The sequence below is a fragment of the Lissotriton helveticus genome, chromosome 8 (genome assembly GCF_964261635.1).
Source record: "Lissotriton helveticus chromosome 8, aLisHel1.1, whole genome shotgun sequence".
NCBI classification, from domain to species: Eukaryota; Metazoa; Chordata; class Amphibia; order Caudata; family Salamandridae; genus Lissotriton; species Lissotriton helveticus.
Genome location: NC_136069.1, coordinates 21,728,014 through 21,800,102, shown reverse-complemented (window position 1 = coordinate 21,800,102; position 72,089 = coordinate 21,728,014).

The following is a 72,089-nucleotide window of genomic DNA, read 5'->3' as shown; positions in this document are numbered from 1 at the left end:
ATTCCTCTGACTGATCACATATTCATCTGATTCTAAGTAAAAAGATAACTTACCTGCCTGGCGCAAGGCATTTTTATCCGCCTCAGAGCACTGATCAGCCGTGGGACGGGTCCCGTTTTCTTCGATGTCGTCTGAAACCATCACTATGTTTAACTCCGGTTCTGAAGTAATGAGGAAAACAAATAATTATTTCACAGTCAGTGGCATGAGCTAAAGTAGGCCCTGGTCCTCCTCAACTCTCCACTGACTTCATTACATCCCTTCATGTTATGGTCAGTAACATTAGCTGTACAGTGCCCTAGCCCGCTTCAAAACATACTTGCCTCATACCCAAAAACATCGCATTTTGTTGCTGGAGAAGGAATACTGGACACTTCTTTCACCTGCCTACACTCCTCAATACATCCATTTATTCAACAACCAGACATTATAACGGGAGATAGGGCCCTGGACACAGGTCTGAGCTCAACCTCTCCTCGTTACATCCATTACTTTCAAATGTATTAATGTTAAAGTGAGTCACCGGCCCAGGCAGTGACTCCGCAGACATCTGTGCCGACTCCTGCTTTTCTCATTACATCAATTCATATCACACTAAGCCACATAAGCTGCTGGCTCGCATTATCCATTCATTTCACAGTCAGTTACTGAATCAGGGGAAGGGGCCCTTGACCTCTGTCCCCTTTTTAGGTCTCGTGTGGGTGTGGCAGAAAAGCTGCCCTGCCCTCGGAGAGATCTTGTAAACAAAAAGGGAGCCTAAGCCCCGCCCTTCCTTTTATTGGGTAGCGTCAGCGTTCATGGTAAACGCTTGTTACCCATTAGAAATGTTGAGCATCCTGCAGAGATTCGAACCAGGTGCTCCAGTTTAAAAGTCGTCCACGTAGCCGTTACGCCACCTCCACATTGATGGGTCTAAACTAGCAGCCATCTTAATGTTCTGCCACTCCGTGCTGATGCATCCATGGAGACACCGGTGTACATCCACATGCAGCGCGAGACCCAGGAAGCAAAAGTGTAGACACTGAAGAGTTCCAACGCTGCTGCTTCAAGTATCCGGCCTCAATGGCAAAGTCCTGGAGTCCATTCTGGTAACTGCTGAACTACAGCGTGTAATCACACAAGTGGCATGTTTAGTATGGAAGAGGCACATGCTTGGCTGATGCAAACTGCTGCAGGCATGGCTAGTGTGTGTCTTAGTTCTTCGACGTTTCCGGAGTCTAGGAGAGGGCAGATGTTCTATAGGAAGCAAGCTGCCAGAGTCCATTCATTATCCAGGGCGCAGCTGGCTTGCCTGCCCTATGCTACAGTGAGCAACAGATGAGCCTTCACTACTGTGACCCGAGTGGAAGCTGTCCTTGGCAGGCTTTCTCGGGGTGTACCACGGCGGGGTGTCGAGTCCATTCATTCTCCAGGGCACAGCTGGCTTGCCTGCCCTATGCTACAGTGAGCAACAGATGAGCCTTCACTACTGTGACCCGAGTGGAAGCTGTCCTTGGCAGGCTTTCTCGGGGTGTACCACGGCGGGGTGTCGAGTCCATTCATTCTCCAGGGCGCAGCTGGCTTGCCTGCCCTATGCTACAGTGAGCAACAGATGAGCCTTCACTACTGTGACCCGAATGGAAGCTGTCCTTGGGAGGCTTTCTCGGGGTGTACCACGGCGGGGTGTCGAGTCCATTCATTCTCCAGGGCGCAGCTGGCTTGCCTGCCCTATGCTACAGTGAGCAACAGATGAGCCTTCACTACTGTGACCCGAATGGAAGCTGTCCTTGGGAGGCTTTCTCGGGGTGTACCACGGCGGGGTGTCGAGTCCATTCATTCTCCAGGGCGCAGCTGGCTTGCCTGCCCTATGCTACAGTGAGCAACAGATGAGCCTTCACTACTGTGACCCGAATGGAAGCTGTCCTTGGGAGGCTTTCTCGGGGTGTACCACGGCAGGGTGTCGAGCCGTCTGCATTTCATCTCTGGGGCCCCTGCATCTACAGGGCCCCAGCCTGGGTGCAGAACGGAGCCCCAGCTTTGGCGCTGAACTGAGCTGCTCGACCATGCTCTTCAAGGTGCTCACACCCTGCAGCAGCAGCTCGCAAAATTCTGACGTGGCCAAACGAGAGAAACTGGATAAATTGTTTCTGCTCCTCTTGTCATCATGCTTTTTTCCTTTCTCTGTATTGTGGTTGGTATCGTCGTCATCTACTCTTTGGTGGTATTTGTACGTCCCATTGTGACATCAGATGTGTGCCTCAAAGGTTTCCTGTGCTTGGCTGCCATCTTCAGATTCTTTTTTCCCCCTAGTGGCTTGCAATACTTTAAACTTTGTTATTAGTGTGTTTCTTCCTCCACTGTTCTTATGTCACTCTCCATTTCTGGGAAGGTAGGAGGCCGCATGTGAATCCAGAAAATTCTTTAAGCTTCAAAACTAGTCCAACAGCTAACTATTTCATTTAGCAGCGTGAATCTTTTCTTGATTCACATGCTGTGCATTGATTGAGTAGCGGTATTGGTCTTCTTATGGAGGCATGGTTGAAAATAATTGCTGCTTTCGAACAGACAAGAAAAGAAGTGCTAAAACTGTGCTTTTCTTTTGACTTTTATGCCTACAAACTAATGTATTGTGAAGGTGTGTTTGGACGACAAGGTAGCTGCCATACATATGTGGTTGACAGAGACATTTGCCAGAAAAGCTAGGGCTGCTCCCATCCTTCTCAGAGTGCGCGTGCGCCGTTGGGTTTCTTTACTCTAGTGTCACTTCAGCCTTCGAACCATGTCCGAATTGTTTGCACTATCAAATGTATATATATATATATATATATATATTCGGCTGTTATAGCTCGTGCTCCTGCAATGCACTGCTGAGGACTTCACATATTACATCACTCATGACATGCTTAGTGACATCACTTATGACATCTCAACCCGGGGCATGGCCTGGTTTTTTTTTTTGTTAATCTTATACGGGGGGGGGGGGGCTTCCCTGGACCCAATCTCCCGGAGCCTGTCCTTCCGTTTAAAAAATATATATATATTAATTAAAAAGGGAGGGGGCCATGTGGCACCCTCCCGAGCCACTTCTAGTCCCGGGAATCCCGAGTCGGCCCTCAAGTTGGGGACTGTGGGGGCCTATCCTCTGAGACCGTAAAGATTGGACAAGGGAGGCCGTCATGAGCAATCGGTACAGTAGAATAGAAAGCCAAGAAACCCTATTTGAAGAGTTTTTTTTAATGTCCCTTGTCCAAGTCAACTTGAGAATCCAATTATAAACAGTAATGCTTTGTGAATGAGTGCAGAGAGCTCCAAGTTGCTGCCTTGCAAATGTACTGAACTGGTACCTGCTTCATCCAAGCTGTGGTCGAGCTTCTCTGGTAACATAGTGTAATGCATGAAACTATCCATTGAGCTATAGATTGTTTTGAGGTTGGAAAACCTTACCACATGTCCCCATAAATTATGAACAGTTGGGAAGATTTCCAAATAGATTTTGATCTGTCAAAGTAAAAACGAAGGACTCTTAAGATCAAGGGAGTGTAATGTTCTCTCCGCTGCAGAGCCTTATCTTTTGGGATAAGCGGAGTTGGGGGCTGGGTACTCACTTTTTGCCCCGGCGTGATCTTGTCATCGGAGTCCGACTGGTCCTCAACGGTGACGATTTCTAGATCCGAGTCCGTCGCTTCTGGGAGGTCGTGATCATCATCGAAGATGTTGTCCGGTTCCGGTGCCGGCCGCTGCATCTCTTGCCTAGCGGCCCGTCAATTCCGGATGGTCTTCTTCGTACGGAATTGGGCACACGCTGGGCAATTTTCTACGTTGTGCTCCGGTGATAAGCACTTGTTGCATACTGTATGTTTGTCAGTATGTGGAAATGTGGAGTGGCATTGTGGGCACCTTTCCATCGACAGCAGGCCCACGTGGCGGCGAAAGGCCCAACCGCCCGCGTCGACGACCGGATCGAGATGGAAAGTTTGGTCGAGTCAAGAAGTACCGAACGAGAACAATACCGTCGAAGTTGAAGGCCTTTTGGCCTTAGAAAGTAGTTTAGTTTTGGTTCCAAAGTTGGAGTAGAGAAATAACATCCGAACCCAATGGCGAAAAAAAACCATCTAAGGATGGAGAAGATGCCCATGTGCACTGTAGTCCAGGGGAGGAGTCACCAATCCCGTGATACTTCGAAGACTCTTCCAGGTCAACAAGGTGCTATCAACCGGACCCAACACTAGGCGGCGATCTATGCTAAGATATGAATTCAGCAGCCCACATGCCTCAAACGTTTTATTAATACTTCCCGAAAATTCTCCATTCAGTCCAAAAACCACATTTCTCTCCGCCATTACAGAGTAATTAGTATTAAGATGAGCGTCTTGGTTGACTATTTGCATTACTCCTTTACCATCAGAATCAACGTTATGGAGTTAGAAAGTGAACAGAAACGTCCATTACCAGTCTGTCAATAGGGCATTACTCTTGGAACAGTAATATGGATACGTAGATGCGAAGTGTAGATATTTTGTGTATTTCGGGTTTAGGTAAGAGGCGGCCCAAGCGTGTTAAATATATTTTATACTGGTTGCTTTAGCTCCACTTCATGGGTTGTGTTTGCTTGTCTACTTAGCTTGTCTGCCTATACCTTTTGTATGCCCAGCAGGTTGGTGCATCTTTGGCTGGACCACTTCCATATGTCCTATGCCAGCAGGACGGGGGTTAAGATATTGTTCTGCCCTGTTTGTTTAGATAGAACATTGCGTTTGTGTGGTTCGTTTAGATTAGCACCATGTTTCCATTTATCTGAGCCTTTAAGGCCTTCAGTGCTAGGAAAAGTGTCTTGAGCGCCAACACATTTGTGTGCTTGACCCCAGTGGCAATTCCTCCGCTAAGGCGGAGCATCGTCACCCCACTGCTTCTGAGCAGTGAAAAATGAAATATAAAATGATAACAAAGGTTATAATTTAATTTTTCCCTCACTTACTTCCTGCAGCTGAGAAGAGGGCTGGGCCGTTCATTCAGACACAGACACAGCTTCAGGAAGAAGGAGGAGGAGTGGTGGCACTGTTTCAAGTGCGCATGACAGTTTGACCGGCTCTCTAAGGCCAGCCAAACCATCATGCGCACCGAGATCTCTCCACCCGAGCTGTACTTGACAGTCGGGTGGCGAACCAGCAGAGGGTCGTAGTCCCTTAGGGAATGCTGAAATAGGGCCCTTAATCACTGCGCTGCTCTCGTGCTGGGCGATACCAGCATGAGAGCAGCGTTGAATTTGGCGTTGGGGCATGTCTGGATTTAAGGAGCAGAGGCCAGAAGAGCACAGACGGTGCAGAATGCAGGTAAGCATTTTTTTTATTATTTTCCCTGCGCTGCATCACCACTTAAATGCTACTGCAGCTGCCACTGCTTGACCAACTCTGTTGGACACTGCAAGCCCCAGGCGTTGAGGGTTTCCTAACAGCAAAATTACCTGTGTGGCACTATTTTTTCTCCCTATATGACAACCTCTTGATCCTCCAGAATCTCAGTGGCCTTTAACTATTTGTTCTGCAACTGTTCCTGAATGGAGTGCATCTGCAGTCTGGCCAGTGGGATGATTGGTATACGAGATGCCATTGTTCCCATCAGTTTCATTATCGTTCTACCGGTCAGAGAATCCCTCTTCTAGTAGAGGTGAGTTAGCGCCTTTAATGCCAAGATTCTCCTGGGAATTGGGTATGTGCTTGCCCTCCTTGAATTTAATCTAGACCCAAAAATCACGATTTCTTGTTCTGTGACCGGAGAGGACTTGTCTAGTAGTACGGTGAACCTCCGCTTGAGAGTTTTAACATTACAATGCAAATATTCTCTTGACATTGGTGTTGCGAGCTCGCCTTCATCAGTGTATAATCTAGACAGGGGTAAAAGTGCATTCCCTGCCTCCTTAGGTGTGAGCCAACCAAAGCCAGGCACTTTGTGAAAACTCAGAGACATTATGCCAAATGGTACTACTTTAAATTGATAATGTGTCTTATGCACCCCACTTCTGAGGTACTTCCAGAGCTTGTGATTCATTGGCATAAGTCCACAATGGCCATGTTGTCGCCTCTTTTCAGGAGATATGACCTCCTGTAGCGAGTCATTTTGAAACACAGAGTTCTTATGCACGAGTTGCCCAAAATGTACTACTGGCCTTAAGAACTGATAGGTCTGTGGAACAAGGAAGTAACCTGATCTAGACGCCAGGATTAAATTCGTTTTGGGGAACCTTTTCTATGGCTCATTTTACCAGGACTTCCATTACATCCTTCTGTAGATGGAGTAATTCCTCTATGGAGTTAGCCACTGCCATTGGTATTGTGGGTGTTTATCATCTCAAAGAAATAACCCTGCTCTATTATATTCAGTATCCATTTGTCTGAGGTAATTGATCTCTATTTGTGCAGGAAGCCCACTACCCTGCCCCTTACTAGTGTCATGTGCAGGGGTGTAGGTGGCGAAGGTCACTTGACTGCAGGCCCCAAGACCATCAGGGCTTGTCCTCTCTATATCCCGCTCACTAACGGGCTGTCTTCAAGGGTATTGCCATTGCGATGCCTTGTTGGCATGATAGCTGTCTAACATATGTATGGGGAACTGTGATGAAAAATGCCTCTTTCCTCTATTGTTATGCCTCCACCCTTTAAAGCTCCTTGAAACTGAAGGGCACCTAAAGCCTTCATTGTTCTGTTGTTTATTTCCTTCCTCCACCTCAAGCCAAAAAGGGTATCGCCAGTGAAAAGCATACTGAAGACCAAGGTATAAGCCTTGGGCTTGAACCCAGAACCTTGCAGTCAGACGTTCCTTCTCAGGGTTTTTCTTCTTTACATTGGTCTACGTGTCGTAGCCGCTGTATCAAGAAAGACTTGAGGCGGGGGGAGGAGCTACGCTAGCAACCAAGATGGCCGCATAAGCTCCCGGCTCCGTCGACCTCCGTCGCTGGCGGACCTATCCTGAAATTTATCCTGACCTCCCGCCCTACTCCCGTGTGTCTGAATCCTTGCTGAGCCCAGGGGGGCAATCCCGAAATCTTTATCGCTCTGATTGACAAAGTTACACCGTCTTTCATTTTTGGGCCTACTCCATTGTGCGAGCCGGGGCCTCGAGTACTGACCCAGCCGGGTTTCAGTTGAACAACATCTGCCGCGGGTACCTGGCGGAGTCGGGTCTTATCGGAGTGAAACATATTCTCGATCCTGGTGGTGGTCTTTGGTCCCGGCGAATACTAGACAGACGGCGACGAGACGTGATTGCTGCGGTAGTCGGGGCCGGGTCCCGGGGACACTGTTGCATCCCTTGGGGTCCACGGTGGGGCCCCCGCTCGCGGCAGCGGTGTGAAGATTAACAAGCCTACAAGTCGCCCGTCGCCTCCGTCCATCCCGCCCCTGTTTGTTTCCCCGGAGTAGCCGGCCTCCGGGGTTAAAGACCTGCTCTGTTATCGTGCAAGCGGAGATGGATCGGACGATGTGTGGACCAACACGGAGGACCGTAATGGCCGCCATCGGGGCTTTTCACCTGCAAATGGAGGCTGCTCTCCACAAATTGACTGTAAGCGTCGAGAATATGTGTTTGAAACCGGACTCCAGCCCTGTGTCAGACCTGCAACATACGGTGACCCCCGCGAAGCTTGATCTACCTCGAGAGGAGAACCCCGAACATAATCAAGCCCTGGTGCCATTTGTCTATGCACGTATACAGCGGTACGTTACTGGAGCCCCTGAACTACTAGCAAGATCGGCAGAGTAGTCGCCCGCGCAGGGCTCATTTCTTCCTTCGCTTCTGGATACTTCCATTAATACTTTTTAGACTGACTTTCGTGTGTCTGGTAGACTTCGAGACTTAACATTTTTTACCCTTTCAGGATGCATTCGTCTCCTTTTTCTACAACGTTTTGACTCTTTTGCTACTATGTCGGTCCTACTGGATGGGGTTTGTGCGATGGATCGTAAGGGCCAGGTCTGAACTTGACTATCTGAGTTCGGTACAGTGACTTTCTTTTGACTCTGCTGGGTTGTGTCCGTGAGCGTAGGGGCCGGATGGAAGCCTGATTGTCTGGGTTTGGTACAATGACTATGTTCGATAAGGGATTTGCCGCCTCTGTGGTGCCGGGGGTTGGGCGGGAAGGTCTTTTCTCCTTCTGTGACCTCCCTATCTGTTTGCTTATTTGTCTGCTTTGATTCGCTTAGTAAGACGGTAGGGCATGTCTGCTTTTGGCGGGGGGGGGGGGAGGGGAGTCCGGGAGCCCATACTGTATTGTATGACATTTCCTCCTCCATCTTTTCCCTTCCTTGGGGTTTAGTTTAGTGGGAGATAGGCACGCTGCTAGTGGGGTTAGGTCGTAGCCATCTGCAGGGGTGCAGGGTGGGGGGCTGAGTTTGTTTTTTTTTCCCTTTATTTTGTTCTATAACCTTTCTTTTTCCCTTTTCCCTTCTTCACAAGAGATGTGGCATATTCTCTTGAGCCTTTTGTTCTTCATATCCGGGTGTCGAGTGTCCGATCTCCATGGTCTGTATCATGGGTGGGCGGGTACCGATGTTTGCTGAAGGTTTCTGTACCGTATTGTTTTGCCCCAGCTTTAAGCTGGTACTGTTGACTTTCAGATGCCTATTATTGTTGTATATTTCCTCAACTCATTTGCCCGTCCACCATTACCTTATGTTCCTCCAAATGATACCCGATAAGTACATTTCTACTCTTGTGTTATAATTAATAAAAATATATATAAAAAAAAAGAAAGACTTGAGGCAGGCTTCGACAGTGGTTTTTCCCTCTTGCAAATGTGCTTTTACCCTTTTTTGTACTCATCACATCCGGAAGGTGCTGCATGAACTGCTCGATCTCCTCCCATGGCTGGTGACCACTGTGGCTAAGGAGCGCGCTAGAATTGGTAATTCTCCACTGGAAGTCCACTATCTCAATTTCCCTCCCCACTATCTTCACCTGGTTGCTCTACTTGTCTAGTGGTGATCCATTAATGTTGGGGGCATAATCTCTCTGGCTGCAGTAACTACGAGTAAGCGTGTATCCATATTTCCCTTGATGAAGGCAAGGCCCTAGGAGTGTCTGTACTGTGTAAACTCAAGGAGTCAACACTTTTGAGGAAGCTAGGTCTTTTAATGGCCTCTCTCTTTCGGCTGAGACTACTTGGGAGCATCAGCAGGTAGTGTTTCTGCTTTTAAGATGGTATGAGCGTTTTTGGGAGGAAAAACGATTTGGCCTGCTCTTCTTTGGAGTGCACCCCATAGAGATTCGCAGTTCTCTTCATGAGTGCGCTGTACACTGCCAGGTCATTCGGCAGTGATGAATGAATATGCTACTTACGAGTATGCATCTGTTCTTGGCATGTAGGGCTGCTAACATTCATATCTTTTGCATAGATCGCCGCCTAGTGTTGGGTCCGGATGATCGCACCTTGTTGTCCTGGAAGAGTCTTCGAAGTATCCTGAGATAGGTGGCTCCTCCCCTGGACTACAGTGCGCATGGGCATCGGCTCCATCCCCAGATTGTTTTTAGCCATTGTGGCAGAGATGGAGTGAAAAGTGTAAAGGATGTCCATGCTAATGATTGAATGCAAGAGTATGTCTGCAGCTGCGACAGGCACCGGGGAGGAGGGTGGGCGATATGAATGTTAGCAGCCCTACATGCCAAGAACAGATGCATACTGGTAAGTAGCATATTCAGTTCGAGGCATGTGGGCTGCTAAATTCATATCTTTTGCATAGAATATATAGCAGTCCCTCCATTAGCGGCGGTTGCCCGTGCCAGCTGCAGAAACCTGAAAGAGTGTCTTGAGAACAGCCTGTCCAACAGCTGCTTGCTGTTTGGAGTGCACATCAACACAGTAGTGTTTTGTAAAGGTATGCGGTGTAACCCATGTGGCTGCTCTGCAAATGTCTTCCAAAGGAATGTTCCCTAGGAAAGCCATGGATGCCCCCAATTTGCGTGTGGAGTGCGCCCTTGGGGGTATTGTTAAGGTACGTTTAGCCTTTTGATAGCAGATTTGTATGCACTTAACAATCCACCTGGCTATTCCTGCTTTGGAAATAGGGTTGCCCTTGTGCTGTGGCGAGAAGGCAACGAAAAGTTGTTTTGTTTTCCTAAAGTGTTGTGTCCTGTCAATATAGTACATCAACGCCCTCTTAACGTCCAAAGTATGGAGCATTCTTTCCGTCACTGTTTGTGGGTTTTGGAAGAATGCGGGCAGGTCAATAGTTTGGTTGAGATGAAACTGTGACACCACCTTCGGAAGGAATTTGGGGTTAGTGCGTAGTACCACCCTATTTGGATGAATTTGTATGAATGGCTCTTGGATTGTGAGCGCTTGCAGCTCACTGACACGTCTTAGTGACGTAATAGCAATAAGGAAAGCCACTTTCCATGTTAGGAACTGGAGTTCACACAAGTGCAGTGGCTCAAAAGGTGGTCCCATCAGTCTGGTGAGGACCACATTGAGGTTCCACACCGGAGCTGGTGGTGTTCTTGGGGGAATGACTCGTTTCAGACCTTTAAGGAAGGCTTTAATGGCAGGCACTCTGAAGACAGAGAGATGTTGCCTGTTCTGAAGATAAGCTGCAATGGCGGATAGATGTATCCGAATGGAAGCGTACGCTAGATTGCACTTGTAAAGATGTAACAGATAGCAAATGATGTTAGGGATAGATGCATGTAGCGGGTTTATGTTATTGGCTGTACAGTGAATGACGAAACGCTTCCATTTTGCAGCATAGCATGCTCTGGTAGTCGGCTTCCTTGCCTCCTTGATGATGTCCATGCATTCTGGAGGTAGGTGAAGGTAGCCAAACTCTAGGACTTCAGGAGCCAGATCGCCAGGTTGAGCTGTTGCGGATCTGGATGCTGAATGTCTCCATGGTTCTGCGTTAAGAGCTTGGGTGTTAGGCGCAGCCTTTGATGCGGCACCACTGAGAGTTCCAGAAACGTGGTGTACCATGGTTGGCGTGCCCACGTTGGAGCAACTAGGATGAGCGTCATCGAGTGCTGCCTTAGCTTTCTTGCCACCAGCGGTATTAGAGGTGCTGGTGGAAAAGCGTACGCAAATTTGCCTGACCAGTTCATCCATATCGCATTCCCCTGCGACTGTGGGTGAGGGAACCTGGCGGCAAAGTGTTGGCATTTTGCGTTTTCGCTTGTGGCAAACAGGTCTATCTGTGGATGACCCCACTGCTGGAAGTACGGGCGGAGTACTGATGGATGTAACTCCCACTCGTGCATTTGATGGCTGTATCGGCTGAGCAGATCCGCCATCTGATTGTCCTTGCCCGGGAGGTGTTCTGCCATGAGGAAAATGTTCCGCTGAATGGCCCACTTCCACATGCTCTGAGCCAGATGAGACAGCTGCGGCGAGTGGGTGCCTCCCTGCTTTTGAATGTAGTACATCGCTGTCATGTTGTCCGTCCGGACTAACACTACCTTGTTGCACAGATGTACATTGAAGGACTTGAGCGCCATGAAGATTGCCATCAGTTCCAGATAGTTGATGTGCATCTTCTGTTGCTGCGTCGTCCATAGTCCCTGCACTGTGTAAGTGAGCAGATGAGCTCCCCATCCCTGGAGAGATGCGTCCGTTGTCAGGATAATCTGTGGCACTGGCTCCTGGAACAGTCGGCCCTTGCAAAGGTTGTGTGGATTCCACCAATGCAGAGAGTTGTACGCCCGACTGGTAACCAACACTAGGTCTGTCATTCGTCCTTGAGCCTGTGTCCACTGATTTGCTAAGCACTCCTGGAGCGGACGCATATGTAACCTTGCGTGAGGGACTATGAAGATGCAGGAGGCCATCATGCCTATCAACTGCATGAACACTCTCGCTGGAAGCGAGTGTTGTGGTCTGAACCTTTGGATTAGAGACTGTATGCTGTCTATCCTGACCTTGTTTGGCTGAGCCATAGCTGTCAGGGTATTTATTGTCGCACCCAGAAACTGCCGTACATGTGCTGGTTGAAGGTGCGACTTTGGGTAGTTCAGCGAGAAGCCCTGATTGTGAAGGAGGTGAATGGTAGTCGACATGTCCGAGGCGCACTGTTGTTCCGACTTGGCTTGAACGAGCCAGTCGTCTAGGTAGGGGTAGACATGGATGTTCTGCCTCCCGAGGTGCGCCTCTACCGTCGCCAGACACTTGGTAAACACTCTGGGGGCGGTGGTCACTCCGAAGGGTAGGACTTTGAACTGATAATGCCTGCCTTGGATAGTGAACCTGAGATACTTTCTGTGGGACGGGTGTAGTGGTATGTGGAAATAAGCATCCTTGAGGTCTAAGGTTGCTAGGAAGTCCCCTTGGTTCAGCAAGGGAAGAATCTGTTGCAGTGTGAGCATATGGAAATGTTCTGACAGTATATACAGGTTGAGGGGGCGCAGATCTAGAATGGGTCTGAGAGATCCGTCCTTCTTTGGAATAAGGAAGTACAGGGAATAGACCCCTGTGCCTTCCTCCTCCACTGGCACGAGCTCTATTGCGCCTTTTTGCAGCATCACCACTACTTCTTGCTGCAATAAGTGCAAGTGCTCTGCGGACATAGGCCGTTGCTTTGGTGGAATGTTGGGTGGAGTGGACGTTAACTCTAGACAATAACCGTACTGGACAAGTTGTCTTACCCACCTGTCTGTGGTGATGTTTGTCCAGACTGGCAGGAACTGCTGGAGTCTCCCCCCGACAGGTGTTAAATGGTCGGGGGGCAGTGACAGAGAGCCGTTGCTTTGGTGGAATGTTGGGTGGAGTGGACGTTAACTCTAGACAATAACCGTACTGGACAAGTTGTCTTACCCACCTGTCTGTGGTGATGTTTGTCCAGACTGGCAGGAACTGCTGGAGTCTCCCCCCGACAGGTGTTAAATGGTCGGGGGGCAGTGACAGAGAGTCACTGTTTGTTTGGGGCAGAGGAACGGGAGTTGTTGTTTCCTCTGCCACGTCCCCTGGTGCTGTTTCCTCGATAACCTCCTTTATTCTGCTTGGGGTACGAGGACTGTGCTCCACCTTTAGTGAACTGTGATTGTTGACCCATCTGCCCTCTGGTGACCCCACGTGCACCTGAGCGACGAAAAGTGTTGCCCCGGAATTGTTGTGACTGAAGGGCCCCCATAGACTTAGCCGTTTCGTTGTCTTTCTTAATCTTTTCGAGGGTGGTGTCAACATCAGGACCAAACAGTCTATCAGGATTGACGGGCTGATTGAGTATGGTTGTTTGAATGTCTGGTTTAAACCCTGATATGCGTAGCCACGCTTGTCGTCTTAGCATGACGCTAGTGTTAATAGCCCTAGCTGCTGTGTCTGCGGCATCAAGTGCACACTTTATTGCTGCGTTGGAGATGAGTTTTCCCTCCTCTATGAGCAGTTTGGTACCCTCTTGAAACTGTGTAGGCAGGTGTTGTAAAAGTTGCTCTAGGGTGTCGTAATGCGCCCTATCGTAACGTGCCAATAGCGCCTGTGTATTTGCAATACGCCAGAAATTGGCAGCCTGCGCAGCTATTCTTTTGCCCCCTGCCTCAAGCACTTTGGACTCCTTGTCTGGGGGAGGAGCTTCACCAGTCGTTTGGGAGTTGGCCCGTTTGCGGGCATTTGCGACCACTAGAGAGTCAAGAGGCAACTGTCCCCGAATATATGCGGGGTCAGCAGGTGCCGGTCTGTATTTCTTCTCGATGCGTGGGTTGACCACTCTCGCTCTGGTAGGCTCCTTAAAGATCTCTGCAGCATGTTTAAGGACCCCTTTCAGCATAGGAAGTGTCTTGACTGTTCTTTCAGAGACAGAGAAAGTGTCAAATAGAAAGTCTTCCTCCACTGGGTCAGCGTGCATGTCCACGTCATGATTAGCAGCTGCCCGTTCGATTAATGCATGAAATCCTGCAGAATCCTCTGTTGGGGATGCCCGTGCACTGAAAAGCTGTGGGTCTTGCCCCACAGGTTGGTGTCCCTGGTCACCAGCGTCATCATAGGAATCCTGTTGTGCATCAGGGTCATTGATGGGGAAATTATATTGGTCATCTAGTCCCTCCTCCTCTCCCCCAGAGTGGTCGGGGGAAGGTGTTGGACTTCTCCTAGGCGGAGGCTGGATAGGTTCAACTAGGGCAGGAATGTCCTGTGTAGGCCTTTTCTTCTTCAGTGGAATAATAAAGGAGTCCACTGGCGGGGAAGTGATCTTCCTCTTATAAAGGGTCAGCCTGCCAGTGTCTGCGTCGATAAAACGCTCAGATTAGTCTCCTGAGTCGTGTTGTCGACCCGATAGGCCGCTAGACGTTGAAGATTCTGATGTCTTCGGCGCCGTCTTTGGGGCAAAGGCTTTCGGGGCTTCCTTCGGCGGCAGAATATATAAGAGCTTGGCAGTAGGCTTTACAGGCACGTCCAGTGTCTTCTGGTGCGACGGCGCGGAAGCCGATGTCGCAGTAGCCTTCTCACGAATCCGTTGCAATGAACTGACGATTTGTGATGCTCCACCCGCCGAGGCACCTGGCGCCGACGAGGAGTCCGCCAGCGGGCCGCCGCCCCCGACTTTCTGGGGCACTTTTGGAGGCTTAGACGTCGATGCCGCAGCTTTAGGCACGGAGTCCTTGGGCCTATGAGCCGAGCCTCCGCTCATGGATCCGAGGGATTTCGTAGACTCCGCCTCGACGATGCGTCCGGCTAACGGTGCCCCTGTCGGCACCGAGTGTTTATCGATGACTTTTGCGGACTTAGTCTGTGCCGCTCCGGTCGACCCTTGACGGACGACCTTCTTTGAGGACGCATCCCCCTCCGATAACTTCGGCACTGTTGAGTCAACAGTCTTCTTCGGCTTCAGTGGCCCGGAGGTCGACGGAACGTCCGCCATCTTAGGTGCACTCGAATCCGGTGGTTTCGGTTTCGATTTGGCGTCGGCCATTTTAGGTGCAGTCGATACCGTTGGTTTCAGTTTCGGTTTCGATATGGGCTGCGTAGCCCCCGCAGGTGTGTCCGTGGCCGGGCGTGAAGGCGGGGCCGTGGCTTGCGGTGCAGGGTCTTGGGTAAGGCCGAGAGGCGATCCCGTGACCTGAGCCTGATCCGTATAACTGTCGGGGCATAGCTCATCCTCTGAGCTATCTTCCGCGGCCCCATAAACTTCTTCGACGTCCCCTACCTCGTCGACGTATTCAAGGTCTTGTTCTATGGCCCCGTCGTCTTCGTCGGGAGCAGCTTCGACCTCCGTCGCAGGTGGTGAGATTTGAAGATGATGGCTTAGGCTCTCGTCTTCTGGGTCGAAGATGTTATCGGGTGCCGCTCGCTGGGCCTCGAGGCGCACCGCGCGCCGAAGCTTGAGCGTTTTCTTCGACCGGAACTTGGAGCAGGCTTTGCAGTTCTGCTCGTTATGGTCCGGCGAGAGGCATTTATTGCAGACCGGGTGCACGTCGATATGTGGGTATTTGGACCCACAGACGGGACAGTATTTAAACGGGCTCCGGTCCCTGTTGAAAAAGTCGCGGTCTTGCTGCGATGAGAAGGCCTCGATGTCCGAAGAGTAACTCAACTCCGCAGATTCCGCCTCAAAGAGACGGGAGAAACTCGAGACCGCACGCAAACAATACCGACGTAGGTAACGAAGGTCTTTTGACCTTAAAGAAGTAAGTTTTCTCGGTTCCGACAGAGAGACGTCGAGACCGCATCCGAACCCAATGGCGGAAAAAAACAATCTGGGGATGGAGCCGATGCCCATGCGCACTGTAGTCCAGGGGAGGAGCCACCTATCTCAGGATACTTCGAAGACTCTTCCAGGACAACAAGGTGCAATCATCCGGACCCAACACTAGGCGGCGATCTATGCAAAAGATATGAATTTAGCAGCCCACATGCCTCGAACCTTGGAGGACAAGTGTTCACTCCTTTCTCCGAGAGTCTGCTTAAAGATCCTGCCAGACTTCATCATGTGGTTCTTGGACCTCGAAGGTTATAGCATGACACTCGTCCACATAGCGGAACAACTCCTCCTCCTGTTCTCCAAGGGGTTCTGATGTGATGAAATGCTTTATGGACGCCTGCTATTTCTGGAGCTATTTTTGGTCCAGTGGCCTTGCTTGAACCCGAAACCCCTTCAGCACCCAATGGAAATCATTCCTCTGATGGAGTGCCACTATTTCAGCTTTGAGCCATCACTTTTTGTATTAGACTTAAGCGCATGGTGCTGAACATCAGATGTCGGTTGTGTTTTTCTTATAGGAGTCATTGGCTCCTTCTCCCCTTCAAGATTGCCTCCTTATATCGATGAGGTTTCACAAGGCTTGCTCCCATCGGGGTCGCTGGGATTGGATCTGCCTGGCACTTTGTCCCTCTGCCATCATTCAATCGCAAAATGCTTTGATAATGAGGAGAGCCTACTGGAGTTCGAGTCCAAGGTCATTGACTAGGGTGTTATCTTATGCTGCTTCTTAGGGTTGGCATCCTTCAATGCCTTCTTTGCGGCCCCCAGTTTTTTGGCGTAGAGGACACTCTCTTTGACATTTGACCTCCCTTAGATAAGCTTCCTCTATATTTTCCTCCTTGTCGCTGGTCAGGTCTTGGTTTTTAAGCGAGGTAGGCTTTTTTCATATTCCACCATGGCATAATGTGCCCATCTCTGTTTTTCTCTCACTTTCAGACAATCAGGTTGGACTCCACGCAGGCCTCCTAACCATCGGGTAGGTGTTACCTCAGAAGGCAGAGATTGCAGACCAATTGGGGAACTATTTGGGTGAATTTGTGGTGGCACTTGGGGTAGAACTTAAAGTGTACTTTTGTCTTCTTTCCTCAAGCTTTTGACAATCAGTTGTATTTTCGTGATGCTTTCAAAACTTCTCCTTCTTGCAGTTAGACCAAACATTGTAAAAAACCATGTGAAGATGGTGGCCACGCACAGGAACTTCCGGGGTAAATGTAAATATGTTGTATTTGTAAAGCGCACGGCTGCGCCCACACGACGGGGCGTCCCGGCGCTGCACTCATACCGCTGTGGAACCCTTCCTGGCTTTTCCATGTGACATGTCCACTCCTGGGCACCCCCAAGGTGAAGCCAGGCATCCAAGCGCTGCTGGGGGCTTTGTGGAGATTAAGCAAGCAAGTACCCATGATTAGACTAGGCACCGAGGCGAGAACTTTCAGGTCCGGGGAGATTGAGTCCAAGAGCCGCCGAGGCGGGAATTGAACCCTGGTCCCGGGCCTGATCTCTGCATCAGGGTCTGCCGCTCTAACCATTGAGCCACGCTTCTCCATACCGGATGTTACAGGAGGATGGACATTACACTAAACGGTGGTCCACAATGATGCAAACAACAATGAGAAAAAACAACAAAGAAAAAAGACAATTCCAGACCAAACCATTACATGGTGGAACAAATGCACTACATTTCACATTGTAAAAATCTGTATTTCTATATGCACATCTACCACAATTGAGTTAGTGCTTCTACTGATTTTGAAGTCAGTCCACCATAGAATGTTAGAAGCCAGACAGCAGCTGCTTTCTTGATGGTTTTATAAAGGAACGGCAGATTAGCTATTGGCCTCTACTTTAAACTCTACCCAGACACAGCAGAAGTACTATCTTACTATAGTATGGCATACTAGAATACCATAAGCTATTAAAGATTATAATTAAGCCTCCATATTTTCTGTTTTTACTGATTTTTACAGATAATAAATCCAGAAAACCATTTATTTTCCGGTCTGTATTTATTTTTAAATGTGGCTAAGGAAGGAAAATTGGGTTGTTTTTGAGTAATTCTAATTTTTGTAAAGAGCCTTAAACAGCAGCAGATTTGCACAACCTTGATACTAAAATGTACATGTTTTCTGAGTGTGTATATATCATTGAAACCCGTTAGGCGTTCAGGCACGAGTGTACATTAACTGGTTAAATTAAGAAATATACACATTTCCCCTTCATTTTTTTCACAAAACCTAAAATAAACATGGACAAATTCAGGTAAAATAAGTGAAAAATAAATATGGTAAATACAGACCGAAATATAAGGGCCCTAATTATAATGTTAGTTGTTTTAAGCTTCAATAAAGTTGGTTAAAAGAGCCGGGTGCCATAATATCTGCATTTATATTTACACTTTTTCTCTATCAGCTTGGGTAGAATAGGGAATTGTTATTTACCCTAAAGCAGTCACTAAAAACTGAGGTTCAATGTCATTCCTGGGCTGATTATATATACATGTGATTCTATGTGGAAAGACATCTTACCTGCCGGGCAGAAGATATCTTTACGTTTCTCACTGTACTGATCTGCAATGGGATAGCTCCCTTCTTCCTCGTTGATGCTGTCTGAGACAATCACTATGTTTAACTCTTCTTCTGTAATAATGGAGAAACCAAAGAATTATTTCATAGTCGGTAACATCAGCTGAAGTGCGTGCTGGTCCTCTTCAACCCACCACTGGCCTCAATATATCCTTTAATTTCAATCAGTTCCTGGAACAGGAGGTGGGGCTTTGGAAACCAGTCGCCTGCTTGCTCTCCTCATTACATCCATTCATTTCACAGTCAGACACATGAGCTGGTACTGGCCCTCTTCAAACCTTACAGGACATATTACACCTATTCAGGTCAGTCACTGGAGCAGGAGATGTGGCCTTTGACACCTCAGTCGTATCCTTGCTCACATGACTGACGGATAATATATTCATGCGATTCTATGTAGAAAGACAACTTACCTGCTAAGGCGACTGCATTTTTTCCTTCCTCAGAGCACTCGTCTTTAATGCTATCTGAAACCATCACTGTGTTGAATTCTTCTTCTGTAATAATGGGACAACAAAATAATTATTTCAGTCAGTACAATGCTTGGTCTTCAAAAATGGTTACTGGTTGCATAAATGACAGTCGCAATTTGTGAACAGCATTCTGTGATAAAATTTGAAAGATTTTAGAATAATATTTATATGAGCATTAGTTAAGTTCATCAAATTGTGTTTACATTCTTTCTTTCCCAGCTGAACAGATCAGTGAATTGCTAAGTGACCCTAACAACAGATCCACAATAATCTGAGGACCAGTGTCATTCACTACTGTTACTGATTATGCATTCATGCGATTCCATGTAGAAAGATAACTTACCTGCTTTCTCAGAGCAGGAGTACTATCTTACTATAGTACTAAAATACCATACATTTTTTAAGATTATAAATCTAAGATTGTTTTAAGCTTCAGCGAAGTTGATTAAAAGAGCTGGTGCCAAGATATTTGCTTTTATATTTACCCTCTTTCTTTGCCAGCTTGGGCAGAACAGTGAATTGTTATTAACCCTAAAGCAAAGTCACCACAAACGGAGGTCCAATGTAATACCTGGACTGATTATATATTCATATAATTCTAAGGTAAAAGCTAACTTGCCTGCCAGCCAGTGTGCATTTTTTGATTCCTCAGAGCACTGATCGGCCTTGGAATAGGCCCCTTTCTCCTCTTTGATACTATCTGGCACCATCACTGTGTCGAACTCCTTTACTAGAATAAAGAAAAGCTAAAGAGTTATTTCACTGTCCATCACCTGAGCTCGACTGTGTCCTGCTCCTATCCCACTCCCTACTGGCCTACTTACATCCATTTATTTAACAGGCGGACAGAGGTAAAGCCAGAATCACTGAACACCAGTCATCTCCTTGATCTCCTCATTACACCCTGCTTAGATTTCATTAGATTCATGGCTAACTCAAGCATTCACAAATACATGCATTTCATGCAAAAAATGTTGGAAGATGGACAACAGAAAGCTCTTCTCTATTGTGTCCTGATGGATTACTTAAGCTTCTGTTTCATATTTTCTGAAGTACCTAGAATTCGTCCCATCGGACTCTGTATGGGGAAGGAATTTGAGGCCCTCTCAGACCATAATGGATTAATACTTCAGCGAAGGGTTTGCCCCCCCCAACACCTACGTATCTCCTGCAGAAGGAAAGCTGTGCAGTATTTTTAAGACCTCATCTCGACAACCTACATCAGAGCTTTCTAAAGAACAAGTTACTTACCTTCGGTAACACTTTTTCTGGTGGATACAGTATCTGCCTGTGGATTCCTCACCTTGTGAATATCCCCCTGCGTCAGCAACGTTCAGAAAATTCTTTGCAGCTCGCCAGCGTGGACGACGTCACAGGAACGCACGACATTGTGCAAGGCTCCGCTGACGTCACTGACTCCATAATAGGCCTACGCCGGCGTGATGACATCAATTCCGCCCTTTTTTCCGTGCCTTGGAGGCACACGGACGGACCAACAACAATAGAAATATACACAGTACAAACTAGTCAAGGTAACACACATAGTGTGAATATAATGAATATGCTACTTACCAGTATGCATCTGTTCTTGGCATGTAGGGCTGCTAACATTCATATCTAGTGCATAGATCGCCGCCTAGTGTTGGGTCCGGATGATTGCACATTGTTGTCCTGGAAGAGTCTTCGAAGTATCACGAGATAGGTGGCTCCTCCCCTGGACTACAGTGCGCATGGGCATCGACTCCATCCCCAGATTGTTTTTAGCCATTGTGGCAGAGATGGAGTGAAATAGTGTAAAGGATGTCCATGCTAATGATTGAATGCAAGAGAGTGTCTGCAGCAGCTACGGGCACCGGGGAGGAGGGCGGGCGATATGAATGTTAGCAGCCCTACATGCCAAGAACAGATGCATACTGGTAAGTAGCATATTCAGTTCGAGGCATGTGGGCTGCTAAATTCATATCTATAGCATAGAATACATAGCAGTCCCTCCATTAACGGCGGCCTCCCGTGCCAGCTGCAGAAGCTTGAAAAAGTGTCTTGAGAACAGCCTGTCCTACAGCTGCTTGCTGTTTGGAATGCACATCCACACAGTAATGTTTGGTAAATGTGTGTGGTGTAGACCATGTGGCTGCTCTACAAATGTCTTCCAAGGGAATGTTTCCTAGGAAAGCCATGGAGGCCCCCAATTTGCGTGTGGAGTGCGCCCTTGGGGGTATTGTTAAAGTGCGTTTAGCCTTTTGATAACAGATTTGAATGCACTTAACAATCCACCTGGCTATTCCTGCTTTGGAAATGGGGTTGCCTTTGTGCTGTGCTGAGAAGGCAACAAAAAGTTATTGTGTCTTCCTAAATGGTTGTGTTCTGTCAATGTTGTACATTAGCGCTCTCCTAACGTCTAATGTATGAAGCATTCTTTCTGCTACCGTTTGTGGGTTTTGGAGGAATGCAGGTAGGTCAATAGTTTGGTTGATATGAAAGTGTGACACCACCTTAGGAAGGAATTTGGGGTTAGTGCGGAGCACCACCCTGTTAGCATGTATTTGAATGAAAGGCTCTTGGATTGTGAGCGCCTGCAGCTCACTAACACGTCTGAGCGATGTGATAGCAATGAGAAAAGCCACTTTCCACGTTAGAAACTGAATTTCGCAGGAGTGCAGTGGCTCGAAAGGTGGGCCCATCAGCCTAGTGAGGACCACATTGAGGTTCCACACTGGAGCTGGTGGTGTTCTTGGAGGAATGACTCGCTTCAGTCCCTCTAGGAAGGCTTTAATGGCAGGCACTCTAAAAACATAGAGGTGCTGCCTATTTTGGAGATAAGCTGCTATGGCGGATAAATGTATCCGAATGGAAGCGTACGCTAGATTGCATTTGTAAAGATGTAACAAATAGCAGATGATGTTAGGAATAGATGCATCTAGCGGGTTGATATTGTTGTCTGTACAGTAAATGACAAACCGCTTCCATTTTGCAGCATAGCAAGCTCTGGTCGTGGGCTTCCTTGCCTCCCGGATGATGTCCATGCATTCAGGAGGCAAGTTTAGGTAGCCAAATTCTAAGACTTAAGGACCCAGATCGCCAGATTGAGCTGTTGCGGATCCGGATGCTGAATGTCGCCATGGTTCTGCGTCAAGAGCCTGGATGTGAGATACAGCCTTTGATGCGGTACCACGGAAAGTTGTAGAAACGTGGTGTACCATGGTTGGCGTGCCCATGTTGGAGCAACCAGGATGAGAGTCATAGAGTGTTGCTTTAGCTTTCTTGCCACCAGCGGAATGAGAGGCGCTGGGGGAAAAGCGTACGCAAATTTGCCTGACCAGTTCATCCATATTGCATTCCCCTGCGATTCCGGGTGAGGGAACCTGGCGGCAAAGCTTTGGCATTTTGCGTTTTCCCTTGTGGCAAACAGGTCAATCTCTGGATGACCCCACTGCTGGAAGTACGGGCGGAGTACTGATGGATGTATCTCCCACTCGTGCATTTGATGGCTGTACCTGCTGAGCAGATCCGCCATCTGATTGTCCTTGCCCGGGAGGTGTTCTGCCATGAGGAAAATGTTCCTCTGAATGGCCCACTTCCACATGCTCTGAGCCAGATGAGACAGCTGTGGTGAGTGAGTACCTCCCTGCTTTTGGATGTAGTACATGGCTGTCATGTTGTCCGTCCGGATCAACACGACCTTGTTGCACAAATGTACTTTGAAGGACTTTAGCGCCATGAAGATTGCCATCAATTCCAGGTAGTTGATGTGCAACTTCTGTTGCTGGGTGGACCACAGTCCCTGCACAGTGTAGTGGAGCACATGAGCTCCCCACCCTTGGAGAGATGCGTCCGTTGTCAGGAGAATCTGTGGCACTGGCTCTTGGAACGGTCGTCCCTTGCAAAGGTTGTGTGGATTCCACCAATGCAGAGAGTTGTATGCTCGACCGGTCACCAACACTAGGTCTGTCAGTTGTCCCCGAGCCTGTGTCCACTGATTTGCCAAGCATTCTTGGAGCGGACGCATGTGCAACCTCGCGTGCGGGACTATGAAGATGCAGGAGGCCATCATGCCTATCAACTGCATGAACACTCTCGCTGGCAGGGAGTGTTGCGGTCTGAACCTCTGGATTAGCGACTGAATGCTGCTGATTCTGACTGGGTTTGGCTGAGCCATAGCAGTCAGGGTGTTTATTGTCGCGCCCAGATACTGCCGCACATGGGCTGGTTGCAGGTGCGACTTTGGGTAGTTCAGCGAGAACCCCAGACTGTGAAGGAGTTGAATAGTGTGGGACATGTCCGCGGCGCACTGTTGTTCCGACTTTGCTTGAACAAGCCAGTCGTCTAGGTACGGGTAGACATGTATGTTTTGTCTCCTGAGGTGCGCCGCCACTGTCGCCAGACACTTTGTAAACACTCTGGGGGCAGTAGTCACCCCGAGGGGTAGGACTTTGAATTGATAGTGCCTGTTTTGAATGGTGAACCTGAGGTATTTTCTGTGGGATGGGTGGAGTGGGATGTGGAAATAAGCATCCTTGAGGTCCAAGGTGGCTAGGAAGTCCCCTTGATTTAGCAGGGGAAGAATTTGTTGCAGTGTCAGCATGTGAAAGTGTTCTGACAGTATGTAGATGTTGAGGGGGTGTAGATCCAGAATAGGCCTGAGGGATCCGTCCTTTTTTGGGATGAGGAAGTACAGGGAATAGACTCCTGTGCCTTCCTCTTCCACTGGTACGAGCTCGATTGCGCCTTTTTGCAGCATCACCAAGACTTCTTGCTGCAATAAGTGCAAGTGCTCTGCCGACATAGGACGGTGTCTTGGGGGAATGTTGGGAGGAGTGGATGTTAACTCCAAACAATAACCGTACTGGATAAGTTTTCTCACCCACCTGTCTGTGGTGATGGACGTCCAGACTGGCAGGAACTGCTGGAGTCTCCCCCCGACAGGTGTTGGATGGTCGGGGGGCAGTGACAGAGAGTCACTGTTTATTGGCGGCAGAGGAACAGGAGTTGTTGTTCCCTCTGCCTCTACCCTTGGCACGGTTACCTCTGTAACCCCCTCTACCCTGCTTGGGGTACGAGGATTGTGCACCACCCTTAGTGAATTGTAATTGTTGACCCAAGTGTCCTCTGGTAACACCACGTGCTCCTGAGCGACGAAAAGTTGTTCCCCTGAATTGTTGTGACTGAAGCGCCCCCATGGACTTAGCAGTCATTGTCCTTTTTAATCTTTTCAAGGGTGGTGTCTACATCTGGACCAAACAGTCTGTCAGGATTGACGGGCTGGTTGAGGATTGTAGTTTGAATGTCAGGCTTAAATCCAGATATACGAAGCCAAGCTTGTCGCCTCAACATGACGCTAGTGTTAATACCCCTAGCCGCTGTATCTGCCACATCAAGTGCACACTTTATTGCAGCATTTGAGATAAGCTTTCCCTCTTGTATGAGCATTTCGGGTGCTTCCTTGTACTCATCAGGTAGGTGTTGAAGGAGCTGTTCTAGGGTGTCGTAATGCGCCCTATCGTATCGTGCCAATAGTGCCTGTGTGTTTGCTATACGCCATACATTGGCAGCCTGCGCAGCCACCCTTTTGCCGGATGCCTCAAGCACTTTCAACTCCTTGTCTGGGGGAGGAGCTTCACCCGTTGTTTGGGAGTTTGCCCTCTTGCGGGCATTTGCGACCACCAACGAGTCCAGAGGCAACTGTCCTCTAATATATGCAGGATCTCCAGGTGCTGGCCTGTATTTTTTCTCGATACGTGGGTTAACCACTCTTGCCCTGGTAGGTTCCTTAAAGATCTCTGGGGCATGTTTAAGGACACCTTTGAGCATAGGAAGTATTTTAACTGTTCTTTCTGAGACAGAGAAAGTGTCAAACAAAAAGTCTTCCTCCACCGGGTCAGCATGCATGTCCACATTATGATTTGCTGCTGCCCGTTCTATTAAAGCATTAAATGCTGCAGAATCCTCCGTTGGAGATGTACGTGCCCCAAAACCCTGTGGATCTTGTACCACCTGATGTCCACCCTGGTCCCCAGTGTCGCCATATGAGTCCTGCTGAACATCAGGGTCATTGTCAACTGGGAAATTGTATTGGTCATCTTGGTCATCATCCTCTCCTCCTGATTGGGTGGGGGAGGGTGTTGGACTCCTTCTTGGAGGAGGCTGAATAGGCTCAATAAGGGCAGGAATGTCCTGTGCTGGCCTCTTCTTCTTTAGTGGAATAACATAGGATTCCAGTGGTTGGGAAGTGATTTTCCTTTTGTAGAGGGTCAATTTCCCTGTTTGGGCATCGATGAAATGCTCAGATTGGTCTTCTGAGGCTTCATGGCGATCCAAACGGATCTTTTGCGTTGAAGGATCCGACATTTTCGGCACCGATTTTGGCGCAAATGCTTTTGGTGCCACCTTAGGTGGCAGAGTGTAAAGAAGCTTGGTCGAGGTCTTCGGAGGTGTGTCCACCGACTTCGGATCCGATGGCGTGGAAGCCGTTGACGACGAAGCCTTCTCCCTAATACGTTTCAGGGAGTCTGTGACCTGCTTTGTAAAGGAGGCAGAGGGTTTTGTAACCGACGGCCGATGTTCGGTGGCGTCGGAGTCCCTTGGTGTCGACGGGATTTGCGTCGACGATTCTGCGGCTGCAGTGTGTCGCGGCTCAGTTGTAGTCTTTTGCGCCGACGCCGTTGCTGCAGATCCGGCATCCTTGTGCCGATGTGTAGTGCCTGCGGCCTTCGGGTCGTGGCTTTTAGTCGACTTTGGTTTGATTGGGCGTTTAGTTGACGGCGCCGTAGGAGCGTCCAAAGGCGTGTCAACAGTTTTAGATGTCCGTGCCGGAGCCCCCGTGGTCGACGCCTGATGGACGGCCTTCTTAGAGGACGGGTCCTTGGCCACCTTCTGCGGCGCTGTCGACTTGACAGCCTTCTTCGACTTCTGCGGGCCGCAGGGCGACGGAGCCGATGAAGGAGCAGGCTTCGATACTTTTTGTGGGAAGTCGGCCATTTTAGGTGTTGTCGAATCCGATGGTTTCGGTTTCGATTTTGGCTGGACGTCGGCCATCTTTGGTGCCGTAGAATCCGAAGGTTTCGGTTTCGATACGTGCAATGGCGGCTCCGCTTGAGTGTCCGTGGCCGGGCAAGAAGGCGGGGCCGGGGATAGCGGTGCAGGGTCGTGGGTAAGGCCGAGTGGCGATCCCGTGACCTGAGCCTGAGTAATGTAGACTTCGGGGCATAGCTCTTCCTCTGAGCTATCTTCCGCGGCCCCATAAACTTCTTCGTCGTCCCCTACCTCCTCGACGTATTCAAGGTCTTGGCCCTGTCCTTCGACGTATTCCTCGGGATCGGCCTGGACCTCCGTCGACGGTGGTGAAATCTGGAGATGATGGCTACTGCCTTCTCCCGCGGGGGCGTCGAATATGTTGTCGGGTGCCGGTGCCGCTCGCTGGGCCTCAAGGCGCGCCGCGCGCCGATGCTTGAGCGTCTTCTTTGACCTGAATTTAGAGCAGGCCATGCAGTTTTCTTCGTTGTGGTCTGGTGAGAGGCATTTATTACAAACCGGATGCACATCGATATGTGGATATTTGGATCCACAGACAGGGCAGAACTTGAACGGGCTCCGCTCCATGTTAAGTTCGTCGGGTCTTGCTGCGACGAGAGGGCCTCGATGTCCGAAGAGTTACTTGACTCCGTAGATTTCCGGCTCGGAGAGTCGGACGACGCTCGAGACCGTACGCAAACAATACCGACGCAGGTAACGAAGGCCTTTTGGCCTTAAAAAACAAAGTTTATCGGTCCCGACACGGAGATGTCGAAACCACATCCGAACCCAATGGCGGAAAAAAACAATCTGGGGATGGAGTCGATGCCCATGCGCACTGTAGTCCAGGGTAGGAGCCACCTATCTCGTGATACTTCGAAGACTCTTCCAGGACAACAATGTGCAATCATCCGGACCCAACACTAGGCGGCGATCTATGCACTAGATATGAATTTAGCAGCCCACATGCCTCGAACCATAGTAAACATGTCCAAGAACACATTCCTTTTACGGATAACATGTATACATTAAAAAACATTACCAAAAATTCAGGTATAGAAGAGTGGATAACGGGGAGGCGGGTGGGCATGTGAGGAATCCACAGGCAGATACTGTATCCACCAGAAAAAGGTAAGTAACTTGTTCTTCTGATGGATACATTGCCAGTGGATTCCTCACCTTGTGAATAGATTCCCACAGCAGTCCCCACTCTCGGAGGAGGGTGTCCACTCTCCTATACCAGAAAATCCTGAAGGACAGAACGCGCAAAGTGGCTGTCCCGCATCACCTCGGTATCCAAGCAGTAATGCTTCGCGAAAGTGTGGAGGGAGGCCCAAGTTGCCGCTCTACAAATGTCCTCAACAGGTACACCCCTAGACAAAGCAGATATTGATGACTTTGCTGTAGTAGAGTGGGCTCTTATACCCTCTGGAGGTACCAGCCAGGGCGTAGCAGATCTTGATGCATAGTATTATCCATCTCGAAAGTGTGCGCTTGTACACAGCTCTTCCTTTTCAGCAGCCAGCAAATCCAACAAACAGCTTGTCATCCACTTGATAGTCCTTTGTCCTATCAAGATAAAAGATCACCGCCCTCTTAGGGTCCAGACGGTGAAGCCGTCCTTCTTGGAAGGGTGAGGGGGAGGATAGAAGGTAGGAAGGGTAATAGACTGCCCTAGATGGAAGGTGTGAGAAGTTGGCCTGATATGCAGTGCTCACTATTCTAGTGATCACTATGTATCATTCCAACAACCCTTATTGATGATTGGTTGTAAGTCAACCTTATAGACCAGCTATCCTAGTAGCATGGATACGAGCAGTCTAAGGCTAAGACTCTAGAGGGCGTGTTAAGCCAGCTGTTTTACCATCACATATACCCCTTGAACACCAAGTGAAAGGACACCACACAAGTTGTTATGAAAATAAACATATATTTATTTATAACAAGACTACCCTGGCTCTTTATGAGACAGGGAGCTAAGCACACAACAAAACTCTTAAAGAAATACTTAAAGTCGCACAATTTACACAAATGCCCGAGGGGCACGAAAAACCATATATTACAAAAGTGGAATGCGAAATTACTAGCAGGTAAGTACTATTCTCATAGGCTTTAGAAACGCTAGGCCTACAATGCTGAACCCTTAGATTAGAAGCAGGAGGCCTAGGGACGTCGTGTGCAGAGTGGGAACTCTCACGCGTAAGGCGGGAAAAAGTCTATGCAGGCTAGTAAAGTTAGTGTTCTCGGGCGAACCCGACTAGGTAGAGCTGAAACGACAAAGGATCCTGACAGATAGATAGACTATGCTGGAGCACCGAAATGCTCAGGTTACCTAGCCCAGGGGCTGCGGCTGCATAGGTGTGAAAAGACGTCGGAGATCCTCGTTGCAGTCTATGGAGCCTGAAGAAAGAAGTTGCTGGCAGGCGACCAGTGAAGAAGTTAGTGAGGATCCAAGCCTGGATCAGTGAAGAGGAAGACCTGAAAGCAGAGGGGACCAAGTTCTGAATCACTAGCCAGTGATTGAGTGGGCACCAGAGTGGCACCGGACGAAGTCACCTCGACCAGGTGAGTGGGCGCTGCTGGGCTCTGCAGTCTCTCGGACCAGGAGGTGTTGTCGGCGACCAGGATGGAGGTGCGAGCTGTCCCACGAAGGTATCTGCTGTCGACGTCGCTGGACCCAGGATGGGGGCAACAAGTCTTGGCAAATGCAATCCCACGCGGTGGACTTAAAATGGAGTCTGGTGTGGACCAGGAGGGTCCGGGGTGCTCCTCTGTTGGAGGGGAGCAAGGGCCAGTCTGGAGCAACCAGACCAGCGGTGGTTGTCGTCGAAGTTCGTCGTCAGAGGGTCACTAGCCAACAGGCAAGCGACCTGGACAACGCGGTGAGCAGCAACAAGCAGAAGGGCCCCACGCAGATCTCGTGGATGCAAGGGGGCTGGACTTTGGTGCTGGAGCTGCTCAGGGTTGGGGCTTCTCTTACCCCAAAGCACTCGGTCGAGGGTCACTCGGTGGTCGTGCTGGGCAAGCGTCATGCAGTCCTGAAGATGGCCGGTCCCTCGAGGTCTCGTCACACCCACGGGTCTCAGCTGGGCTGAAGATGTAGGTAGAGGTCAGAGGTGCCAGGGAAGCCGGTTCTCGTCGAGCTGGGCAGTCTTGATCCGGAGGAGAGACTTACAGCAGACCGCGATGCTTGGATGGTGCCTGCTGCTGCAGAGTGACTACTCCTTAGTCACAAGGGAGAAATCTTGAGAAGAAGTCGAGAGTTCCTTTCGTGGAAAGTAGTTTCAGGATTCAAAGATGATCTAATTTGGAAGGGGGCCAGTTCCTACCTTTATCCTGAAAAAGGGGGCTGGCACGCGACTAAGTCCTGCCCTATGGGTGGGACTAGGAGGGGGGTGGTTACACCACTCTCCTTTGGCGGGCTTTTCCCCAGCTCAGGGGCTGGTGTGCCCCTGGAACTGGTTCAAGCCGGCCTATGCATAGTGAGCACCGGGGTGCCACTTGCAGTCACCTTCCTCTAAAGCCCTGCCTACCTAGGATACACAAAATCCTGTCTGGGACGGTGCTGGCACCGCCCCTGACAGGAAACCCTTTGTCCTTGCCTCCTGCGCCGGGAGGACTCCCAGCAACAGGAGGGCAGACTTGTGTCTCGGAGGCAGCATCCATTTTGTGGAGCTAAGGCTATGTCTGACTTTAACCGGGGTTACAGGTTACCAACATGTCTTCTCCCTCTAGAGGGGTGGAATGCTACCCCCGTCGCCAGCACTGGCGAGGGGGTAGTATTCCAAAGCGTATGACACCTTACACGACATGTTTAGATAGTGTCAGTCCAAAGTTACCATAACCGCGAGGATTATAAGGCACTTAAGAGTATATGGTCTGACGCTATCATGGAAACGGCTAAGGAATAGATCCCGAAAGCCGCAGACAGGCTCAGCTCATGCCAGAGCACTATCTCACACGATTCCAAGCACTCTGCCTTCAGGATTGTTAAGGCCTGCCATAGGAGTGACTGATAGGAGATCTGTGTGCCCATTTAGGTTTAGATATAGGGATACTATATCTAAAGCAAAGGGTGATTACACCACCTTGCTCCCAGCTGTCAAGCAGCCAGTTGTGTCTGTTTAGTTAGTCAGCCCAGGGGTGGCATAATACATGCTGCAGCCCCTGGGAGACTTCTGGGTGCACCTCAGCCCTGGGTACAGGGACTCAGAGAGGGCCCAGTGCCAATTGGATATGTACCTAGGGCACATGGAATCCATTTTTACAGAGAGAGCAGTAGGCCTGGGGTCCTGAATAGCAGGGCCCCAGGTCAACTAAGTCAGAAAACCAGCAAAACACCAGGCAAACAGTTGGGGGCAACCATAGTCAGGGATCTACCTTCCTACAGAAGGGAGTTACCAACTTAGGCAGAAAAGCAGCCCTGGTCCTAAACCATTTGTTCAGCATGAATGGTTAAGAAAGGGGGCTTTGAACTAAGAGCTTGAAGCTCACACCCTCCTTGCCGAGGTAATTGCAACAAGGAAACCCGTCTTAAAAGACAACAACCTCAAGGGACAATTATGTAAAGGTTCGAAAGGGGAACCCATTAGAAAAGTAAGCACCAGATTCAAGTCCCATTGAGGCATAATAAAAGGAGTAGGAGGAAATTTATTTGTAAGGCCCTTCAGAAATCTTAAAACAATAGGAGATTTAAATAAGGACGGCTTATCAGCCAGGCAGAGAAATGCTGACAAAGCCGAAAGATAACCTTTAACTGTAGCCACAGCAAAACGTTAAGAAAGAGCAAATAGAAGTATATCTGACAAACGAGCCCTCAAAAGGGTCAATGGACTTCTCCCCACACCAAGTCACAAATTTAGACCATCTGTATGAATAGATTGACTTGGTAGAGTCACCCCTGGCCGATAGAAAGACATCCACCACATCATGTGGGAGAGAAAAGGAATTCAGGTTGCCCCGTTCACTCTCCAGGCATGAAGGTGTAAGGTCTGGAGGTGGGGGTGTAGAACCTGCCCCTCTATCGGAGAGAGGAGATCTGCCCTGAGAGGGAGACGGAGCGGCGGGCACGAGTAGAGATGGAGAAGATCTGTGTACCACACCCTTCTTGGCCAATCCAGGGCAATCAATATTACTTGGGCCCGGTTTTGGCGAATCTTCCTCAGAACCCGAGGAATCAAAGGTATGGGGGGGAAACGCGTAAAGGAGTTGTGAGTCCCAACTCATCTGAAACGCGTCCCCCAACGCCCCCTGCATCGGAAACTGGAGGCTGCAGATTGACGGGCAGTGAGCATTCTCGCGAGTGGCGAACAAGTCCACCCGAGGAGTTCCCCACGTCCGAAAGACGTGACGAACCACCTCTGAATGAAGCCTCCACTCGTGGTCGGCTGAGAACTGCCGACTGAGACAGTCTGCACACACGTTCAGAACTCTGGCCAGATGATTTGCCATCAGACGAATATGATGGTCCTGAACCCAGGAACAGACGTGCAGAGCCTCTCTGCAGAGACACTGCGACCTCACTCCTCCCTGTTTGTTGACATACCACATCGCGGTGATGTTGTCCGTCAGGACTTGAACCGACCGCCCGTAAAGGGAGGAAGGCCTCGAGTGCCAGACGTATTGCCCGCAGCTCTAGAAGGTTGATGTGAAGCAACCTTTCCTCTGGAGACCAAAGACCCTTGATCTCCAGATCCCCCAGATGAGCACCCCACCCTAGAGTGGATGCATCCGTTATCACCGTGGCAACCGATGGAGGTCGATGGCAAGGCTTTCCTTGAGACAGATTGCCTTCCACACCCCACCAAAATACATCCGCCGCAGCTTCTCTGGAGATCCTCACAGACTCCCTGAGATCTCCGTTGTGTTGATACCACTGCCTGCGGAGACACCACTGGAGTGCCCTCATGTGCCAGCGTGCATTGTTGACTAACAGAATGCAGGAAGCCACCAGACCGAACAGGCGAAGGACCTTCAGGACTGGAACGACCGCTCCATTGTGAAATAAATGAATCATTCCCTGTATGTCGAGAATCCTTTGAGGTGGGGGGAATGCTCGACATACAGTTGTGTCCAGTACCGCACCTATGAACAGGTTGCGATGGGAGGGCACCAGATGAGATTTGGTTACATTTATTGAAAAAACCAACCTGTACAACAACTGAGTTGTGACTTGCAGATGGAGCACTGTCTCTGGAGATTCTGCTTTGATCGGTCCAAATACGGGAATACAGGTATCCCCGACCTTCTGAGATGTGCTGCCACCACAGCCATCACCTTGGTGAAAACTCGAGGTCCAAACGGAAGTCCCGCAAACTGGTAATGTTGCAATCCCACCGTGAAACGGAGATACCTCCTGTGCGACTTCAGGATGGGGATGTGGAAATACGCATCCTGCAAGTCGATCGACACCATCCAGTCCTCTTCCAGCAGCGCCTGAAGAACCTGAGCAAGGGTGAGCATCTTGAACTTCTGTTTCAGGTAAAGGTTCAAGACCCCGAGGTCCAAAATTGGACGAAGTCTGCAATCCTTTTTGAGAATCAGGAAATACCGGGAGTAGCATCCCTGACCCCTTTCCTGCTCCGGAACCACCTCTATTGCACCCTTTCGTAACAGTGACAGGACCTCCTCCTGCAGGAGAAGTAGGTGGTCCTCCGAGCAAAAACCTTGGCAAGGAGGGTAATCCGGAGGAAATTCCCGAAAGGGAAGAGCATACCCATTCTCTACAAGATTGAGAACCCAAACATCTGATGTAACCGATTCCCAATCCCGTAGAAAATGGGTAAGCCGACCCCCCACAGGACCCACATGATCCTGAATGGCGGATCTAGGGCTGCTTTGCTGATGGAGGGGGTTGGGAAGCAGAGGAGGTAGAGGAGGAGGCTTGACGTCCTCGAGAACGAGCTCTTTGTCTGCCCCTGTAGGATTTATATAGTGGATTTTGCTGTTGCTGCCGCTGTTGAACATGACGGTAGGGTCGAAAGGACGAATGCCCAAAACCTCTATACCTCTTAGTCGCAGAGCCTCTGGACTGCAGCCACAAAGATCTGGCAGTAGCCCTACTGTCCTTAAATCTTTCTAAAGCTGCATCAGCTTTCTTGCCAAATAATCCAGTACCATCAAATGGCAAATCCAACCAGGCTGCCTGAACGTCCGCAGAAAAGTCAGATGACTTCAGCCAAGCAGCCCTTCTAGAGGCAACAGAAGTTCCTATAATGCGAGCAACTGAATCAGCAGCGACAAGTCCACTTTGACTCACTTGACGTGCAGCCGTCTGTATATCAGCCAACACCTTGTGGCATTGGTTGATTTTAGAGCCATACTCGCAGAAGAGAAAATCTTCGCAGTCTGATCCTGTTTCTTGGACTCCTTATTCCCAGGCACTTGAGGGAAAGCACCAACAGACTTCTTCGAACAGGCTGCCTGTATAACCAGACTTTCAGGCAAAGGATGCGAGGATAGAAACTCAGGATCACCAGGAGCTACCCTATACCTCCTAGCAACACCCTTAGCCACTGCAGGAGCTGTAAGAGGCCTGTTCCAAACCTCCAATATAGGCTCAATCAAAGCCTCATTAAAAGGAAGCAATGGTTCTACAACCGAAGATGGGGAATGAAGAACCTCAGTCAATATATTAGCCTTGAATTCAGCTGTAGGCAAAGTCAAATTTAAAAGAGCCGCAGCTTTTTTAATGACCACATGGTCTGGCGCAACGTCCTTTGAAGGGGCATCAGAAACAGAGGACAGCTCCCATTCAGGGGCAAGCTCAAGCCACTAGCTTCCCTCAAATCATCAAAGTAGTCCTCCTGACGCTCACCTTCTTCCATCTCAGCCTCAGCCTCACTATATCTCTGCTCCTCTATAAGACGCTGAGCTTCCCGCCTCGATCTTTCCTTCACGAGCCGCGCCGTCGGATCCGTGACCGACTCCGGAGCCGCAGTCAAGATCGGATCCGGAAGCCCAAACTGCTGCTCACGAGGTCGAGTCGGAGCCTGCGTCGATGGAATCGGCAGAGCCGAGAAATGCCAAGGCGAAGCCTGCGCTGGCATAAAAGGAGATGGAGCATAGGAGTGGGAAACGCCTAAACTATATGCCAAAGGACCCATGGGACCCGAAGGTGCACCAGAGGGGTACAAAGCTCTAGAGTAGACTCCATACATCGCATTTAAAAACGAAATAGGGTCTTGACCTGGAGCTGGGAAGGGCAGGTAAGAACCCATAGGATGCCCTCTCTGAGGTTCCGGATTCGCCTCCTCTTCCACAGGCGGATTGGCTGGAGTCACCAAGCCCTCTTGTAAAGGAGCTTCTTCCTCTTGAGCCGGGGACGGCGCCAGAGAGGGAACCAACTCTGGAGCCGGAGAATGCACCGGCGACTCCAAGGGCGAAGCCTCACCTTCTGGAACACCAATCGAAGGAGACACGTCATCTTTTCTATGCCTCTTCTTAGGCAACTTCGGCCTCGACTCAGAGTCCTTACCGGAGTGATGACAAGATCAATGCCTTCGCTTCTTATGCTTTTTCTTCGCTGACCTCGAAGCATGACCAGAAGACTACTTCGAAGGCGACGCGGTGCGGGACCTCGACCTCGCCCTACTCAAACGTGATCTCGAAGTCTTCTTCTCTTTTCTACCTTTCAACTTCGCCACCAGAAGTTTCACTTCCCTCTCTCGAAGAGCCTTCGGGTTCATCTTCTTACATGAAGAACAGCCTTTGACATCGTGGTCCGAACTCAGGCACCAGATATAATCTTCATGCGGGTCCGTAATTGACATCATATTGCCGCACTCCCCACAAGGCTTGAACCCAGTCTTCTTAGACAACATCTTCAGCGAGAAACAAAGAAGCAAGAAGCCAAACAGAGAAAAACAGTAACAAAGTTACCAACAGCTACAGAGGTTCCCCGAAACCGTTCGCGTCGACGCGGAAAAAAGGGAACTGATGTCATCACGCCGGCGTAGGCCTATTATGGAGTCGGTGACGTCAGCGGAGCCATGCGCGATGTCGTGCGTTCATGTGACGTCGTCCACGCCGGCGAGCTGCAAAGAATTTTCCGAACGTTGCTGACGCAGGGAGCTATTCACAAGGTGAGGAATCCACTGGCAGATGTATCCATCAGAAATGTGTCGCCTGCATTTTTTAGTGTATCGCGCAACGACGAGGAGACGCGCTCTATTCGTTAATTGAGCAGGACGGTACTCCGCATGTCAATGACACAGTACACGGAGAAAGACGAGTGAGACCGTTAGGCATGTGCTCGCAGCTTCGTTCCTGTTAGATTTGGTGGTCTCTGGTTGGCACAGGTATGCACTTGTGACAAACAGGGACCCTCTCCTCTAGACAGGGCAAGGGACTCACTCCTCAGAATAACCCCTGCTCACCCTCTAGGTTGTGTGGCACGAGCAGACAAGGCTAATCTTCAGGGCGTTTAGTTACTTAAGCATTTATGATCACACACAGTAATAACAAGCATTAGAAATGCAATCGGGCTCGGATTTATTTGAGTTTGAGCTAATGGCATTGTAAATGCCAATGTATTGTTGCTATGTGTTATGGAGTGTGTTCATGTGGTGTGTACTGCCAGTGATCTCCTTGTGAGTGTGAGAATATTGCACCGTTACTGCCTGTGTTGTCCTTCTTGTGAGTGTGAGAAGCTTGCACCTCTGCTGCCTGTGGTCTCCTTGTGAGTGTAAGAAGCTTGCACTGCTGCTGCCTGTGATGTCCTTCTTGTGAGTGTAAGAAGCTTGCACTGCTGCTGCCTGTGATGTCGTTCTTGTGAGTCTGAGAAGCTTGCACAGCTGCTGCCTGTGAGTATGAGAAGATTGCATTGTGCATCTCTGTGCTGTGCCTGTTCTTTATAAGGGACTCTTGCTCTGTTGCTGCTGCTGCCTTGGCACAGTACCTGCTGTGAGTGTGTGAGGGAAGCTTGCACCGCTGCTGCTTGTGATGTCCTTCTTGTGAGTGGGAGAAGCTTGCACCTCAGCTGCCTGTGGTATCCTTGTGAGTGTAAGAAGCTTGCACTGCTGCTGCCTGTGATGTCGTTCTTGTGAGTGTGAGAAGCTTGCACCGCTGCTGCTTGTGATGTCCTTCTTGTGAGTGGGAGAAGCTTGCACCTCAGCTGCCTGTGGTATCCTTGTGAGTGTAACAAGCTTGCACAGCTGCTGCCTGTGATGTCCTTCGTGTGAGTGTGAGAAGCTTGCACCGCTGCTACCTGTGAGTATGAGAAGATTGCATTGTGCATCTCTGTGCTGTGCCTGTTCTTTGTAAGGGACTCTTGCTCTGTTGCTGCTGCTGCCTTGGCACAGTACCTGCTGTGAGTGTGTAAGGGAAGCTTGCACCACTGCTGCTTGTGATGTCGTTCTTGCGAGTGTGAGAAGCTTGCACCACTGCTGCTTGTGATGTCGTTCTTGCGAGTGTGAGAAGCTTGCACCTCTGCTGCCTGTCATCTCCTTGTGAGTGTAAGTAGCTTGCACTGCTGCACCGCCACTCTGCACCGCCGCACCGCCACTCTGCACCGCCGCACCGCCACTCTGCACCGCCACTCTGCACCGCCGCACCGCCACTCTGCACCGCCGCACCGCCACTCTGCACCGCCGCACCGCCACTCTGCACCGCCACTCTGCACCGCCACTCTGCACCGCCACTCTGCACCGCCACTCTGCACCGCCACTCTGCACCGCCACTCTGCACCGCCACTCTGCACCGCCACTCTGCACCGCCACTCTGCACCTCTGCACCGCTGCACCGCCACTCTGCACCTCTGCACCACTGCACCGCCACTCTGCACCTGCACCACTGCACTGCACCTCTGCACCACTGCACTGCACCTCTGCACCACTGCACTGCACCACTGCACCTCTGCACCACTGCACTGCACCTCTGCACCGCACCTCTGCACCACTGCACTGCACCTCTGCACCGCACCTCTGCACCACTGCACTGCACCTCTGCACCACTGCACTGCACCTCTGCACTGCACCTCTGCACTGCACCTCTGCACTGCACCTCTGCACCACTGCACCTCTGCACCACTGCACTGCACCTCTGCACCACTGCACCTCTGCACCTCTGCACCTCTGCACTGCACCTCTGCACTGCCACTCTGCACCGCCGCACCGCCACTCTGCACCGCCGCACCGCCACTCTGCACCGCCGCACCGCCACTCTGCACCGCCGCACCGCCACTCTGCACCGCCGCACCGCCACTCTGCACCGCCGCACCGCCACTCTGCACCGCCGCACCGCCACTCTGCACCGCCGCACCGCCACTCTGCACCGCCACTCTGCACCGCCACTCTGCACCGCCACTCTGCACCGCCACTCTGCACCGCCACTCTGCACCGCCACTCTGCACCGCCACTCTGCACCGCCACTCTGCACCGCCACTCTGCACCGCCACTCTGCACCGCCACTCTGCACCGCCACTCTGCACCGCCACTCTGCACCGCCACTCTGCACCGCCACTCTGCACCGCCACTCTGCACCGCCACTCTGCACCGCCACTCTGCACCGCCACTCTGCACCGCCACGCTGCACCGCCACTCTGCACCGCCACTCTGCACCTCTGCACCGCTGCACCGCCACTCTGCACCTCTGCACCGCTGCACCGCCACTCTGCACCTGCACTCTGCACCTCTGCACCGCCACTCTGCACCTGCACTCTGCACCGCTGCACCGCCACTCTGCACCGCTGCACCGCCACTCTGCACCTGCACTCTGCACCTCTGCACCGCCACTCTGCACCTGCACTCTGCACCTCTGCACCTCTGCACCGCCACTCTGCACCACTGCACTGCACCTCTGCACCACTGCACTGCACCTCTGCACCACTGCACTGCACCTCTGCACCACTGCACTGCACCTCTGCACCTCTGCACTGCACCTCTGCACCACTGCACTGCACCTCTGCACCACTGCACTGCACCTCTGCACTGCACCTCTGCACCACTGCACTGCACCTCTGCACTGCACCACTGCACTGCACCTCTGCACCACTGCACTGCACCTCTGCACCACTGCACTGCACCTCTGCACCACTGCACTGCACCTCTGCACCACTGCACTGCACCTCTGCACTGCACCTCTGCACCACTGCACTGCACCTCTGCACTGCACCACTGCACTGCACCTCTGCACCACTGCACTGCACCTCTGCACCACTGCACTGCACCTCTGCACTGCACCTCTGCACCACTGCACTGCACCTCTGCACCACTGCACTGCACCTCTGCACTGCACCTCTGCACCACTGCACTGCACCTCTGCACTGCACCACTGCACCGCACCTCTGCACCACTGCACCACTGCACCTCTGCACCTCACCTCTGCACTGCACCTCTGCACCACTGCACTGCACCTCTGCACCACTGCACCACTGCACTGCACTGCACCACTGCACTGCACCTCTGCACCACTGCACCACTGCACTGCACCTCTGCACCACTGCACTGCACCTCTGCACCACTGCACTGCACCTCTGCACCACTGCACTGCACCTCTGCACCACTGCACTGCACCTCTGCACTGCACCTCTGCACCACTGCACTGCACCACTGCACCACTGCACCGCACCTCTGCACCACTGCACCTCTGCACCGCACCTCTGCACTGCACCTCTGCACCACTGCACTGCACCTCTGCACCACTGCACTGCACCTCTGCACTGCACCACTGCACTGCACCTCTGCACCACTGCACTGCACCTCTGCACCGCCACTCTGCACCGCCACTCTGCACCACTGCACTGCACCTCTGCACCGCACCTCTGCACCACTGCACCACTGCACCACTGCACCACTGCACCACTGCACCTCTGCACCACTGCACCTCTGCACCACTGCACCACTGCACCTCTGCACCACTGCACCACTGCACCACTGCACTGCACCTCTGCACCTCTGCACCACTGCACCGCACCTCTGCACCGCACCTCTGCACCACTGCACCGCACCTCTGCACCGCACCTCTGCACCACTGCACCGCACCTCTGCACCACTGCACCGCACCTCTGCACCACTGCACTGCACCTCTGCACCACTGCACTGCACCTCTGCACTGCACCACTGCACTGCACCTCTGCACCACTGCACTGCACCACTGCACCGCACCTCTGCACCACTGCACCACTGCACTGCACTGCACCACTGCACTGCACCACTGCACCTCTGCACCACTGCACCACTGCACCTCTGCACCACTGCACCTCTGCACCTCTGCACCGCACCTCTGCACCACTGCACTGCACCTCTGCACCGCCACTCTGCACCGCCACTCTGCACCGCCACTCTGCACCGCCACTCTGCACCGCCACTCTGCACCGCCACTCTGCACCGCCACTCTGCACCGCCACTCTGCACCGCCACTCTGCACCGCCACTCTGCACCGCCACTCTGCACCGCCACTCTGCACCGCCACTCTGCACCGCCACTCTGCACCGCCACTCTGCACCGCCACTCTGCACCGCCACTCTGCACCGCCACTCTGCACCGCCACTCTGCACCGCCACTCTGCACCGCCACTCTGCACCGCCACTCTGCACCGCCACTCTGCACCGCCACTCTGCACCGCCACTCTGCACCGCCACTCTGCACCGCCACTCTGCACCGCCACTCTGCACCGCCACTCTGCACCGCCACTCTGCACCGCCACTCTGCACCGCCACTCTGCACCGCCACTCTGCACCGCCACTCTGCACCGCCACTCTGCACCGCCACTCTGCACCGCCACTCTGCACCGCCACTCTGCACCGCCACTCTGCACCGCCACTCTGCACCGCCACTCTGCACCGCCACTCTGCACCGCCACTCTGCACCGCCACTCTGCACCGCCACTCTGCACCGCCACTCTGCACCGCCACTCTGCACCGCCACTCTGCACCGCCACTCTGCACCGCCACTCTGCACCGCCACTCTGCACCGCCACTCTGCACCGCCACTCTGCACCGCCACTCTGCACCGCCACTCTGCACCGCCACTCTGCACCGCCACTCTGCACCGCCACTCTGCACCGCCACTCTGCACCGCCACTCTGCACCGCCACTCTGCACCGCCACTCTGCACCGCCACTCTGCACTGCTAGATATGCGCTGTCATCGCTAGCCTGTAGATATGCATTATCATCGCTAGCCTGTAGATATGCACTGTCATCGCTAACCTGTAGATATGCTCTGTCATCGCTAGCCTGTAGATATGCATTGGCTTCACAAGCCTGTAGATATGCACTGTCATCGCTAGCCTGTAGATATGCTCTGTCATCGCTAGCCTGTACATATGCACTGTCATCGCTAGCCTGTAGATATACAGTGTCATCGCTAGCCTGTAGATATCCATTGGCTTTACTAGCCTGTAGATATGCATTGGCTTCACTACCCTGTCGCACGTGTGACTCCACTCAGCCTTTCATCCTTCTGAGGTTGATAAAATGAGTACCACCGAGTCGGATAACAGTAAACATCTGTTATCTGTCAACAGCAGCACTCGAGCTCTTGTGGGGTAAAGTGGCGCTCTGTAAATGCATGTTATATAAGAGAGAGAGAGACATTTTCAGCAGAGCAAGAAGGTTTCAAACATCCAGGCAAATAACCTCACATTTCTGGCAATTTTATTCACATTCCAGTCTATTGCCGAGATTGTGGGCTGAATCGCGACCCAGGAGAGGACTCGAAACCACTTCCACATGGCATTTTTTCCACGTATGGCCAAAGAATGGAATGTTATTATTATTATTTTTTTTGGGTGCATGCACATTGTCAAACTTCTCCCAGGCTGCTGATTTAAAGCTCGGTAAGCCCCCACAGAGCTGCTTTTTAATTGCTTCCGAGGGATGCAGGTCAGATCTCCAGTTAGCCGCAGCGCCTTGTGGTTGCAAAAGTCAGACTGTGGCTTTTATTTGCATTTGGAAAACATTTTTTTACTTATTAATGGCATGTAGGTAAATAATTATTTTTAATAAACGGAAGAGAAGCCTACGATAAAGGAATACCGTTCACAGAATTATGCGCTCTTTCAGCGCTCCCACAAAGGGTCCTTAGCTCGCTTACAGTGTCACTGCAATGGTGAACGCGCTCGTACCTTCTGGATTGCATTACAGGGCACTCTGACAGCTCGTAATTAAGATTAATGACTCTGCCGTGCTCGTTCGCGCACACAATATGCCACATCGGGCACGCGTAAATTACTTACAGCCTATCACTTCAAAGCTACTACATACACAGCACAGCGAAGACGAATCACTAGGCAGATGACAGAATACACTAAGGAATGTGTCTGTTTAGAGCCCTAGAGATCCTTTCTTTTTCTTTAGCATTAGGAGCTCGAAGCTCCACCCCCTTCGTGGGCGGAGGCCTCGCCCTAAAAATGGCCCACCACAAATGGACACCAGGCGTAATTATGTATAAAAATAAGTATGCTTTATGTAACAAGCATTTGCAATGCAAAAGGTCTCGCAGTAGCAAAGTTTAAAGTTGTTGGTATTGTAAATGGCATTGTTTATTATCTATTTTTTTTAAAGCAACAAATATATAAAAGGTTATTTATCATATTAGTATGTGAAAGTGGGGTAAATGTGATATGTACGGTATTGTGACCAACGCTATAAAAGCGGCAACTACGAGTAAAAATTATGCCTCCCTCTAACCAGAGCGTGTATTGTGACAAAATAACGCACAAAAGGCTGCCTGAAAGTCTGCTGTAGTGTGATTTTCTGTGACACTCCAGACACTTGAGAAACAAACCAGCCCAAGCAAATTGACCGTAAACAAACCAACTGAGAAAGATAAGAATCTATTCCTCTGCAGCATCTATGAGATGCAAATTAATCACAGCAGGATACTAAAGTTATTAAGGCAACAAAGGTGAACACTAAAAAAACTAGATATGGCAACCTGCCTGCTGACTTGCACGGTGTAGCGTCAGAGCTATGGGAGGGAATAAATGGTCTTTGAATGTCTTGCACATTTCCCGCAAAGTCAGACAGCACCTCTGCAAGGATGGCTGCCAGCAAAATTTATCGGGCTGCTGGCAGCTTCAAATCTCGCAGACGCTGCCATACCTAATATAATATGCAAAAACAACAGTTGATGGACAGAATGCAGAACAATTTCATACATTCACCCCAGTACAGAGATCTGGGACTAAATCCATGTTTTTTTTGCTCACCATGGCATTCCAGTTTGAACCCAGCCAAATCAGCCTTGACCCTGTGCCCCATGGGAACAGTCCAGCCCGAACTGCCAAGCCAGATCCTCCGTGGACTTGAAACAAGCATCCAAGGACCGGTTTCGGGCTCTCAGCCCTCATCAGCCAGGATAGCTTGATTCCAGTGGCATGGAGAGCACGGGGCTCACTTCTGGGCATACTTGCCCCACTTGGGGTGACAAATGCAAAAACAACTGTTGATGGACAGAATGCAGAACAATGTCATACATTCACACCAGTACAGAGATCTGCGCCTAAAGCCATGTTTTTTTTGCTCAACATGCCATTCCAGTTTGAACCCAGCCATATGCAAATCAGTCTTCATGCTGTGCCACATGGGAACAGTCCAGCCCGAACTGCCAAGGCAGGTCCTCCCTGGACTGGAAACAAGCCCCCTAGGACTGGTTTCTGGCTTTCAGACCTCAGCCAGGATAGCTTGATTCCAGCGGCATGGAGAGCTTGGGACTAACGTCTGAGCATACCCGTCCCACTCGTGGTGATAAATGCAAATCGCCATACTTAATATGGACACCAGAGAATCTTACGAGTAATTTTACAGAGCGCAGGTTTCTCGCCTAAAAAAACATGCTCTTGTGAGGGGACGGATAATAGATTGTGAGCCAGATTGGGTAATACAGAAGTAATACCGCAAAAACCTAAAATGCATCGGACTACCATGGGGGGAGGGGGGTGGTCGACCTCCATCCTCTCCAAGAATATACAATACAGAATATACATTTTAAAAACGTGTATAAAAGGGAAGAAAATGAGACTAGGTGGGTTTTGTGCGATGCAACACGTTGATATACCCTCAAACACTGTGGAGAGTATGAACTAAAGCGGTATAGGGAATACACCTCCATCAACCCCTGTAGCAGGAAAAAGCCAGCATAGACAAGTAAAGGCAGGGGGGCGTGGCTAGCAGCCGATGAAGACGGTCGCAGCCTAGCGAGGCTCCCGACCCTCCGCCCATTGATCCGGGGATAATCCTGTACTCGACCCGGGATTCCCGTGAAAATCGGGAAGATCCAGAGTACAACACCCGGGCCTGCTCCGGTTCGAGTGGCGAGCCGGTGAGACCACTGCAGCGGGCGTAACAGGCTGTGAGGATCCCGGGACGCCGAAGCTCAAGACGGCGGCACCCTGGAAGGCGGACTCCGAAGTATAGCGGTGGCTCCGTCCCCGGCGCCCAGCTGAGCTGAGGAAGCGGAACAGTGAGAGGCAGAGGTGGAGACTGGTACCGGCGGGCACGCCGTCGGCCCCCGTCCACGGAGCGACCGGTGAGGAGCGCCGAGCGTGAGAGACCCCGGCAAGGCTCCGCCCCACCCAGGTGGCAGGAAATCTACTCCCCGGCTCTGGGGCCTGCGGGCGCGACACCAGCCCCGGCACCCGGTGCGGCGCGAGAAGAGGATCCGGGGAGACCCAGGGAAAGCAGTGGCCTACTATCGACCCACCGGCCCTGACTGGTGGGCGACCGCTGCGGGACGCTGTGGGCGGGCGGCCGTAGAGTAGCTCCGCCTCTCCCAGGGGGCTGAAATCTACACCCCGGCTTCGGGGCCTACCATCTCGGCGGGTACAGCTCCGGCCCCATCACCAGGCTGGGCAGTGGAGGCGGAGCCGCAAGGAACCGAGAAGAGGGCTGGGACCGACTGGCGAGCCGCCGACCCCCTAACTCCGGAGCGACCAGCGAGGCGCCCTGCACACGGGCGATTCCGTGGAGGCCCCACCCCACCGTGAGCCGCAAATTGACACCCCGGCTACGGGGCCTGGCGTCCCTACACGCATCGAGAGGCGACTGGAGACCTCACCTGCTAGCCTAAGCGGCGAGGACCCACAGTACCTGGCCCCTAGGGAGGAGTGAGTATTGCCACGAGCGACCCCAGGGCCTTGGCGGCCCAAGCCTGCCGCGAGGAGCAACCCGAAAGCGGCTGGATCTGTGCTGTGGCTGGATTGGGGCCCGAGAGAAGTGGACGTCTAGGGAGGACCAGCGGTCTCCACGGGGGCGGCCGCGGGCCGACCGCGCCCGGTGAGCAGAGCGTGCACCCCGAGAATAGTAGCCCAAGGGGGAGCCCACTTAAGGAGGGAACTTCATCTGCCCACCCATGAACCGCGGGGAACCCCGATCGGACTCTCTGAAGCTCTCCCCGGAAGGAGATTGGGACCCGAAAAGCAGACACGTAACTCTAGCCTGGCTGAATACCGAAGACCAGGCACCATACGCAGACAGCCCTCGATTAGCGGGCGCCGCCGGAGGAGAAGGAGGAAGGGACCGTGCGGCGGGCAGCTGTCCACTCCAGCTGCGGACCCCTGAGCGAGCATACCTGACGACGCGACCCCCCGGTTGGGCCGGAGGGGACCCCATAACCGGTGCACTCCTCGAACCCCCCTGTTACACCGCCGAGAGGCCGTAGCGCCATCGCGGCGGGGGTGCGCCTTGGCAGACCAAAACGCGATAGCAGCACCGAGTGGCTGCCCTTCATGAAGCCAAGACCTATAGCGGCGGGGAGGGCTGATTGACCCCGCAGTGAGGAGGGCCCAGCAGGAGAACCCGGACTGACCCCTCCTGGTTGGTGCTCAACTGACTACCCACTGCGAGGGACACAGACATCCCCTGAAAATCCCTGGGAGCCCGGATCGTCGACGCAGAAGCAGGATGGGAAAGCCCAGAGGCGCTAAAGGAGACGGGAGCCCTGCCACGGAGATGACCGAAGACACTACACAGTCCTCAACGGAACTGCAACAGATGCAAGACCGGATCCCGCAGGCTATCGCTGCCACGAAGGATGCATTACACCACGACATTGCGCAGGTGTCGACGGGGCTGGGGCTCCTGCGGGCGGACCCCGCGAAATTGACAGATAGAGTCAAGGAAGCAGAAGACACCTTAAAAGACGTAGTACCAGCGCATAAGTCGATGGATGGGAAGCTCGCGGAGGCGCTGGACCGCATTCAAGCCCTGGAGAGGCGAGCAGAGGACGCAGAAAATCGCAGCCGGCGGAACAACGTGCGCCTCGTGGGCCTTCCCGAAAACAAAGAGGGCACGGACATGGTGGGCTACTTGCATGAATGGCTAAAGACTGTGGTGGCCCCGGAGGGCCTTTCTCCCTTCTTCACGCTAGAGCGGGCACACCGTGTACCGTCAAGACCCCCGAAACCGGGTCTCCCACCTCGCCCAGTGGTCATCAAACTGCTTCACTACAAGGACAGGGACTGGCTGTTGCAGCGGACCAGGGATGCGGGTCCCTTCCAAGTGGACAATAGCAAGGTCACGCTGTTCCCGGACCACACGTTCGAGACCCAAAAAATGCGCGCCTCATTCCTCTCTATCAAAAAAGAACTGCGCACAGTAGGCATACAGTACTCGCTGCTGTTCCCGGCCAGACTCCGCGCAGTGGTGGACGAGAAAGCTCTGTTCTTCCCCACGGCGGCGGAGGCATGGACCTGGTGGGACACCTATAAAGCAGGCACGGATGGAGCTCGGTACCGAGCAGAGGAGGCGCGCCAGGAACAATCAGTCAGGCGATCAAGGAGGCACCGAGGGCGCGGACAGGGGTCCAGAAGGCCGACAAACTCCCAAACAGCGGACGACCGTAGAGCAGCGCTGCAGGCAGAGGTGTCGGGATCGACGCTGGTCCAATCGGAGAGAGAGTTGGGCTCGGAGGGCCAGGGAACGGGCTCGGACACTGAATTATCGGAGCTGGGCGGGCCAGGGGCCCGAAGGTCACACCACAGACGTCGGGAGAAATTATTGGGAGCTGAATCCTGGACATGGTACCTGGCTGGGGTGACAACGGCTAGAGCGGCTCCTACGAACTTTTGAGCAGGCCGCTGTAAGACTGGAATATCGTGAGTAATAATGCGTATTGCGGGGCGGGGGCATGGGGACTGCACTTGAAGGTTCCAGAGGTTAGCTCACGCACCCCAGGGCCCATAAGGCCTCCGTAGTATTGACTACGAATTAGGAAGATTTGAGAGCACGTTTGCTCGATAGTTTGGATGGGAGCGACTCTTTTGCAGTTAGGTCCTGTTCTGGGGGAGGGGGGGGCCTGGAGTAGTTGGGGTAACTCAAGGCGTAGGGTGGGGAGGGGGGGAGGGGAGGATGTTGGGGATGGGTGGGGACGGTGTCAAGTCTGGGGTCTGGATGCAAAATGTTGATGATCTACACCAAACACGATGGGACAATGGCTAATGCAGGATCGATAAAATGTGTGTCCTGGAATGTGCGGGGCTTGAATACGATGACGAGGAGACACAAAATTCACTCTTACTTAGTCCGTAGAGGAGTGCATATAGCATTCCTGCAAGAGACCCATTTAACAAGGAAAGGGGGCATAGCGCTCCAGCGCAGATGGAGGGGCCAACTGTTTCACACCACGTACTCTGCTTTTGCCAGGGGAGTGCTAATTTGGGTGAGAGCAGGTATCCCTTTCCAAGTAACTAGGCACACAGTAGACCCAGATGGGAGGTATGTAGCTGTTGAGGGACAGCTTAGAGGTCGACACATAGTGCTCAGTAGCATCTACGCGCCGAATGTGGATCAGGCAACATATTTCGCAAGGCTTTCCAGGGCACTAGCCAGTTACTTCACAGGTCCTGTACTGATGGGGGGGGACTTCAACTCAATAGAAGATACAACACTAGATAGATCTCACCCGCCACTACACATCCCCAATACACTGATTGTCGAGGTGCAGAACGGAATGGCAGGGAAAATGGGACCCAACGGACAGCTGGCGCGCACAACATCCAACAGAGCGGGATTACTCATTCTACTTTAGCCTACATGACCTCCATGTCCGCCTTGATACCTTCCTCTGCTCTCAAACAGTACTTCCGGCGGTGGCCCGGTCTGAATACTTAGCACGCACGATATCTGACCATAACCCTATACTCCTGACACTAGATTGGATGAATGAACCCCCAAGGGTTCCGACGTGGCGGCTACGGCTGGACACGCTGGATGACCCACCCTTCCGCGTAGAGCTGGAGGATCGGATCACTCAATACTTTGCAGAGAACGAGGGTACCGCTTCCTCCAGAGCAGTGGAATGGGACGCATTTAAAATAGTAGTAAGAGGACACTGCATAGGGAAATTTGCGGGAGCCCGCAGGTCATTGGTGGAAGACTTAGATAAGGCTGAGCGTAAATTGAGGGAGGCGGAAGAAATGCGTTACTTACCTGTAACAGCAGTTATCCAGTATTGGTGTCTTTCATAGATTCACATGCCTGAATCATTCCCCGTCGTCGAGATGGGAGCCCCGGTAATAGAAAAGTAATGTCCTATAGACATACATAGAGAAAAATAGGCCTAAGGGCCTTGCCTTAGTAGCCTATCTATGTCCTTTTGTGAAAAGGACCAAATTCCAAAGGTAGCCAATCAGCTACCACCTCCCTCTAGAACCTTCCTGCCAGGAGCCTCAGTCTCTCAGATTTTCGTACGCACCAAGCTAGGTAGACGTAAGATATGCTCTGTAGTGAGAGATGAGTCCTTCCTGGGGAGGTGGGAGGGTTGCATGTGAATCTATGAAAGACACCAATACTGGATAACTGCTGTTACAGGTAAGTAACGCATTTCTTATCCAGTATTATGGGTGTCTTTCATAGATTCACATGCCTGAATCAGAATAGCAAGCAATACATTATGCACATATGCGATGGAATATAACAGTCTGAGATAATACATATCATGTGACTAGATACCATCAGTAATATAGAGAGTAAAGTAAATAAATGTGCATACCATTGCAGGACGGTGGGAAGTAGGAAGGCTCATCTTACTGGAAGAGATGGCGAAGTACAGCTTGGCCCACAGCTGCATCCTGCATCAGTTCCGTGTCCAGGCAGTAGTGTCTGGTAAAGGTGTGCGGCGATTTCCAGGTGGCCGCTCTGCAGATATCCAGAATCGGTACACCAGCGAATAGTGCTGCCGATGTGGACACAGCTCTCGTGGAATGTGCTCGGACTGAGGAATGTAATGGACGTCCGGCTTTGTCATGACAAAATGCAATTGTTGCCGATATCCATCTGGAAATGGATTGTTTGGAGAGTGGCATGCCTTTTCTCGGCCTGCTGAAGGCAACGAAAAGTTGTTTGGTCTTTCTGAAAGCTTTTGTTTTGTCCAGGTAAAATTTTAGACATCTCTTAATGTCCAAAGAGTGAAGAGATCTTTCCGCCACTGTGCCTGGGTTCGGGAAGAATGAGCGAAGCACAAGCGGTTCATTGAGATGGAAGTCCGAGGGGACTTTAGGAATGAAACGTGGGTTGGTTCTTAAGATGACTCTGTCTTCTCTAAATTGCAAGAAAGGATCCTGTATCGAAAGAGCTTGCAACTCACTGACTCTTCTGGCTGATGTTAGAGCTAAAAGAAGTGCAGTTTTCCAGGAAATGTATTTGAGTTCAGCCCTATGGATAGGTTCAAATGGATGTTTCATTAACTGATTGAGTACAATATTCAGATGCCACGTTGGTGGTATTCGTCTTGGTCTAGGGAAAGATCTGTAAAGCCCTTTAAGGAACTGTTTTATCAGTCTGTTGGACCATAGTGAAGGGCCTTTTGAAGACCTGGTGAAGCGAGAGATTGCTGCCAGGTGTACCCTGATGGAAGCATGCGCAAGACCTGTTTGGGCCAGATGCAGGAGATAAGGCAGTATCTGCTCTGGAGTGATTCTAAAAGGGTGTATATTGTTGTCTTTACACCAAATACAAAAGCGCTTCCATTTCAAGGAATAAGTTTTGTTCGTGCTAACTGCTCTTGCTTTAGCTAGGACTTCTTTGCACTCCTGCGGGATGTTTAGGTGACAGAATTCTCGGTACTCAGGAGCCAAGCCGATAATCTGAGAGATGTCAGATTCGGGTGGAGTATCTGGCCTTTGGACATCGAGAGTAGAGAAGGATGTTGAGGCAGTTGGATTGATGGACGGACTGAGAGGCGTCGGAGGTCCGCGAACCAATGTTGTCTCGGCCAGTATGGGGCCATGAGAATCAATGTGCAATGCTCCATTTTCATCTTCCGGATGACTCTGCTGATCAGGGGAAATGGCGGAAACGCGTACGCAAACACGTTGCGCCATGCGATGGAAAATGCATTTCCTAATGACCCCTGTTGGGGATGCCAACTTGCGAAGCTTTGGCATTTTTTGTTCTCCTTGGTGGCAAAGAGGTCTATTTGAGGTGTTCCCCATGCCGAGAAGATGTTGTCTAGAACTTGCTGGTTCAGTTCCCATTCGTGGGACATTGACCTCTGTCTGCTGAGAGCGTCTGCTATGACGTTGTCTTTTCCTGGGACATACTCCGATGTTAATGTGATGTTGTTGAGCAGTAGCCAGCTCCAAATTTTTTGTGATTCGCGAGACAGCGTCAGCGAGCGTGTCCCTCCCTGCTTGTTTAAGTAGTGCATTGTGGTCGTGTTGTCTGTCCTCACTAGCACTGCAGAATTTTTGATGCGAGGGAGGAATGCCTGTAGGGAGTGAAGGACTGCACGTAGTTCTAGGAGGTTGATATGCAGAGCCTTCTCTTGCTCCGACCATCTGCCGCTGATTTGTAAGTCTTGAAGGACTGCACCCCAGCCTTCGAGAGAAGCGTCCGTCGTTATGACGTGTGGAGTTTCTGGTAACAAGAACGTAAGACCTTTGGATAGGTTCTTGTGCTTCATCCACCAGCCCAGCGTCTCGGATATCTGTCGAGTGACGACTATGTGATCCTCGAAGGAATCTGTACATTGGGTCCACTGTTTGGTCAGGGCCTCCTGAAGGGGGCGCATTCTGAGCCGACAGTGAGGGATGAGTAGAATGCAGGAAGACATCATCCCTAGAAGAGATTTGAAAATCCTTACTTTGATGGTTGGTTTTGAAGATATCGCGGTAGCTAGAGTCATCAGTTTGTTTTTTCTTTCCAGAGATGGGAAAGCTTTGGAGGAAATGGTGTTTATAGTGGCCCCCAGAAATGTTATTATCCTGGTGGGTTGTAAAGTAGATTTTTCGAAGTTGAGAGTCAAACCCAGGCTCCGGAAAATGTTGAGACAGGCGTTGGAAGACAGCTGTGCGTCCGTGAGAGACGGTGCTTTCACCAGCCAGTCGTCTAGGTAGGGGAAGACCTGGTGATTCTGTTGTCTCAGGTAAGCTGCCACAGGAGCCAGGCACTTTGTAAAAATGCGAGGTGCTGATTTGAGGCCAAATGGGAGGACACAAAATTGGTAATGGAGACCTGCTACTTCGAATCGTAGGAATTTTTTGTGTCGTTTGTGTATTGGGACATGGTAATATGCATCTTGCAGGTCCAAAGATGTCATAAAGTCTCCTTCCTCCAGGGAGCCTAAGATTTCCTGGATAGTCACCATACGAAACGATTGGCTTTTCAGGAAGGCATTGAGTGCCCTGAGATCTAGAATGGGCCTCCATTTCTTCTTTTTCTGTTGGATTAAAAAGAAGCGGGAATAAAATCCCTTTCCCTTTTGAGCTGATGGGACTCGCTCTATTGCTCCCTTTTTTATCATGGAAGAGATTTCCTGCAGTAGCAGACGAAGGTGTCTGTGATGATGTTTGTGAGGAGGGGTGAACGGTGGGATGGAGTTGAATTCCAAGGTGTGACCGTGTTGAATCAATTGTAGTACCCACCGATCCGTCGTAATCCTTTTCCAATTTTGGAGGAAATGTGTTAGCTTGCCACCAATTTTGAGCGGACCGGACGGTGGGGGGACTGGCTGCGGGAAATGGTCATTGTCTTCCGCCAGCCGTTTTCTTTTGCGATTTGCCTCTGAAGTTCGGTCTCCCGTAGGGGGTCTGACGACTTTGTTGTTGCTGTCGCTGTGGATATTGGGAGCGATTTTGATTATATGTGGATTTGCCTTGATAAGATCCTCTGTACGTGGATTGTCCTCGTCCTCTGTGCCCTCGAAAGGACTGGTTCCTGAATTGTAAAGTCCCGAGAGCCCTTGCAGTATCGGTGTCTTTCTTTATCGTCTGCAAGGCTTCATCTATTTTAGCACCAAATAGTAGTTGTCCGTCATAGGGCATATCTACAACTTTGGTTTGTACTTCCTGTCTGAAGGACGTCGCTTTGAGCCAACCTTGCCTGCGCAAAACTGCGGCACCTGCAAGCTGTCTGAAGCCTGTCATGGCGACATCGACAGCTGAGTCTATGATTTCTGATGCCGATATTTGACCTTCATGAAGGAGTGCCTGGACCTCATTTTTCAAGTCATCAGGCACGTGCGTGAGATATGGAGCAATATCTTCCCATAGTTGCCTATTGTATCTGCCCAGCAGAGCAATAGCGTTGGCCACTTTGACCGTCATGGCTGACGTTGTGGAGAAGCGTTTGCCTATGCCATCCAATTTCCTGCCCTCCTTGTCTGGTGGTGCTGAGAGTGGCGAGGATGGGTTTCTGGAGTTCTTCTGGGCGGCTTGAGTGACGACCGAATCAGGTTTTGGATGTGAATTAAAACAAGTGGCTGCCGTTGACGGAGCCCTATATTTTTTGTCCAGTCTAGGGACCACTATAGAAACAGATGCAGGTGTTTGCATGAGTTGTAGCCCCTGTTCCCAGATATGTTCTATTATGGGAATGGATCGTGCCTCCTTTCTTATGGGGTCTTTGAAGTCATACAAGAAACAATCTGTTACCTTTGTTTCCATTGCCATGTGAAATCTGGTGGCCGCTCTCTCTATTAAATTGTGGAATCCACCGATATCCACTGGTGGAGAGTCTGATGTGCTGGGTTCCGGTGTGGCCGGAGAATGAGCAACGTAATCCTCATCATCTCTGTTTTGAGAGAGGTCATCTCTAACCTCACCTTCCTCAGGAGGTTCGTCGTCATCATCAGAGGATTGTATGTTGTGAACCTGTTCAGTATCTTGAGGAATAACCAAAGGCGTTGGTCTTGCCCTTGGTGATCTTTGCTGTGTGGAAGATTCTTGAGAATTGCCATGTGATGGTGTCGCTGACGATTCTGGGAATCTCTTTTTATAGTCTGTGATCAGGAATTGAAGATCCTGAACTATCTCGGCCGGTAATACTATCATTGGAGTGACTTGAGTATGTACCTGAGCCTGAATAGTTTCTTCCGTAAATATAACATCATCTCCGTCATCGTCAGTACTCTGGCATTTGACGTTGAGATCTGACGGGCTAGTAGCTTGTTCGAAGTGGTCATCATCTGATTCGTCAGCTTGAAGTATGTGAGAAGGAAGCAGTGATTGAACCCTACTGGGTGATGTTAATTCGGGCGTAATAGGGAGTTTGGTGACCTTTTTTGATGGAATTAACTCCGCTTTTTTCCATGGCGTCGATGATGTCGTCGTCGACGAGGTCGTCGACGAGGTCGTCGACGGTATCGCCGTCGATCGCTTTTCAAGCGTCGAGTGTCCCTTCGCCGATGAAGCTGTCGTCGACGAGGCGGTCGTCGACGGAGTAGCCGTCGACGGTGCCTTAGCCGTCGACGGAGTTGGCGTCGACGGTACCTTCGCCGTCGTCGATGCGGTCGTCGACGGTGCCTTCGCCGTCGTCGTGGACGTCGACGGCAGTTTTGTCGTCGGCGTCGTAGTAGCCGTCGACGGTGTAGTTGTCGTCGGCGGTGCTCCTACCGTCGTCGGTGTCTTCGTCGACGATGCGGTGGACGTCGACTGAATTCTCGTCGACGATGTCGGTGTTTTCTGTTTTGTCAACGTCGACGGAGATGACGACGGAGTTTTGACAAACGATTGCTGTTTTTTAATAAGTACAATCGACGATATTGGCTTACCCGTCGTCGACGAGTGGGTGGTCGTCGTCGTTGAAGTCAAGGCTGACGATGCCACCGTCGTCGAGATCGTCGTCGTCGATGTGGAAACATAGTTCGTTTTTCTTGAAGATAATGTCATCGAAGTAGACGACGAGGACTGCGATGGCTTTCTGAAGGTTGCAGCATCCTTCACAGACGTATCAGATCTTGCCTCAGAAGACTTTGAAGTAGTCTTTTTGTGAGGGACGTCTGGATGGCCAGGGGAAGCCTCCCTTGGCCTTTTTAAGGACAGTTTTGAGGAAACTGAGGCCATTTCACTGCCCTCCGAGGAGAGCACCTCAACATCTCTGGTTTTTAGTCTGTTTAGCCAGAGGAGCAGTCTGCCTTCTCTATCCTTAAGGGTTTTGGTAGAGAATGTTCTACATACCCTGCAGTCCTTTACTGTGTGGTCAGGGTAGAGGCAGTAGAGGCAAGTCTCATGCTTGTCGTCGACGTGCAGTCTCTTCTTGCCACAAGAAGAACAAGCTCTGAATAGTCCTCTTTTCTGTTGTTCAGCCATATTTGAAGTAGAATCCAAGTTTTTGTGAAGAAAGTAAAGAATTTGAAGAAACCTGAGGAGAGCTCAGGTGGGGACTCCCTAGCACAACGTGCGGTAGAAAATCTGAGAGACTGAGGCTCCTGGCAGGAAGGTTCTAGAGGGAGGTGGTAGCTGATTGGCTACCTTTGGAATTTGGTCCTTTTCACAAAAGGACATAGATAGGCTACTAAGGCAAGGCCCTTAGGCCTATTTTTCTCTATGTATGTCTATAGGACATTACTTTTCTATTACCGGGGCTCCCATCTCGACGACGGGGAATGATTCAGGCATGTGAATCTATGAAAGACACCCATAATACTGGATAACTAGAACGCCCTAACCGCCCTGAATTACAGGGGAGTAAGTGAGGCGCGGGAGGCAGTGGCCATAGAAGTTGAGCGCCTTTGCAGCTTCGATTACAAAACATACTTAACGAAGACTCTTGCTGAGGGAGACAAAACTGGAACACTCCTGGCTTGGCTAGCGAACCCCAATAGGAGTACTCAGCCGATTATGAGCCTACAGGGGATTAGAGGCAACACCCATGAAACACAGTCGGAAATATTGGACTGTTTCTGATCATATTACGAGAGGTTGTACAGAACTGAGCTAGGGAACCAGACTGAGGCAATAGATGCTTTCCTGAGCGATTTGCAGCTACCACAACTAGAGCAAGAACAGGCTGACGCCCTGGGCGGCCCGATAGACTTGGCAGAAATAAGAGGAGCGATAAAGCGAATGGTGCGTAACAAAACTCCGGGGATGGATGGGTTGCCCATCGAATTCTAAGGGAGATACCTAGACCAACTGGCCCCGAGACTTCAGGTGATATATAATGAAGCCAGGGAAGAGGGCAGACTTCCCCGATCAATGTGCGAAGCCATAATGATCCCTTTATTAAAACCGCGAAGGGAAAGCACGGACCCTGCATCCTATAGGCCGTTTTCTATGTTAACGACAGACTACAAAATCTTGAGCACAGTACTGGCCGCTAGACTGCTGACCCATATGCAAGACCTGGTCTATAAGGATCAATCGGGCTTTATACCCACAAGGAACACGACACACAACATCCGTAGGCTGCTCAGGCTAATAGATGACCCACCGCCGGATGCGAGGGCCCCCCTGGTATTGGCGGTTGACATAGAGAAGGCCTTCGTCAGCCTGGAATGGGACTACTTATATAGGGTGATGCAGGGTTTTGGCCTGGGTGAAGGATATATAAGTTGGACGAAGGTGCTTTACTCTTCAGCGAAAGCTAGGGTGAAGGTCAGACCCTTAGTGTCGGACCAATATGGGGTGCATCGAGGAACCAGACAGGGATGTGCACTTTCTCCCCTGCTGTTTGCGCTTGCGGTGGAACCCCTAGCAGCAATGGCTAGGCAGGGGGAACATTACAACGGGTTGGTCTTCAGAGGGGCCCACCATCACATTTCCTTATATGCAGACGACCTCCTCCTCTTCTTCTTAGATAATGCGGAGGAAGCTGTGGAAGGAGCAGAGAGACTACTAGCACGCTTTGGCGATATATCAGGACTGCGGGTTAACTGGACAAAAACCTGCCTCTTCCCTCTACGGAGGGGGGAGGAGCGCCCCCCCACTCCACCTGAACATTAGATGGGAGCCCAACTGCCTGAGCTACCTGGGAGTGCACATATATCACGAACCTGCGGACCTCCTAGACGGTAATGTGGGTCGCTGTCTCCGCGCATTGCAGAGTAGTATGTCCTTCTGGGCCACCCTGCCCCTCTCAGTGGCGGGCCGGGTTGCACTTCTAAAGATGGTAGCCCTACCGCGATTATTATATTTCTTTCGGACCCTCCCCGTATGGATACCTGGAGCAATCTTCAGACGATTACGATCGATGATTGTGTCCTTTTTATGGGGAACGGGCAGACGAAGAATTGCACTGGCGACGCTGACCCGCCCGAAGGATGAGGGTGGCCTAGCGGTCCCAGATTTTGAGCTCTACTACTTGGCGGCTCAATTACAATTCTTCACACAAGAAATAGCGAGGGTATACCGCGGCCCGGAACATGAGAGGGAGAATGGCACCCCCCGACACGTCTTGGCGTACATAACCCTGCAACAAAGGTTGATGCTCAGAGGGCTAACCCAGGAGGAACGGACGCTTCGATTGTGTTGGAATCACTCGCAAAAGCGAGCTGGTCCCGGTCACCCGTATGCGCCCGAAATCCTGCTAGGCATGGTGACAGCGCTCCCACATGGCGGAGACTGGTCGAGGCTGCGGCTGTGGGAAGAGGCAGGTTTGCAGATGGTAGGGGATCTATATGAGGACGGAGTATTATCCCCGTACCAGACTTTACAGGAGCGGTGCGACCTTCCGAGGGGAGACTATCTACTGCATGTGGCGGTGGTGAGAGCTGTCCAAGCGCACTGGGGGGGGGAAGGGCTGATAGAACCCACGACAACACTGTCGTGCCAATACACAATGATGGCGGCGGGAACATTTAAGGCAGTTACATGCCTCTATTTCAGAATGCACACAGAAACCCTGCAACCACTTACACTATTGAAGAATAAATGGGAGGCAGACCTACAGCTAGAAATCCCAGACACGGCATGGTCCCAGCTGGTGCGGAGGGCTAGGAAGAGCACCAGAAACGCGCGTTTCCAACTGATACACCTCTATATCCTCCATAGGGCTTACCTCACCCCGAGTAAAATAGCAGCATACTTCGGCGCAGAAGACGCAGCATGCCCCAGATGTGGCCAGATGAGAGCAGACCTAGTACACATGCTGAGGAGTTGCCCATGCTTACAAGAGTATTGGGGGGAAATAGGGGACACCCTGAATGCAGTAGCGGATAGGGAACTGCAATATGACAGCGCGGTCCCCATCTTACATTGGTTCCCACATACACGCAAGAACAAACTGTCAAGCAAATTCTCGACATGGGTCTACTTATAGCGAAGAGGGAGCTGACCAAGGGGTGGAAGTCGAAAGTAGGGCCAAAACATCGGAGGTGGATGAACGAATTTCTGAAGTGGGCGGCAGCGGAGAGTACGATCAGATTCCAACTGGCCCGCCGTAGCTCAGACGAGAAAGCGCAGGACGCAGCAATGGCATGGGAAACGTTAGTACAGGCACTGAGAGATAGCGCAGTGGAGGAGGAAGGGAAGAGGAGTCGGAGAACTTGATAACTCCAGCAGCGAAGGTCACGACCCCGTCACCTACGCCGGGCACACACACACGATAACAGTACAAAAGCTCCGAAATCCCACAATATAGGCACACATCCTTGCACCAGGCTTAGATGCAGACACCGGGGGGGGGGGGGGGGTGAATGACACACCGGGATCCTGCAGGGGAACACGTACGTACCTTGCCGAATAGCAGCGAGAAACGGGGCGAAAAAGTAAAAGCGGAGGGCCCTATATGTTGACTACAGCAGGCTGCCCAGCCAAATGAGCTAAATTTAACAGTGTAACGCTGCCCGACCTCCGGGATGTGGGCTGAATGGCTGTGTATGAGATATCTAAAATGTGTTAGGAGAACAACGACTCTGCACTGTGAGACGCTGAACACTGCACTGTATGCTGTAACTAACTCTGCAATAAAAATTGTTTAACAAAAAAATTAGACAAGTAAAGGCAGCGTGAGGACAGTGTCATGTCAGGGACAGAAATTGAAGCGGATGGGAGCTCATTAATTTCAGTCTTAGTGCTGATCATAAAGAATTCTTCTTACCCGCACCTGCTTGGGATCGTTTCCTGGATTACGATTGAAAACGTGCATTCCTGGTTTCTTTGTGGGTAACAAAATGATAAAAACCTGTTGTTTTCAGGCAATCTGCCTTATATATGTGCAACACCCTAAGGAACTCCCGTTTTTTTCCCAAATACGTAAATTATTGTCCTATGATATTTTTATTTTAAATACAATCTCTCAACCTGAGCAACACTAGTGAGTAACAATGCCCCAATTAATAATAGGCTTTTCCAGATATTATGGATTCCGTATCTTCTTTATTTATTCCAATCCAAGTTTCATATTCCAATCCAATCAATGGGTGCAAATCATAAAGGGTTCTTCAGCGTTACAGATAACCAACAGACTTGCCAACACGTGTTTCGTCTGGCTCCTCAGCCAAAAGACTTCGTCAGGGCAAAATAAATTCTATTTAAGGAACGATATCGAATTAAGATAAAATTCCAATTCCAAAGATGACCAATTATTTAAGATTCCTGAATAGAGGCAATAAATTATTTGTCCCTCTCTCTAGACAGAATAATAACTGGCTGTATCTCTTCATTAGAGCATTAAACTGGTTTAAGATATACAAAGAGTGAATATAGACACTATTTTGCGCATTATTCCCTACTACCAATCTGTTGTGCTGTGTTACGATATTTTTATTTTGTTGCTCAATTGCAAAGCAATTACTGAAGGTGAAATGAATACACGACCAAGCTGCTGCGGTTTCCTTTTGAAATTAACAGATCTACACCTTGCCCCCGGCCCGCCATCTACCACACTTAAATTCGAAATGACCCTTGCACAGCAGCACATGCAATCTCACACTGTACTGAGAGTACCGCATTATAACAAATATTTGTTTCAGCTAAATTAAATTTAAAGAAGGTATCACTAGTCCGGCTGCAGATTGTCTCAATATCAAATACTAGGGATGGCTTAAGTTTTGCATCATAAATGAACAAAAAAAGACTCTTTACTGGAAAGTATGACGTTCCCAAGTAGTGCACAAGCTCGCTCTGCTGTGCAGTGAGCACAATGACAGACACGATGAGACCTTACTGCGCCTCTACTATTCTCGAGTCTCCAGCGTCTAGCACAGATTATGACAGGAATGAAATTCCCCAAAGTTTGAACAGATCGGAGGATGGGAGAGGGGGGGGGGCGGGGCGGAACAAGACTTTAGATTTAGAACACTAAAAATTGTGAAGTGTGACGCAACTTAAGAAAACAAGTGCTTTGTATCATTCCCCGTCGTCGGAATGGAAGCCTCGGTAAATAAAAAAATATCAGTACCATAGGTACAAGAGAGAAAATTAGGCTTAGGCCTCATCTCATTTTGTAGCATATCACCCTCTTTGTGTAAAAGATCCCAAACTTTCACAAGAACCAATCAGAATAGCCTCACCCCATAGAACCTTCCTGAGAGCCTCAGAGCCTCAGATTTCCGTAGCCGTTGTGCAAACAGCCACTATCTCAGTAACAAGGCCGAGCTTTCCCAGGGGAGGCGGGTGGGCGCATGGGAATCTATGAAAGTTACCAATACTGGGGAACCAAAGTTACAGGTAAGTAACTTGTTTTCTTACCCCAGTATTGGAACTTTCATAGATTCCCATGCTTTGTATCAGAACAGCTAGCAGTAAGTCACCAAAGCACATTTTGTTACATAAACATAATTGCATGACACAATGGCAATGCTCACAGTAACAATGAAAAACATGTTATCATAGGAAGAAGAAACATCACCAACACAAAATGTGCTACATAGGAAGGCGGGATTGTAGGGAAAGCTCACCTCTCACTGAAAAAGATTCCTGAGGACTGCTTGTCCTACAGCAGCGTCGTCCTGTCCTGTAGACTCCAGGCAGTAATGCTTCGTGAAGGTATGTGTACTGCTCCACGTCGCTGCCCTGCAGATGTCTTTGATAGGGACTCCAGAAAAAAGCCACAGAAGATGCCACCGATCTTATGGAATGTGCACGGGCTTTTCTTTCAAGGGGCTTGCCTGCTCCTTGATGGCAGAACTGAATAGCGCAGGAGATCCAGCGGGAAATACTGGCTTTGGTTATAGGAAACCCCTTCCGCGTTGCACTGTAAGACACGAACAGTTGTGAGGATTTTCTAAAGGACTTTGTGCACTCTAAATAAAATTTCAAACACCTCTGAACGTCCAATGAATGCAATGATCTCTCTGCCGGAGTAGTAGGACGAGGGAAGAATGATTTCAAAATCAAAGGTTCACTTAGATGGAATTCAGAGGGAACCTTAGGGATGAACTTTGGATTCGTCCGAAGGATGAGGACATCTTTCTTGAATTGAAGGAAAGGTTCCACAATTGACAGCGCCTGAAGTTCACTAACTCTCCTAGCAGATGTGAGCGCCAAAAGGAGGGCTAGTTTCTAAGAAAGGAATTTAAGGTCCGCTCTGTGAATGGGTTCGAACTGAGCCTTCATTAGTTGAGCCAACACCAGATTAAGTTGCCAAATGGGCGGCGGAGGGCGGACTGGAGGATACATCCTAAACAGGCCCTTTAAGAACTGCTTGATAATTCTAGCAGACCAAAGGGAAGGTGAAGATGTCCGCCGGAATCTCGAGATGGCTGCTAAATGAACTTCACTGAAGAATGAGCCAATCAAGATCGAGCTAGAGATAGGATATATGGTAACATTTGGTGTGGAGCCGACTTGTAAGGGTGGAGAAGTTGTCTTTGACACCATAGGCAGAATCTCTTCCACTTTGATTTATACGTCTTGTTAGTGCTTGGTGCTCGAGCCGGAGACAAAACCTACCTACACTCCTTGGGTAGATTCAGATGTTGGTATTCTCTGTATTCAGGAGCCACGCTGTCAAGTGAAGCGAAGCCGGATCCGGATGCAGTACCTGCCCTGAGACTTCGATAACAGGGACGGACCCAGTCGCAGGTGAATGGGATGATCCTGGGAGAGCAGGAGGAGTTCCGTGTACCAGAACTGGAGTGGCCACGCCGGTGCAATCAGAATCATCTTGCATGGTTCCGCTTTGATCTTTCTGAGTAACCTCAGTATTAGGGGTATTAGTGGAAAAGCGGAAAAGAATGCGCCGTACCAGGCAATCGAAAGTGCGTTCCCCAAGGATCCCGGATGGTGATCCTTGCTTGCGTAGAACCGGCATTTGGTGTTCTCCGGAGACGCAAAGAGGTCTATGGACGGGGTCCCCCAGACCAAGAACACTTCCTCCAGAATGGACTGATCTAACTACCATTAGTGAGTGGCTGTTTTTTGACGGCTTAATGCATCCGCTGTGACGTGGAGCGAACCTGCCAGGTGTTCTGCACTCAAGAGTGACATTGTGCAGAATTGCCCAATCCCAAATTCGTTGAGCTTCATGTGAAAGAGTTAGGGACCGTGTCTCCCCCCCTGCTTGTTGATATAGTGCATGGGCGTCGTATTGTCCGTCCGGACCAGCACAAGGTTATTTTGAATCCTCGGGAGGAAAGCTTGCAAAGCTAGTCGGATGGCAGTCAGCTCCAGCAGGTTGATGTGGCACTGGCGTTGTTGTGGATCCCAGTGCCCACTGACTTGCAGCTCCTGGAGCACTGCTCCCCAGCCTTCTACCGACGCATCTGTGGTTAGGATCATAGGAGACGGAGGAAGCCTGAATAACAGACCCTCTGCGATGTTGCTCCTCACTATCCACCATTCGCATGCCTCCTTCATTTCTGGCGTTATCAAGATCTTGTCGTTGAACGAGCCTTCTGCTTTGCGCCATTGCTTGTCCAGTTGCTCTTGCAGAGGACGCATTCGCAGCCTGCAATGCGGAATCAATGGTATACAGGATGAAATCGATCCGAGCAGAGACTTGTAGAGCTGTACTGATATTGATCTCCTCTTTAGCACTTGGCGAGCCGAGAGCATCAACTTGTTCTGACGCTCGTCCGAAGGATAAGCTTTGCACTGTTCCGAGTCCAAAACGGCCCCTAGAAACCTTGTTGACCTGGATGGTTGCAGAACGGACTTGCTCCTGCTCAGTTGAAGGCCTAGGTGATCGAACAATTGAATGCAAGTTGCAATGGCCTTGGAAGTTTCCTGGAAAGAAGGAGCTTTGACTAGCCAGTCGTCCAGATAAGGGAAAACTTCCAGAGACTGTTTCCTGAGGAAAGCTGCCACCGGGGCCAACACCTTTGTAAAAATTCTTGGTGTAGATCGAAGACCAAACGGAAGAACTTTGAATTGGAAATGGCTCTTGCCTACTGTGAAGCGCAAATATTGCCTGTGAGCTGTGATCGGTACGTGGAAGTACGCATCCTCCAAATCCAGGGTCGCCATGAAATCCCCTGGGTTCAGAAGGCGAAGAATATCCTGGAGAGTGACCATCCTGAAGGACAGTTTGATGAGGTAGGTGTTGAGCTCCCATAGATCCAATATGGGGCGCCAAGTGTCTGCAGTCTTTTGAACCAGGAAGAACCTGGAATAAAAACCTTTTCCCCTCTGTGAGAGAGGTACCGGCTCTATTGCCCCCTTGATGAACAGTTGGTGGGCTTCGAGACGTAGCAGTCCCAGATGTTGAGCTCTACTGGCGCCTGGAGCTCTTGTTGGAGGAAGATCTAGAAATTCCAACGTATGGCCACTCTGAACAATATTCAGCACCCACTGGTCTGATGTTATACTTTTCCAGCTCTCTAGACAAAAAGATATCCTGCCCCCCACTGATGTCCTCGGGGAGGAAGGAACAGTAGTAAGAGCCAAGAGGCCGCTATTGCCTCTTGGAATTGTCACGTCCTTGACGATTCTGACATCCTCTCTGAGATTGACGAGAGAAAGTAGCAGAGCGGCCCTGGTGTTGGATCGAATAGTGCGGTTTGTAGGATTGTGAGGATTGCGAAGAATATCTCTGCTGGTTGCCACCCCTATAAGAGGAGAAACCCCTTCCTCTTGCTCCTCTAAATGGGACCTTATGGTAATTTAGAGACCCCAAGGACTTTGCTGTGTTTGTGTCCTTTTTAATACTTTGAAGGGCCTCATCAACATGCTTCCCAAAAAGCATTTCTCCATCAAATGGAAGGTCCAGGATCTTGTTTTGGAATGCTTAGGCGAAACCAGGTCGCCCGCAACCAGCCTTGTCGTCGTAAGACAGCTGAACCAGCCAGAGCACGAAAAGCCGTATAAGCTATGTCCATAGCACAATCTATGACTTCTGATGATGATCGTTCTCCCTCCATGAGCACCTTTTTGGCCTCCTCTCTTGATGATTCTGGCAGCAGTTCTATAAACGGGGCTAAGTCACACCACATCTGGCGATCGTACCTGCCCAAGATGGCCAGAGCATTTGTCGCTTGAATGAGGAGACTGGCCATAGAGCAATATCTCTTGCCCACATTGTCTAACCGCCTTCCTTCCTTGTCCGGAGGTGTAGTAAGAGGCGTGGAAGGATTCTTGGATTTACTCTGTGCCGCTTGCGATATTACAGAATCCGGTTTAGGTTGTCCAAGGAGGCACGCTGGACTGCCGTCAGGGGCTTTGTATTTCTTCTCCAGCCGGGGAAGAACAGGAATGACAGTGGCCGGGTTCTGCATAACCTTTATTCCTTCCGTCCATACATGCTCTATTATAGGAATCGATCTGACTGACTTTTTGTATGGTTCTTTAAAGTCATAAAGGAAACAGTCTGACTGCACTGTTGCGATTGGTTGACCAAACCTCTTAGATGCCCTCTCCATGAGGTTATGGAAACCCCCAATGTCAGCCGGAAGAGAAGTAGCATCGTCCTGTCCTGCGGCATCAGGATCCGGATGGTTACCATCATCATAATCCACGTCAGGGTCAGTTATAGGATCCCCCTGAACGTCTTTATCCGAAGACACATGAACCACCTCTCGAGATTCCTCTCTGGTTTCAGGTTCCACAGCCCACGGGACCACCGTTGTTACGATGATTGCAGATGTCGGGGGTACAGTTGGAGAAGGAGTGCGTTCCGATTGAACCGCTGGTGGATTCGGAAATCTATTTCAATAGTCTTGCAAATTCATTGTAAATCCGAAACCAGGGAGGCTGGCATGGCCACCATGTCCTGACCCAAGTTTCGAGGAGGTTGTTCCTGCTGCACATACAGGTGTTCGTAGTACTCCTCCGTGTCTGTCTCTTGACATTTCACATTCAAATCAGAGGGACTATAGCCATCTCCATACTCTATGTCGCCACCTTCTTCCTCAGATCCGTCATCCAGCAGCATAGTAGGTGGCAGAGATGTAACTCGCCTTGGGGAAGTCATCTCCGGTGTAATCTGCTGCTTCCTTGTGGAAATCAGAGTTTTTTTAATCGTCCACAGAGTCGTCGTCGAAAGAAATGAGGAAGCCAATGTCGAAGGATTCGTCGAAGGACCCGTCGTCGTCGGGAAGGTCTTAGTCGACGGAGTTTATCGTCAAAGGTGGATTTATCGTCGACGGCATCGTGGACGAGCGCGTCGTCAGCAACATCACAGCCGCCGTCGTAGACGTCGTCGTTCTCGTCGTCGAAGCGACCATCAACAGTATCTTCCTTGACATGATCGGCAACAAGGTAGCTATCGTCGACGAACAGGAGGGCGTTTTAAACATCGACGCAGCCAAGAAAGGTGTCGTCGTCGTCATCACAGCCGCCGTGGACGGTCCCGTCGACGGAGCTATCGGCATACTCAAATCTTTATGAGAAACAGTCGACGACGTGACTGCAGATCTCGTCGTCGACGGATGCCGTTTCTTGTCCTGCTTCGTCTCTGGAGTGACCGCAGAGACTTTCTTCCCCTCCTTCTCTTTCTGGGAAGATTGTGAAGGAACAGAAACCTCCTTACTCACCTTCTTTGGTGTGTCCTTCTCAGCAGCCTGTCCCAGCCTCTCCTTTTCATCTCGGTGAGGAGAGTTCAGGGGACTAACCGTACCAGACCTATCAGAGATCTTGTGGTGGGCTTTGGCAGGGGGATCAGATGAAGTAGAGGGAGGAGACCTACCCCTCTTTTGAGATCTTCTGGAAGAAGCCATCAATGTCGACTCCTCCTCATCTGAGGACAGTACTTCCTTTCGTGCCTTCATCTTCTCCAGCCAGGTTAGTAGACGGCCCTCCCTGTCTCTTAAAGTCTTTGTTGAAAAAGTCCTAAAGATTTTGCAATCTGTGGCCTTGTGGTCAGGATACAAGCAATAAATGCAGTCTTCATGCTTGTCTTCCACAAAAAGCCTCTTTTTTTGCACAGGTAGCACAAGCCCTGAACAAAGCCTTCTTTTCCTTGTCAGCCATTGTAGAGTGTGAAGAAAAAAAAGTTTGAAGAATAAAGTTGAATTGAAAGGAAAACTGAGCAGAGCTCAGTGGAGACTCCATTGCACAACGTGCGGTAGAAAATCTGAGGCTCTCTCAGGAAGGTTCTATGGGGTGAGGCTATTCGGATTGGTTCTTGCGAAAGTTTGGGCTCTTTTACACAAAGAGGGTGATATGCTACAAAATGAGATGAGGCCTAAGCCTAATTTTCTCTTTTGTACCTATGGTACTGATATTTTTTCAATTACCGAGGCTCCCAGTCCGACGACGGGGAATGATACAAAGCATGGGAATCTATGAAAGTTCCAATACTGGGGTAATATAAACAACTACACAGAAACAAAATAAAATCCGTTCGTTGCAATTTTCATTTTGGAAGCGATCCTGAGGATACCTCTTGTCTTCGTGTAGCACAAGTGTACCAAATAGAAGGGTGTGCGGACTTCAGTTACCCGGGGTCCTCTTTCACTCTTTTAAAAAAGTGTACTGGAATGCAATTAACCAGAATGTACATTGTGTACGAACAATATACGTAAGTGGTTAAATACCGGTAATCACTACGCCGTCTGAGACGGTTCGGACTTGGGGCACAGATTTTGCAACAAGGTGGGGCGCCAGACAGGTAGTTCTACCAGTCGTGCCCGCTGGATATCAGCACTCCATAAACTCTGCGGTGTCACGGCACCGATGTGACAGAACAGGCAGTCCTGCCCTGCAGTCAATACTCTATTTGCGTCACTCGTCGTACCAACGTAAACATTCTATTTTTGGAACGCGCAATACTGAACTGAAGCTACTGACAGACTTTTAAATGAGACTGTATACTGAGAAATCTACCTTCACAGGACAACTCACACATGCCAGCAAGGGGGGGGGGGGGGGGGGGGATGAGGCTCGCGCACACATGCCAGCAAAGGTGGAAGGGGGGGGGGGGGGTGAGGCTCGTTCACACTCACATGCCAGCAAAGGGGGGGGGGGGGGGGTGAGGCTCGTTCACACTTACTCACACATGTGCCAGACAGGTGGGAGGGAGATGGGGGGGGGGGGGGTTGAGGCACGATCACACTCACACGCCAGCAAAGGGGGGGTGAGGCTCGTTCACACTCACTCACACATGCTAGCAAGGGGGGGGGGGGGGGGTGAGGCTAGTTCACACATGCCAGCAAGGGGGGGGGGGGGGGGGGGTTGAGGCGCGTTCACATTCACTCACACATGCCAGCAAGGGGGGGGGAGGCTCGTTCACATTCACTCACACATGCCAGCAAGGGGGAGGGGGGGGGGGTGAGGCTCGTCCACTCACTCACACATGCCAGCAGGGGGTGTCAGTTCGATCACTCTCTCATGCCAGCAAGGGGGTGGGGAGGGTGTCTGCCGGGGGAACAGACCTTCCTGCGCAGCCGCAGCTGGCCTGTAAAGATCGCCAGCAGGAACATCTTGAGCAGCAGGGCGGCTGCATAGAAAGGCAAAGCAGCAGAACGCCCTGTTCTCCATCATCGTGGGCGTGCAAGGGCTGCTGTCTGCCGAGGATCACCGGGTAGTGCGGGGAAGAAGCAGCCACTTAAAGAAGGGGAAGGAGGGAGAAGAGGGGCAGACGTAACGAGCCCGAGAAGGAAGGGATGCGTTGGATAGTGAGGGTACTGAGATTAATACAAGAATGGTCACTATGACCTCAATAAACCAGGAATAGTAATTAATTAACAAACTGAAAAAAATCACAATTCCTAAATTCAATCAAAAAATATCATGCCTAACGAAATCATAAATGATAAATCAGAAAAAGGCTGAAAATAAAGAGGAGTGTCGACGTTTCGACCCAAGATGATGCAGGTGTGAGATGAAACCTTGCTAGAGGGTCTTCATCAGGAGAAGGGCGCGGAAGGGGGCAGTAAATCGTATTCTAGGGAACGTAATCAGAGATGGAAAGTAATCCGTCACGTAAATCAGGATCCTGAAAATCTTTGTGCCGAGGATCACCGGGTAGTGCGGGGCTGCGCGGGGAAGAAGCAGCCACTTAAAGAAGGGGAAGGAGGGAGAAGAGGGGCAGACGTAACGAGCCCGAGAAGGAAGGGATGCGTTGGATAGTGAGGGTACTGAGATTAATACAAGAATGGTCACTATGACCTCAATAAACCAGGAATAGTAATTAATTAACAAACTGAAAAAAATCACAATTCCTAAATTCAATCAAAAAATATCATGCCTAACGAAATCATAAATGATAAATCAGAAAAAGGCTGAAAATAAAGAGGAGTGTCGACGTTTCGACCCAAGATGATGCAGGTGTGAGATGAAACCTTGCTAGAGGGTCTTCATCAGGAGAAGGGCGCGGAAGGGGGCAGTAAATCGTATTCTAGGGAACGTAATCAGAGATGGAAAGTAATCCGTCACGTAAATCAGGATCCTGAAAATCTTTGTGCCGAGGATCACCGGGTAGTGCGGGGCTGCGCGGGGAAGAAGCAGCCACTTAAAGAAGGGGAAGGAGGGAGAAGAGGGGCAGACGTAACGAGCCCGAGAAGGAAGGGATGCGTTGGATAGTGAGGGTACTGAGATTAATACAAGAATGGTCACTATGACCTCAATAAACCAGGAATAGTAATTAATTAACAAACTGAAAAAAATCACAATTCCTAAATTCAATCAAAAAATATCATGCCTAACGAAATCATAAATGATAAATCAGAAAAAGGCTGAAAATAAAGAGGAGTGTCGACGTTTCGACCCAAGATGATGCAGGTGTGAGATGAAACCTTGCTAGAGGGTCTTCATCAGGAGAAGGGCGCGGAAGGGGGCAGTAAATCGTATTCTAGGGAACGTAATCAGAGATGGAAAGTAATCCGTCACGTAAACCAGGGAGAAAGACAAGAGGGGGTCGAAGAGGAGGCAGGGAGAAGAGGGGAGAGAGCAGCGAGGGAGGAAGAGAGGGGGCCACAGCGGGCGAAAGAGCGTGAGCGTGGGTTGAAACGCCGGAAGGGAAAGCGAAAGCACGCCATGCATGCGTTGACGGGGACGAGTACACGTGCATTGGCTGGGTGCGACTGGTGCGTGTGTGTTTGTTGGCGCAGGACGCGTAGAACTCTGCTGGAGTTCAGCAGGTGAGAGCGGGTCGAGTCACAGATCGTTTATCCTGCGGTTGGGGGGTGGGGATGATAGCTGCCTGGTTTGAACTGTAGGCCCTGAAGTGTTTCGAGAATGCCGTTAACGCTTTTATAGAGCTTGAGTTCGGAGAGGCCGCCATCCTTTTTACAAGTGCTTATAGATGGACTCTTGAGTGGCTTCTATTGTGGTCTATCAGTGTGGGCATCTCAATTAATCATACGGTGTAAAGCGCTATATTAAGGATTTCTTTCAGCTTAACTGTCTGCCCGGACCAGCACTGTAGGCTGGAGAGAAAACAGAGGCGGAGCGTGGGCCGGAGGGATAGAAAGCAAAAGCACGCCATGCGCGTTTAGGGAGACGAGCTGGCTTGCGGTGCAAGCCAGCTATATGTGCACTTATATAGGAGTGCACATCTCCCCGTTTAAAATAGCGATTAGCAACATAGGCCGCTCCAGCGATGGGGCGAAAGTGAAAATGCACTCTGGTTTGCCTGCGGGACAGGAGATGTGCGCGTGCCTGTATGTGCGCGTCCACAGACCATAATCGCTGCGCGTGCCCCGGACTGTCTCCCTTGAGAGGCATGACGCTGACAACAAGTCTCGCTGGCGACAGCGCTTTCGCGCTGCAACGCCAGGCGAGACCTAAAAATATATAGATAGATGCAGGCTAAATACAAGACCAGTATAACGTTTTTAAATGGCCACAATACTTTGGTATAAAAATAGTTGTCTCAAGTTCTTCAAAAAGGCTTAATTCACAAGGTCCATTAACTTAAACTGTCCCACGACACTCAAAGCAAGATTCCATTCTTTTGGCAAGGTTCGTTCAATGCTGTGCGCTTCGTATCGATCTGACGCGATCTGTGCAAGTCACACAGGAAGGCCCTACCAAGTCCCACGAGCCTCGCGGTATCTGCGTACGGTGCGGCTGGTTTACAATGGGGGTACGAGTTGTAGGCTTCAGTGAGACTCGTACCTCGGGGATAGAACAAAAGGCTTTCCAGATAGTACACGCCTTGCTGAAACTTCCGTCCGGGACGCACGATGCAGAGCGGACCAGAGGCTCTTGTCTGCAAAAGGCGGTGCGAGTCACACTAAACAAAAAAAAACAGCTTTGCCAATTGATACGCGCCTCGCGGACCCTTCCGTCTGGGCGCGGTAAACAGTATAGGTTCGAGGCGTACTTCTGTGGCGGGAGAGTAGCACTTCAGTACGCGTTGGGGGTGAAACGTACCTTCGTGTCTGCAGGGGCGCAGTGCTTCATGGCAGGCAGGCGCAGCACAGGGCCTCTTGTACGGACCGTACTGGAGGCTCTTCAGGGTGCGGCGCGGCCCTTCAGTTGCAGGAGGGCAGAGCTGGGCGACCGGGTACGTCTCAAACATACGGGCCGTCCGGGGCTTCAGTGTGCGCTCCGATCTGATTCCGGCGGGAGGGGTGAGGTGCGCACAGCGCGCTCCAAAGCAGGCTAGGTGACAGGGGAGCGGGCGGCCCGGCGAAGCATATTGCGTATAGTTCTTCGTGGTTGAAACAGGATCTGATTTCTTAGGAGCAGAGCTTCTCTTTTTATATACAATTTCCTTTGTTCTTGCAGGCCAGGGGGGCCTTTGACTAATCCAGTTCAGGCCCTGAGCACTTTATTTTGCAAACTCTGGCTTCTCCTTTCAGTGAGCATGACAGGCACATCAGACGCTCCGCAGGAGGTGGAGCCAGCATTGTGGTGACAAGTACAGTCCAGGAGTATTCTGTTGACAGTCTTCCCCTCTCTCTTCACAAGGTGCAGGGCAGAGACATCAGAGGCTCCCCAGGGGGCGGAGCCAGTGTTCAGGTGGCAGAGCACAGCCCTATTCAGAGTCAAGGGGCACTACCCACACCCATCCTGGTGTAATCCCTCTATTCACCACCTGTCAGCCCCAGTCCTGTCACTCACAGAAACCCGACAGCAGATACACATCCTAGCAGAGGCGGGCTGAAATGGTTAGGCAAGCAAATACTAACTTTCTAAAAGTAGTATTTGCAAACACAGGATATTAAAATATACTTTACTAAAAGATGTATTTTATTATTCTGAGTTCAGGCATACTAAACTTGACTTTTTACCATGCTCTCTGAGTCTGTTAGTATTATAGAATGTAATAATTCCAGCAGCCCATTCCGTCCTATGGAGAGCAGGTAGCCTTACAATAGTGAAAAACATAAATGGCTGTAATTCACTATTAGGACATGCCACACACATCAGGGCTTGTCCGACCTTAAACTTACAATGCACCCTGCCCTTGGGCCTACCATAGGGGTGACTCACATGAAGTAAAGGGAAGGTTTAGGGGGTGGTAAGTGGGTGCACTTGCCCAGCCAGCATGACAGTACCAGACTGCATGCAGGTTCTGCAATGGCAGACCTTAGACACATTTTACAAGGCTGCTTCTGTGGGTGGCACAACCAGTGCTGCAGGCCCACTAGCAGCATTTGTATTTACAAGCCCTGGCACTCCTGGTGCACTTTCCTGGGGTCTGACAGTAAACCAGTGTTTGATTTGTTCAAGCGCTCCGTCCATCATCCCCTTTTGTATCGCTTTGTTCGCCCTAAGTGTGGCGGGGTATGCTCAGAAGTGAGTCCCTTGTTCACTTGGCCACTGGATTCAAGATAGCCTGGCTGATGAGGATTATGAATCCGAAACCAGTCCCAGGATGTTTGTTTCCGGTCCAGGGAAGACATGGCTTGGCAGTTCGGCTGGACTGTTCCCATGAGGCACAGGGTCAGACTGATTTGCATATAGCCATGTCTGAACTGGGGTGGCTGAGTGAACTAAAGAATGGTGATGGATTAAACCCAGATCAGTTGACTGGGGGTGAGTGTTTGATTTGTTCAAGCGCTCCGTCCATCATCCCCTTTTGTATAGTAAACCAAATAAGCCAATCATGGAAATCAATCACATACACATTTTACACAGGGAGAGCATATGCACTTTAGCACTGGTCAGCAGTGGTAAAGTGCCAGGAGTCATTAAACCAACAAAAATAGGTCAGAGAGAATATTGGAGGAAGGCAAAAAGTTCAGGGATGACCCTGCAGAAAGGGCCAAGTCCAACAGTTCCCTTTCCCGCGCTCGTCGAATGCGCAGTCCACTCCACAGAGCCCCCTACGCTCCCCATTCACGGTGCTGTGTACCTTTTGACAGGAGTGGTAGCCCGGCACAAGGAGAAACGGCGGGGGACCAGAGCTAGGCTCCGCTGTATGTTTCAGCCCCGGGCCGCCAACATGAGCATCGAGATCCTGGCAGCCTGACCGACCTGCTGTAGGTGGACTCCACACTGTGGAGGAGCTGCGCCAGTGGCAGCCTGACCTGCGCCATAGGTAAGGATGTGAAATTATCCTCAGTCTTGAGAGATATTACTTGTTGTGGAAGACTCATGTTATATATATTGTTAGTGTATATACAAACAATGCTTACAACTTACGCTCTCTGGAGAATGCCTGAGAGTCCGGTGAGCTTACGGAAGGAGCTGGAGCAGAGCGAGGAGCAAGAGCTGGAGGCCCCTGTAGGGATTTCCAAACCACAAATTGATAATCTCTCAGGCTCAACTCCGCCTCCCCAGCCCTCCGCGAGGTTCCTTGCGTTTTGAGTAGCTCTGGCTGTGAAACATGTCCTGATTGTTCCTCTCTGAAGCTTCCGCCAAATTTCACTCCTTCCTCCTGGCAGAAATCCTGACAAGGGATTAATATTATTGACTTCTCAAGCATTCAGTCCGAAAACTAACATTGCTAAATTGTAGACTGGATTAAAATGTAATATACACAATGTACACAAACAATATATAACATGACTCCTCCACAGCAAGTAAGAAGGATTCATGAGAAACTAAATGTACAATTAAGGATTCTTTACATGCTGTATAGCGCGAACAGGTACACCTAGCACAACATAGGAGGTTACTCCTGGATTCAAACGACACCGGTTGGAATGGATGGTCGTCAACCCCACAATCTAAACAGAGACCATTTAAGAGAAAATAAGAACATTCATAAAATGTATTTTTGATATATATATATATATATATATATAGATATATATATATATATATATATATATATTACACATATATATATCCAAAAAACTTGCCTCCGTAGAGAAACAACGAGGGACTCGGCGGGCAGTGCTTCAGGTAGGTAGGTTAAAAACAGCAGTTCTCGTGTGGCATGACGCCTTTCGGGAAGTCGTCCCTCTTCAGATGCCTTCACTCCCCATACATGCGCTGAATGCAGTCCCGCATAAAAGCCCAATGATACCTTCCCATTGGAGGACACCATCGAACTGCATAACCTAGCATCCCTCTTGTTGGATGCCGGTAAGAGCTGCCAGTAAATCGGAAAATTCCTCCGGACTGTGACTACCTGTTAGCACCACCCAACGCCTTCTGCAGCCTCCAGGGTGTACGTAGTCCATGAGGCGCCGTGGCAATACTCCGAGCCTCACCGCGAGGTCACGGTTCCTTTCGGGCCAGATGTCCGATCATCCGTGGCATGTAGCAACCCAAGCCCTATCGATACCTCGATCTGCCACCAAAATGTGCCACATGTGAGCTTGGATTGTGAGGGCGGGTCACCTCCCTTGCGCCGTGGCCTCGCAAAATGTATCCAAAAAACTTGCCTCGCATGCGTCAGTCTTTTTGAAGTTGGTGGCAGTGTCGGCATCTGAGGTGTTGCAGGTGAAATCGCAATGGTTGCAGGAGAAAAGTCCTACTGTGATTCTGGGGTATGCACGGCAGCAGCATGTTTTGCTGCTGTGTGTTTTGTTGAGGAGTAGTGGCAGCATTTGTTGACTCCGG